Source organism: Haemaphysalis longicornis, unplaced genomic scaffold (genome assembly GCF_048455015.1).
Source record: "Haemaphysalis longicornis isolate Haplotype H1 unplaced genomic scaffold, Haemaphysalis longicornis Haplotype H1 scaffold_7, whole genome shotgun sequence".
In the NCBI taxonomy this organism is placed as follows: domain Eukaryota; kingdom Metazoa; phylum Arthropoda; class Arachnida; order Ixodida; family Ixodidae; genus Haemaphysalis; species Haemaphysalis longicornis.
Window position 1 is genome coordinate 150,232,520 of NW_027526422.1, and position 72,089 is coordinate 150,304,608.

General features: G+C 47.7%; 1 pseudogene; it reads right to left on the minus strand.

The window, feature by feature from the left end:
• Window positions 1-31,838: 31,838 nt before the first annotated feature.
• On the minus strand, window positions 31,839-59,470 carry LOC144146603 (uncharacterized; annotated as a pseudogene).
• Window positions 59,471-72,089: the final 12,619 nt, after the last annotated feature.

Genomic DNA, 72,089 nt, shown 5'->3' on the forward strand with positions numbered 1-72,089 from the left:
ACCGTAGAAGCTTGCTACGTGAAAATCCGAGTCAGACCTTACATCCCCAACCCGCGCCTGTGCTATACATGTCAGAAGTTCGGCCACGGATCACAGAGTTGCAGGGGTAAGCAGACGTGCAAAATGCAGCAAAACCGACCATGTGTTGGAAAGCTGCACTGCCCCACCACACTGTGTCAACTGCAGCGGTGACCATGCTGCATACTCACGCTCATGCCAGCAATGGAAAAAAGAAAAAGAAATCATTGCGTTGAAAGTAAAAGAAAACATTTCTTACCCCGAAGCACGCAGGCGTCTTGCTATCACGCATAAGATAGCATACGCCGACGTGGCGCGTCAGGGGGCGGCGCCACGTGCGGCAACTGTCCAATCAGGGACCTCGTTGAGAGGGCCTGAGGAGACATCTTCAGCCCCCCAGGTGCAAACAGCGACACCTGCTGCACCTCAAGGAAATGGTGGCCCGAAAACGGCCAATGTGTCAGCTGCAGCCTCGCGGTCTGCACAGCTGACTAACACCACTGAGACGGTTGTAACCTCACAGGAGAACCGGAGGCCAGCCAAGGCCCCAGGTCTCAAACCGTCAACAAAGAAGCCTTCTTTGGAGGCTATGGACACAAGTGAGCCATCCTCTGCGTCAATCACGCCGAAGGATCGCCACAAACCTCTGGAACGTACGAACTCCCAGGAACTGATCAAAAAAGCAGAGCTCCCTAAGGTGTCTCCTGCTGGAAAAGGCTCTGGCAGCTAACAAGCTGAGCCTGTCTTTAGTAACAAACGTCTCAATACTAGTAATGGCTTTTTGTACTGTACTGCAGTGGAACTGCAGGGGGCTTCTGAAAAACTTGGATGATGTTAAAGAGCTGCTCTGGGAGCATGCACCTCTGGCAGTGTGTCTCCAAGAAACCCACTTAAGCAGCAAACACACAAACATTTTACCCCAGTACATCACATACAGAAAGGACAGGCAAAACACCAACCAACCATCGGGTGGTGTGGCTATTATCCTTCAAAGGTCAACCACAGCTAAGGAAGTTAAACTCAGGACTGAACTAGAGGCTGTAGCTGTGAGAGTTATATGGTTGCAGCGACTAATAACAATTTGCTCCATTTACATTCCCCCAGACAAGCGACTACAGAAATCTGAATTTGAAAATCTAATGGACCAGCTCCCAGAGCCGTACATAATAGCAGGAGACTACAATGCCCATCATCCTCTCTGGGGCTGTGAAAACTACGATTCAAGAGGGCGAATGATAGAAAAATTACTAGTCTCCACTGGAGCTTGCATATTGAACAAAAAGAAGCCCACATACTTTAGTCCCACACACAAAACATCCTCATCAGTTGACTTAGCTCTCTGCACTGCTACTCTCTTCCCACTACTGGACTGGCACGTCCTGGATGACCCTTATGGAAGCGACCACTTTCCAATCGTGCTGAAAGAAAAGGTAGTGTCGACACATGGGCAGTACAGTGTACCACGATGGAGGATGGGGTCTGCTGACTGGAAAAAGTTTCGACAGCTAACCTGTCTTCCACGTGACTATCTAGATTCACTGGACATCAACAGCGCACTTTCCTTTATCGAAAAGCACATAATTGAAGCCGCTAGTGAATGTATCCCACAAAGTTCTGGTAACCCAAAAAGAAAGCCGATTCCTTGGTGGAATGAGGACTGCCAAAGTGCTAGGAAAAAACAGAATGCAGCATGGCGCCTCTTCCGTAACTTTCCCACGACTGAAAACTACATAAACTTCAAACGCATCAAATCCCAATCAAGAAGAGTGAGACGGATAGCAAAAAGTGAGAGTTGGGAGAAGTATATAGAGGGTATTAACTCTTACACCGACCAAAATAAAGTATGGAATAGGATACGCAAGTTGCAAGGGCAGCAGACTTGCCCCCGCCCTCTAGTTGATAATGCTGGTGGCACTCTGGAAGATCAGGCGGATGCACTGGGAGCATACTTTGAGTCGGTTTCAAGTGCAGCGCACTACTCAGCGAAGTTTCTTAAATTGAAACATAAGGAAGAAAAACTGCAACTTCATCGTAAATCACCTCCAAGTGAGGCATATAATGCTGAGTTCGAAGCTTGCCTAAACACACTTGGTAAAGCAGCACCTGGACCTGACAATATTCACTATGAAATGATCAAGAACTTGCACCCAGAAACTCAACTTGCATTACTATCACTTTTTAATAGGATCTGGAACAATGGATATATCCCTCCAAGGCTGAAAGAGGCCATTGTTGTTCCAGTATTGAAGGAAGGGAAGGACCCAGCAGTTGCATCTAGCTACAGACCTATAGCTCTGACTAGCTGTTTGTGCAAAGTATTTGAAAAAAATGATCAACCGAAGATTAATGCATTTTCTAGAAGCAAACAGGCTCCTGGATCCATTCCAGTGTGGCTTTCGAGAACAAAGATCCACGCTTGACCAACTTGTGCGCTTGGAGTCCCAAATAAGATATGCGTTCGCGCATAAACAGTACTTTTTGGCTGTATTCTTTGACCTTGAAAAGGCCTATGATACTACTTGGCGGTTTGGTATATTGAGAGATCTTTGTGCCCTTGGGATACAAGGAAATATGCTAAAAACAATTGAAAGCTACCTCTCTGATAGGACATTTCGTGTAAGGATAGGCAGTACTCTGTCTAAACCATTCACACAAGAGACAGGGGTGCCGAGGGAGGTGTGCTGAGCTGCACACTTTTCATTGTAAAAATGAATTCCCTACGCACTGTACTTCCGCCAACCATGTTTTACTCAGTGTATGTTGACGATGTGCAGATCGGCTTCAAGTCCTGCAATCTCTCCTTTTGTGAACGCCAAATTCAGCTGTCAGTGAATAAGCTCTCCAAATGGGCAGATGAGAATGGCTTCAAGTTTAACCCCTCAAAAAGTGCCTGTGTACTGTTCTCGAAAAAAAGGGGCATTGCTCCTCCACCAGAAATCTACTTAAATGGACAGCTGCTTCCTGTTAAAACAGAACACAAGTTTCTCGGATTGATTTTCGACTCGAGACTCTCGTTCACCCCCGACCTGAAGCATCTGAAACTAAAGTGTTTGAAGGCAATGAATGTGCTTAAGATACTAGCACACATGAAATGGGGCACTGACAAGAAGTGTTTACTACACCTGTACAAAAGTCTTGTGTTGTCCCGCCTAGATTATGGGTGTGTAGTTTATGGGTCAGCCTCTAGCACTGCACTGAAAATGCTTGATCCTATCCACAATCTGGGCATCAGGTTGGCCACAGGGGCCTTCCGCACTAGTCCAGTACTGAGCCTCTATGCTGAATCAGACTGTTGGTCTCTGGAGTACCAGCGAACTTTTATTGGTATTATTTATGCCCTGAAGGTTACGTCACAGCCCGAGCACCCGTGTGACTCCCTGATTAGAGATAACTCAAGAATGCTGCTCTTTTCAAATCGACCTTCCTTAGCTCAACCGTTTCCACTGCTAATCAACTCCATCTCTACAAAACTATCGATCTCGTTTGATGACACCCTCAAAATGACTCCAGATGAATGCGTGGCACCCTGGGATACAAGCATCATATCATGCGACACCTCATTTAGACAAGTAGACAGGAAAGGCTCACTATTGGAAGTCAAACAGCACTTCGCATACCTCCAAGACAAGTACAAGGCTGCTCAGTTTTTCACTGATGCATCGAAAACCAAATCGGCTGTGGCCTGTGCAGTTGTTGGACAGCATCTTTCAATAGCAAAAACAATGCATAAAAACACAACCATATTTACAGCAGAAGCACACGGAGTATATCTGGCTGTGGACCACATTATCACAAGCAAAACACAAAAGTCTGTGATCTTCACAGACTCACTCAGCGTTGTCACAGCCCTGTCCACAGGAAAGGGAACCAAGAATCCCACATTTACTGCCCTTCTTAAAGCTCTGTACAAAGCACACCAGCTAAATTTAGAAATTATAGTGTGCTGGGTTCCTGGCCATTGTGGCATAGCTGGCAACGAGGAAGCCGACCAGGCTGCTGCCAGAGCAGCTGAAAGAACCAGTATTGACATCACGCAAGTACCTTACCTCGATATGAAACCAGCAGTAAAACACATACTCCTTCAGCTCTGGCAGAAAGAATGGGACGGAGAAGTCAACAACAAGCTTCACTTGGTACAACCTATAATCGGCCGATCAGCTGCCAGGGAAAAAAACAGGGCCTTTGAGGTCTGGCGATGCAGACTACGAATAGGACACACATATGGCACGCATTCCTACCTCCTGACTGGTGACCAGCCTCCAAACTGTGCCAGATGTGGTGAGGGTCTTTCAGTCCTCCATGTTTTGGTTGAGTGCTCGGCCATGGAACCAGAAAGGAGACGCTATTTCCCGGAAATGTACCGTAAGAATATGCCACGGCACATTGCAATGTTTTTATCAGACTGTCCTGCGTTCGAGTTCAGCAGAGTTTTGGAATACCTTGATGCTATCGGTTTTTTAAAGCAGGTTTGTTTTAGAAAGTAGCATTCTCGTCCACGTTGTTCATCCGTAGGGTTCTATTTACCATGGCCCTATACACCGTTAGCTCATTCCATGCCTCATCACGCTCCTCACTCATCTTTTGGATCCGGCCCTTTACACCGAAGTAATTTTATGCACTATTTGCACTCATTTCATTAGCACATTTTTACCTCATCATAGAAATGGCGCTCTTGGCCTTAGATGCCCTTGCGCCAAAAAACCCCACCAAAGAAGAAGTGTGCCGCTGTAAGGAAGATCAAGGCAGACAAAAATCTCAGGCCTTCAAAGCACTTTGTTCCGTCTAACATGACGACGCAGGTGCTATCGAATGTGCTTTGTCCTGTAATATTACAATTTTATTTTGAACCGATACGTGGGGCGGGAAAAGTGTAAAATGGAATTAAGATGCGAAGTTCTGGTGCCCCCAAATACTCATAATACAGCAGGACCACTCTCTCCTGGCGACACAGGCCAAGAATAGGACGGGTAGGTCAATGACTGGATTCACGAACTCGGGTTGCGCTCTCACTTTTGAGCTCATTAAAGTTTTCTCTCTGTCTCTCTTGCCTTCGCCTCCAACATAATGATGCTCTCAATTATTACAACCAGTTTAGCTAGCTGGGAATTTGTTTTCTGGACACTGCTTTGGGCAAACAATACACTTCAATATTTTAAACATACAATGGGTGAGGCTATGGCACAGTATCAACGCAATTTTGCCACTTACTCTTATTATGAGAATCGCTAATGCAAACTAAAAGTTGTTCTAGAAGAGAAGGTCACTTTTAGAGCTATCATCATCATCATAGGTTGCAGGCAGTCTAGGACAAGGGGTTCTTTTCCTTTTTTCCAGCCCATTCTTTCTCGCATCAGCCCAGCTCATTTATGGCCCCTGTATTTTCTAATATAGTTCAGAAAACGTTTATTATTTGTACTGGTATGATAACAGAAAAGTTTCCTTCGACTTCCCAGGTGGCAGAACCAAAGGGCGCATGTGATCAGTTCTGTGATTTTGACTGTTTCCGGCAATGCACAAGCAATTGTATTGATTACAATATTTGGGGGTTATGTTGAATAAAAAGAATTACACTTGTTCTTGTAAAATTATTTCATTTGAACATTGTAAACCTGGTGGTCGCCGTTTTTGCCCTGCCTCAGTGACAAGGAAGAAGAAATTCATCTTCTCCCTGAAGAGCAGGCAAATTAAAGGGAACAGTCCACAGAACTCTGCACTGAACTGGGTGGCCTAGCTCCTTCTCCGCCTTCTCTATCTTCATCACCACTCGAGTGCATCATGGGGTTTCACGGTGGGCCGCAAAAATTCAAATGGCATTGCGTGGTCAGGCACATTTTGGCCTTCAAACATTCTACCTAGGTCGACAGTGTTTGACCTAGAGCTAAAAGAAAAAAAGAATAACACTGTGACGAAACGCTTTGTGCTATTACTAAGAATGCACATCAGAAGCATAGGGAAGGTAAATATTTTTCCGTTACCACTGTTGAAATATTTCGCTGAAAACGTGACAGTATTGGGGGGCAATCCGGGATGCAGTTTGCGGGTGTCTTGAAGGAGTAATGAGACGAAAATTGTGTCTTTAGGTTTTTTGCTTCAATGTTTTCATAGTACCGCATTAAATTTAACGTATGAGTTAGGGGCGTCAAAAAGGTTGCCGATATGAACTACGCCACCATTCATGGCATCAGTCTTCGTTTCTGCCGATTAAGAGCCCAGGAGCAGGTGTGGGGGCCTATGGCGACAACGTGACATCACATTTCTACATCAAGAGAGGACCACATCATTGTCGTTGGCTTTAAAGAATCAAAGGCAGCCTTTTATGAGGACGCTTCCCCCATAGCTCCATTAGAGGGTAGTGCCGCCGCATTCAATCAGTCTGAAACTGCTCGCAATCAGGCCTTTTGGGGCAAATCGGGGCAAATGACACCAGTAGCCGAGCACATGTTTGTTGCTGAGAGGGAAGGGACATGCAGCTGGGAGTTTTACTAGCTAGAAACTTCTACATCACACACCTCTGTAATTGAGGTTTTTGCCCCTGACTAGCTGAGGCATAATCTACGTTTAATAATGGTTTCAAAAGACGTTTAAGCCCAAAATCACTGAAGGCTCTCTGGCCCCTTTACAATGCTGAACATAGAAGCCCTTCGAAATCGAGTTTTGGTGTCAGTACTACTTAAGTATAATTAGGCTACAGGTAAATGAGGGTTTCCTGCACGCCACCCAGCTTTTTTAAAGAAGCAGCTTGAAAAACTGGGCTACCAGTCCTTGTTAAACGCGTTCTACTCAATGTCTCTACTGACAAACATATCATGCTTCACAAAATCATTTTTGTTCAAAGTGTACTCAGGCAATTTGGACTCGCTTACTTCACCTTCATTTTCAGCATTAAAGTTGTCGCACACTACTGCACGATAATATATTTTATATACGTAGAATAAAATAGTAACATTGCCATCAAATCGTTGAACTGAGCTAGAAATACTAAACATGGATATGCAGAAGTATAGGAATATATTCATGCCTCTTGAAATAGGACAGGAAGTGACGTCTGGTGAAGTGTGGCCCACTCCTTCCTAACGTGCTGAAATGGATGTCCTGGCTGTTGATTGACAACCTCATTGTGGCATATGGCGACATCATGAGCTGCTTGCATAGGCACATTTTGCTCATATTTAGTCTTCGTGCTCTCCCCGGCGAGCGCTTTTTGTCATTTTGTAGTCATTCACTGTGCTTGCAAGCGGTGTCTGCCAGTCGGGACAATCATAGCTTGACCTTGGTGTGGCCTTTTTGAGCTGCCTATTTGCGAGCTCTTCTGCAAAGCGCTTTCTGCCCCTTCTGCTGGTCTTTATCCAACACTCTACTTTCTGTTGCAACCCATCAAACGCAGCACATAGCAACAAACTTGGAAGGGCGTCCGCAAGGGCGACGGGGTATATTTCTCTATCATATTTGGCCGCAGCGCGACTTTGGAGACAATTTTCTCCATAGCAGTCACCAGCATGCAAACCAGGTTGTGTTTGGGCTTGTCAAGGGTTCTTTGCGCATTTAATGCCGTTGTCCCTTCATGAAGAAAATTCCAGTGCAGGACGAGGTTAGTACAAAATTACTACAAGGTTAGTACAGGACGAGGTTGGTACAGGACGAGGTTAGTACATTAGAGTATAGAGGGGGTGATGAAAGTTGTGGTGGCCCACCTGTAAATAGGATAATATTTCTGCAAGCTGGTGGAACAGCAGTAAAAATGGGAGCACTCTTATCAGCCAGAAAATTCTTTCTTCCTTCCGTAATACGTCGAGGCGCCCCTTTATTAGTGGTGAATCATCTGTGCCGGCTGTGCCGTCGAACTGTTGATTTGTTGCATCCAGCCGCCTTGACTGGCTCGAGGGACGTCCCAGAGGCAGGCTTCACTAAAACGTGGGCGCGTGGGCTCGTTTTCTGCAAGTCACAGTAGCAGAAGTTCGCAGTATGTTCGAATGGCCCAAGGGGCAGCCTCCAACAGCAATCGACAGCCCCCGACCGGCGGAGCGCTCGGGAGCTGTCTCTTCTTCAGAACACCCTTATGGAAGGTGTTCCGACCGGCATACCAGAAGACGAGCGGCTGCGTATACTCCTTCGGCGGTGCTTCAAGTGAGCTGTGGACGAGATCAGCAACGAGATCGAACCTTTCCGAGAGATTCATCAAACGGCAGTCTCACAAAGCTGTTAAAAGGTGCTACGGAACGAGCGGCGGCTAACGAAAGAAACGCCGACGTTGCTGGAAAGCACCCCGACCAAATGAAGTCGTTGACGGCCGAGTGCAAACGCTGGAACGAATTGCTGTTGTCGGACATGAGTCTCACTCCCCCGGACGAGCAGTGTGTGCCAAAAGCTGAAGCTGAAGCGCCCCCGGATCAAAATGCCTATTACGATGAGCTTGCTTTCAAAGCGGATCGGGCTAAGCGTGCTGCCTTTGAGTATGCTTCAGCAAAGGAAACTCTGCTGGGAATGCGCGGCGAAGACAAACGTGGAGAGGCTTCTGATGAGGTGGACGGAGCGAGCACATTGGAGGACGCGTAGATGAGTGGGGCCAGATCGACGGGACTGCGCGGATGCGCATGCCTGCCTCGAGGGACTCGGTGGCTACTGCCAAGCGTAAGGTCGCGGCTTTGTTTCTCGCACCCACTGAAGCAGTTGTCTGACGGACACTTCAGAACTCTTTTCTTTTCAAGTTTGGTTGGCGGCTGCATTTTTTGTGCTTTCTCTCGTTTGTCCACGTCTAGTTTGCGCCAAGTGTTCTTTTTTTGTAAACAAAGTTCAGCTCATCCATTTTAGATGCAGAGCATCTCATTCATTCGCCTTTTCCCTCCGGCGTCGTCGTCGTCGGCGTTGTCCGCCCCTCCCCCATTCCCCTCGCCGCGCCAGCTGCGCTCTCCGCCGCTCACCCCCTCTCCTCTCCGATAGCGAACACTCTCTCGCGAGGGGCATTGGATTGGATTCGATTGGATTGGCTTGGATTGGATTTGATTTGTATTGAATTGGATTAAAGTGGATTGTGTTAGATTGTGTTGCGTCATAGCCGCGGCACGCTGCGTCATAGCCGCGGCAGACGCGCTGGGGTCGGCGCATGTGCAGTACTCTCTTTTCCGCGGTTTCCTCTCCTTCGGGCGCGCTGCGCATATAACCGGTGTGCCGTTCTCCGGCGAAGCAACATCCACGCTTGGCTCAAACACCTAGAGTCCACGCCGCTTTACAAGTACGCCAACGTCGTCATCGACTGGGACCGGCTTACGCAGTCCCGTCAACGTTATGCGCGCTATAAAACGCGGTCCCTTCGCCGCTCCGCCTATGCGTCGCATCTACACAGGGGTTCCCGCGAGGGGAGGTGGGAGTTTTTAATACCAAAATCTTCCGTACCAATTTAGCGATTTGAAATGCATCGCATTTTTATAAAGTTAATACAAGTTATAACTAATCTTCAGAATCCTTAAGGAAAACCAAGACAGGAGCCCGAGGAAAGCAATTGCAAAAGCTTACCCAATGCTACAAGGACTGACTGAAGAGTCAGGCAGGCGAGTGCAGTAATTTTTGTCGATGCCTTATACAAAATACAAAAAATAGAGCAGTAAAACAAATTTTAAACTTGCCCCAAAATATCTATAGGCCTTTTGTCTGTTGTTATAATACGTACTTGTTTATGTATGCACTTATTGGTGTTTGTGACGGTCTGAACCCAGGGTCTCTCTAGTATTGCCGGAGTATTGTGGTGGGGAGGAATTGCCCACATGTGGTCATGAGGGGTGCTTGACTGGCTCCATATAAGACATCCCTAGGCGTGCGGAATTATGCGTTTCAGTCACCACTTTTTACTACAATCTACATCTTGCATGATAGTAACTCCCACATAATTTTCACGTTTCATCTAAAACGGCACGCAGCATGACAGAGGAAAAATGTGGAAGGCATGGTGGTGCCATGATGTCAGCTACACTTCGCAGCATTTTGCCTAAAGCAACCTGTCAGGTGCTGCTACGTGGCGGGGTGAATGCCAGAGCGTAGAATCTATAACACATATGTTGAAATAAATTTTCATTGTAGTGAACATAGCATTTTTGTGTGCATGCAGATGAGAACAAGTTCAAAAGTATTTGGAACGTATTTTGTATTGTGTCAGTTCACTCAGTAAAAGGTCAATTAATAGCAACATTTTCCCTTGGTATGCCGCCAAAGCGTTTCACTTTTGAGGTGCAGTTTTTGGCTTAGAACTAAAGCTCCCGAAACGTGACTCCCGGCTTCACGCGCGTTTTAACAGCCAGAAAATCTCGCAAGGTGTTGAAAAAAAGACTGATTTCACGTCTCTGCAGGTGAAAGCAGACTCCCCCATTAAAGAATGTTTTACTCATGTACTCGAAATAATTATCAGGCATTTTAAGGGAGTGGCACCTATTAATATTCTATGAATTTTCGCTGAGGCTGCAGCTGAAGGTGTATTACAATTTGCCAGCCATGTTATTTGGGAGCTCCACATCTGTTTGATTTCAGCAGTAAAAAAAATTGGGTCACTTCCACTCTCTGCTATTGGCTTCTACATCTAAATTTCATTAAAGGGGCCCTGAAAGGCGTTTGGAGCACACTAAATGAACTAGCGCAATCGTTAGATTGGGTCGTCAACGTCATCTGTACCATTTATTACTCTTTTACGCGCAGCGGAAAGCTGACACTTTTTTGGCAGAGTTTGTTGCCCTTTTCTCACCCTTCCCTGAGTGTTTTTGGACGCCGCCGTCTTCACATGTCTACGTCATCGATTGCCAGGTGTGCGTCATGAAGTGCACAGCCTACTATTGGGCGGATTTTTCACGCACTTCCAGCGAAGAGATGTGTCGTCTGCTCAGCGTCGGCTCGTCGGCTGATCTGCCAGCGGAGTGCCGGAGTGCTTGGGCATTTTACGACTATCCAAACAAGTGCAAACAAACGCTTAACCGTTTCTATTGAATGCAACACGGCCATAACACTACATGGATATTCCCTTACCTGAGTACGTTTCATAAAGAAATCGTTGAAGCCCCGTGGCACTTTTTCGTGCAATCGCAGAGAACGCCCTGAGCCAAATTCCCGGGTTTGACGCATACATTTTATTCAACTTCAAAACAATCTAGAAATTCGTTTCGAACAAACACGACGTCACAACATGCGTTACAAATCTGAACCCCGATTGACAGACGATCGGTTGCCTCCTCCTGCTCGTCGTAAATTCGGCACTCACCTCGCGCGCGGTTTGCGGAGACGAACAGCAAGTCACTTAACACTGGCGCGCAAGCCGAGAATTCGTTTATACACGCACACTGCACATACCCCAAGCGAGGATGAGTCCTACGCCGTCCGAGAAAGTTAATCAAGACCATGGGAAGCAATATCCACCCGCAGAAGCACAACGTCGCATTTCATCGTGAAACATACATACACAACACACACCATCGCCTCCATATAGGAGGCGATGCACACACACACACACACAGCTTCGGTCGCTGGCTTGGCTTAGCTGCAAGCTTCGTGCGGACAGTCAGCGATGTTACGACGAAACAGATCTGCGTGAGGGCGACGTGCTAACCACTTGACGTATTTAAAAACACAGGGGCAAAGAACTTGGTTCATCGGAAGCAAATTACTGTCCACAGAAGAGCGCAACCTTGGATTGTTGTCGCGCTACTTGCCGCCATGTTGGAAACGCAATCGGCCTTACGTACGCGCGTTATTTTGCTGACTACCGTTCACAAGATATGGGTGCAGCTTGTCAGAACACGGGTGCACGCTGCTCGAGTGCGGCGCAGGTTGGCTGATAAAGCGATGCGAACCGGCGCGTTTTGTGCATGGGTTCTATATCGGTAAAATGTCTTTTTCACATGCCGCCGGTAGGAATTACCACCGCCACTCCCGGCACCAGTGGGGCCACATCTGAGACGGTTTTTGCTGGATAAACAGTGCGCGGTGCATCAAAAGGAACGATTCTCCCGTGCGGCTGCCAGTTCGCCGCCGATAAAAAGTAACGTGCCGCCGATAGCAACTGCAGCAACGTACACGGCGAAAGGCCAAGGCTAGGCCGCACACAAGCGGCCAGGTCTTTCGTTCAGTTTTCCAGCCTTGAGTGGAGTGCGGGATCAATGTTGTCAACAAAGATAAAAAGCCAAAAGAGCTTGCCCATAGCAGATGGCAGTCTGAGGAGCGCAATAGCGGAAGTACGTCACCGCTTAGGAGCGCAGCACCATGGGAGGGTAGGCTCTCGCGCCATCAACAGCGAAGAAAAAGTTGAAAGGAAGAGGAAATGCGGCGCGACGATAATGCGCGGTTTTTTATTTACGATTTCGCAGCCAATACTCATCGCTTTAACAAAAATTCTTGCGGGACATTTCTAATACATTGCTTTATTTGGTTACATGTACATTCATGCATCCTCGGAAGGTATTTCAGGAACCCTATAAGAGGTTCAGTTTGAATGAGCATTGTAAATTTCCTTTTTGGGTTTGGCTTGCTGAATTATCCACAACACAAATGTAGCTACATACAAGACATGAGAACACACTGACTTCATGCAACTGGGCAATCTTCCCAAGGTCTTCACCAGGATAGGCGACCAGTGGTGGGAAGAGACAAACTGAATGAGAATTTTTCACTCCACGTTTAGCCTTATCCTAGTCCATCTTGAGGCCGTATTCCAGCGCACAATTGCTTTTGGAGCAGGTGGGAATAAATACCACCAGCTCAGCCAGTTCCTCTCTTGCTACACTGCTCAGCTTTCCACTCAGACTGACAACTGTGAGCCTAAGAATTCATAACAATATTGTGGTGCCACCATTCATTAAATCTGCACGTACTATTACAGATTTTTTTCAAACGCAACACATTTAATAGTTTTAGCTTGCTCATTTGAACTGTACAGATCCTCTATAGCATTGCTATGTGAAAGACCATACTTGGCGAATGCAGCACACGAACAGGACGAACAAAAATTGATGCTTTCGAGAAACGGGCCAATCGACTGTGATGCAGCATTTTAGAGCATGGAAAACCAGCGAATACGTACGATAAAGATTTAAGGGTAAGCAGTTAAAGGGAACAAGGAACGGACAACGTTCAAAGCATGAAGGATTGTTAGATAAAGCACGTTATTGCCTAGAAGTCTCTAAATGCTGAAAGCACACAAATACAGGATTCTTCATTGTTGTACATCATGCTTCTCGTACATTGCATGCACTGGTTAGGACACTCTGAATATGGCGACATTTTTCTTGGCGCAATTGGTATACAGAATGTGGGGCCTTGGCGTACCCATCCTTTAAAGGGACCCTGGAACACTTACCATCGAGTACTAGAAAGGTATTTCGGGGTAAAATCTATTGTCCCAGCCATATCCTCCCGCAAGAATTATAAAAATCCGTTCACTATTCCGGTCCGGTGCCACAAAAAAGCAGGCGTGGGTACCTGCTCGCAAGCGCGCGCTCGGGCGGGTAGGGGGATTTTGAAGCAATAAACGTTTGCTGTCGAGAGTTCCTGTTGAAAGGGAAGTATTGAGCTCATCACTCAAACTATGCACGCACTCAAAACACAAAGGAAACGGCAAAACTGTGCCTACAGGTTAGGCATAGAAGAGGCCTGTACACAGTGCTGAAGACAGCGGAAATGGGAGAAATTAGCCGCGAGTTGACCAGTGACAGCCGATCGTACAGCCATGGCCTCAGTGATGTCGCTTAGGCCATGCCAGGGGTGCATAATGAGAACTGAAGAGAGCGCGGTTGATTTTTTCGCATCTTTCACAGCGATTTGCGCGCTCACCACTTCACGTGCACGCGTAATATTTGGCTGAGGTATTCCTGGCAGTGCAATCTAAACGTCGCGGAGGTTTACTTGCACTGCTCAAAGAGTGTCATATCTTTTAAATGAGTAATAGCTCTTGGAAAGTGCCATTTCTGCGAGAGAAATTGAGAGAGTTCACACTTTTTTGACATCAGTAAATTCATCCGTGGACGCACAATGGGTGAACGTGACCATAGAAACCCTACCGACAGCAGACACATGAAGTTTCCTGTGTGGTTTACACTTTATTGAACCATTGATTCCAACCCCGCAGCAGTGCCATGCCGATGTAGCCAGCCCACTGCTCAATCCACACCGTCGTGCCTGGCAGAATCTTCTCGCGGATATGCTGCCCCAGGGAGTCTATGTCCTTTTTCTTTGTCTTGAACATCCGGCACTCACTGGTGCTTTTTCACACAAGCCCGACCACTCAAGAATCTTCCAACCCTCTCCCGTCAATGTCATCTCTGTTCATAGGGCAACCCTTGGTAGCCGGCTTGCACTCTCGGCATGAAGTCTCATCGAACTGTATCACTGCCAACTGTGGATATGGCATTTTTATAAATTTTCCCACCCTCAAAGTATGTAATAGAACTATGAATTTACGTGGTCGTAACGTTTATAGTCTATGGAAGCTAGTAGACTTCAATTCTAACGGCTATGTGCTGTTTGTTTAAGTGCCTCTGATAGGTGACGTGCATCAGTGATGTGGAGATGCGGGTGGCTGTTGGAAAATTCGCTGATTCGCTGGCAGAATGAAAGTGCTGACAGTGGGCCATGTGTCAGTGGCATCTGGTATATATATTGTCACACGGATACTGGGAAGCCGAGCAACCTTTTTGTGAGGTGTACCACGGGCCGATGTCTGCAATCGGGTCATGTTCCTTCTGGAATCTCCCTGTGAGGCATGCGTGCCGCGTGCCATGGGCAGCCCGTAACCCGAAGGGGATGGCGCCAATGACTTCAAGTGTGCATGGTCAGTCAACCATTTTTCAAAGCCGTTTAAGGGCTGACACTGCCTTCCCTCTACAAATAGGTAATCCTGATAGGTTTTGATGTCTGGTTAACTCTTCGCCTTTCAGGTCGGAAAGTTGTACATTGCTGAATGTGGCTCATCCTTGCCTTATGGTCGCGCGTGTTATAAGCACTTCAGGACATCCCACAAAGCTGGCGCTATGTGACAATAATGCAGTCATGTGAAAAGTTTTTCCGCAAATTTAAGTTGCAGTGGTGCAGTCCATAACTAGATATACCGCAAAGGTCCAAAAGAACACGTACCCATACAACAGAGATATACGGTGAAAAATACGGGATGAGCGAACTTTCGGGTCAGGTGCGAAAAACTACAATAAATCGGCAACACCACCAACCTAAAATGCGGAGATATCAACTGGAAAACTCTGACGTTTGTGTCTCAGTGTTCGTGCCCCGGAACGTTCCTGTGGAAGGAGTTCCCCGGGATTTCGAAGGTGTCGAAGCTAGCGCAATTTTAGGGGGTGGGCCAACTTGGTGTGTTTTAGTAAATTAAATATTTTATCCATGAAGAGGGGTGGGCGATGTTTTGGAGGGGTGCGTTCTCTAGGAACTTTACGGTAAGGCTATAAGAGCATGAGTTAAAATAGCAGGCCCAGTGAAATGGAATCCGGAATAATAAGGTAAATACACTTGCACTAAAAGCTCAATGGTTTCTCAGATCTGGCAGAGCGGCCTATGCAGCCCAGCTTGTTGGCTGGCTGCCAGATCTGTGTGCACTTGAGCAATTTGCGGGAGCACTCATTGTTACGCCCGACATGTTTATCCCGAAAATCAGGTACTGCCAGCAGCCTCTCTGGAAAGCGGCTGTGACCAACCAGTTTTGAACATCGCAGAATGTGAAGCAGCAGTCAAGCTTGCTTCTCAGGAGAAAGTCCCCAACTCAGAGCTCTTTCATGGCTGCTTCTAATCCGCGTATCTGACACCATGCTTGAATTCCGTTTTACTTTAATACAGGGGACACATCACTTGTTCCCTGAGGGAGTCATCAATGTCGAGATTTCGTCAGTGGTATGTGCATTTTGAGGTAGAGTGAAGTGGCCCCCATAGTTGGGGGCACAAGTGCAGCGACAATTCCAGATCTTGAATCTGGAATCTTTTGTCACTTTCACCAAATTTATCCTACCTGAGTAGACACTTCACTTGTGTGTCAGGTGACAGAAAAGATGCATATTTACTTCCAGTTTCAAAGGCAGACTTTATTTTCCTGAAAGGGATGACTGACAGGCCTATTCGATGCTGAGTGAAGGAAGGGGCCGCCAATTATTCTTCGAAAAATTGCAGTTTAACGGGTAAGAGAAATATCCTTACCCTAAAAAAGGCTGCCCATGCGAACCACCTGCGAGCTAACCCGGGAAGATGCCCCTCTTCAAAGGCTTTCCCTTTTCAGCATGGTAAAATGAACGTCTGCTACAACGAACACCCAACAAAACAGGTGTAAGCGGCCGATGAGGCGGTGCGGCCGAGCCCACGTTTATTTCGGTTGCGTTGGCCGTGCCATGGTCAGGACGAGTCGCGTAGAAACGGGGTGCCGTTCCAGACCGGCTGCCGAGTGTCTTCCGTGCCAGCTGGCCAATCTGCTGATGATGATGGTGGCGCTTAAGAAGATGATGATGGTGGCGCTACAGGGCTCCCCCCCTAGCGTGAAGCGCGGGAAAGTGACAAACGTAAATGACAATGCACGAAAATGCACAATGCGCTATGTACAGGTATGGGTATGTACAATTTCTCCGTTGTCAGGAAGAGTCCGTGGGCAGTTAGTGGTCAAGTGGCAGGGGTTGACTAACGGCACGGCCCTGGTCGTCGGCGAGGTAGCGTCCGGGATGTGGGGAAACCTCTGATGGACGAGGCTGGGAGTAGAGGATGGGACAAGTTGGTGTAGGGTGTAGCAGCCCCGGAGAAAAAGTGGCGTGAGCCGCGGCCATGGTGTAGACGAAATGGCAATACTCAGAGAATTGGCGCTGCACAAGCATGCTCTGGCGATGCGTGCACATCGTCGTTCGGCAGCCGGTTCGACGAGGCTAATGGCCTTTACGTAGAATTATCGAGCGCAGTTTCGGTCGCAGCATCATTGCGGAGGTTCGTAGTGCGTCCGTGGTATGACGACTCTGCTGAGCGTGACAACAGCAAGACTCCCGAGTGCCGGAGCGCCGAGGAGTATTTGCACGAATCCGAAGTCGCCGTCGACGGGACACGAGCCAAGGGCGTTGGGCAAGGCGCCAGTGACGGCTTGGGGGCGTGCACTGATGGAGCCGCTACGACGAAACGCGCTTTGACGACTGTTGCTTAGGGCTTCGGTGGCGACGTCGGCGGCGCCGAGTAACAGACTTTGTCTGGTCGGGCGATTGTGCGGCCGCGGTCTGGTCATCCTGCACGTCTCGGTTTACGGGGCGCTCTTGGGGCACGTGATGTAGAGCAGTGGTCGCGGCTGTGTTGGTGTCCGCGGACAGGACCACAATGTACGATTCACCCGAGTCAGGCTGCGATTGCAGTGGAGCTGGGCATTGCGTCAACGTCGTGGTGCACTTCATGTGCAACGCTGGTGAAGCAGGCGACGAGGTTCGGAAAGATAGCACGGTCACGTAGCCAAGGCGCTCACCGGAGCCCTCGTCTGGAGTAGAAGAAGCGGTCGAGGCGAGCTGTGGCAAGTGGGTTTGTGCCGCAGACGCAACAACGTGTGGGACTGCGCCATGGTGTTGCGTCGAGTTGGCTAAGTGAAACGTCAATTCGGAAGTGCACCAAGTCGTAGTCGGGGCTCGCGCTTGTTGGTCAGGCGAGGGTGGACCTGCCGGCGACGTGTAATCCACGGATGCCGTTGGAAGGCGTGGTGGTGTGGACAAAGGCGTTTCTATACCGTAGCGGTTTAGGACAGCGGCCTTCAAGTCGTCATACGCACCGGGTCCTGGGGTCGGCAGCTGGATCTGCCCAACGAGGTCAGCAGGTAGCTTCTGTAGTGCCACGAGGTACCTGATTTCCGGGGAGCAGATGTAATTTACATAAAAATGGCTCTCCAAGATGACGAACCATGCAGCGTGGTTTGAGATGGAATCGAACGGGATCAGCGAGGGAAGGTCTGGGAGGGCGGGGGACGTTCTTCGCATGACGTCTTCCGCGTTGTGGCTGGGAAAGCAGCGTTGCGAAGCCATGGCGAAGCCGCTTGTCGGGTCAGCAAATTGTAGGCGGCCGATGAGGCGGTGCGGCCGAGCCCACGTTTATTTCGGTTGCGTTGGCCGTGCCATGGTCGCGCGTAGAAACGGGGTGCCGTTCCAGACCGGGTGCCGGGTGCCGAGTGTCTTCCGTGCCAGCTGGCCAATCTGCTGATGATGATGGTGGCGCTTAAGAAGATGATGATGGTGGCGCTACACAGGCACCTCAGTCCGCTATCTGATTTCACTGAGCACAAGGATAAGCTCGGTTGTCTCAAGGGAAATCAGATGAGACCTTTAAAGTGAAGCTTTAATGTCCTCACTGATACTGTTGTATGCCAATACGCCCTGCAGAAAAGCCAACTTTCTCCAACGATGACGAAAGATCGTGGGTGAAGTGAAAGAAAAAAACTTCTCCCACAGCCGCAATTGAACCTGGGTCCCTCACGTTTTGCAGCCAGTGTATATCCAATTGCTCCATTTAACGTGGTCGAAGTGGGTTGGAGAACTCGGACGGCAACCAGATTCCGCCATGATAAGAATCGCGTTGCTCTGTGTGTTGTAAGACTGTTAGCCAAAAAAGGAGAAGGCCCAACTTCCCATTTTGAGGTTTAGAACATTAGGCCTAATGTCACATCTTGGAGGTTAACACCTCAAGCCAGCGTTCACCCATAAAATTGGTCACTGCGTGGCCAACACAGGACTGTTCAGCCTAACTCAAGCCGGTGTACTTTGGCCGGTGATTTTCTGTACGGCCTTTTCCGGCAGCCGTGTTCGGCCCGTGTATATACGGCCGTACTCCCGCTGCTGTCCAACGGCCAGTGTCCGTCGGCCAGTCGACAGGCTTACGTTCATACGGCCAGATTCCAGCCGTAGGGCACCGGCAATTCCAAAGCCATCCGTGAGCGGCCGAAGTACGGCCACCGGAGGACAGCGGAGATGCGGTCGTCGGACTCCAGCCGGAGTAAAGCTTCCGGAAGTTGGGCCATGCTACGCGCATTGGAGTTCAGCCACAGTACGTTAATTGTACTGAGGCTGGTGGACGACTACCGCATGAGCGCAAGCAGATGACTCAGTCGCACTTGGAAGCAGCACAAATCCACCATTTTAGGTCCACTGCATCCACATCAAAGTGAGCCCGCGTGCCACCACCAGCCCTCATTTATTAAACAAGGCTCACAAATGGCCGTTCCATTAATTGCTGTGCCTCTTTTACTGTCGCATACAGAAAATATTCATTTCTTTGCAGAGCTGGAATAGATGTATTGTCCAGGTCCTGACCTAGAATAAACGGGGAAGGAGCACAGAGGGGGGTGGGGGAGGGGGACGAAAGGCGCATACTTTAATGGGTTGAATTTCAAGAAGATGAAAGTGCCCCTTTTAGACCATTTCTCTTAAGAAAATCTTCCTGAACGCTTTCATGCTGTGACTAAATCAGCTATTTTTACAACAGTTGCTTGACCAGTTTTGTTGTATACAAAAGCGGCGCGAATGCATTTACGAAGCGTTCTGGTACACCACAAAACACTCAAGAGCATTCAATGTAATTTGCTTCACAAAAAAGTATGTCCAGTTTCTGCATTTTTTTTTAAATTTTCTACTCCATTAACTTTTCTGATGATCTTTCACAGGGCTGATACAAGGAGAGATCAAACGAGTACTTTCATTTTCAATCTATTTATTCATATTGTTTTCATGAGTTATGTGCACACTGGTTACTAGTCCAAACGAACTTAATTTTCCTATAATGTTGTACTACGTTAAAAAATTCTAGACGCGTCGCGAATGACGCCCAGCTTCAGGTGGCTGCAGTAGTATCCCTTTTTGTTCACGCAAGGAAAGGCGTAAGACGAGAGTTTCATAATTTGTTTCAAACCAATAACATAGCAATGGTACAATTCATACAGCAAACCTCGCATACTGCAACGAATAAAACAATAAATATTTCTTTAGGGGAGTTTCAATGTGTAAGGTTCTGAACCCGTCGAAGGCGAAGTTAGAGCTCCGCGAGTTTGTGTATTGATTCATTTATTTGATAACTGCTTCGCCTTTGCATGCATTACAGCAGGGAGATGATGCCTTACAATAAGCATCAAATTTGAGAGCAAATAACAAAATATTTCTAAAAAGCGCGCTGAATATTGTCATTAAAAACCGTAGATACATCGTACGTGGAAGATAATTACACTCTCGTATTGATCTAAGATGAGATGAATTGCGCAAGGCGTCACCTTTCAAGGAAAGTTGATAATTTTTTTAAGCTAGCGGTCCTACTTCGGGATATGCAGAATGGCGCTTCAATTTATTTCTCAATTTTTATTCCATTTTTGGCATCGTGGATGTTACGAAAAAATTTCAACCTGAGGTTTCGTCTGTGATCTTTCACGTCTTACTATTCAAGTTTGCTTTTATTTTCCTTCCTGATAAGTTGACAGTGCCAATTACCTATTACGAATTGCACTGCCCTATTGTGTATGTTTTTGAGCGTATCAACACGCTCTTTGGAGTAGGGATTCCAGAAAACACATGCGTACTACAATATCGAGCGCACGTGAGCGAAATACGGTTGTTCTTTTAAGCTAGATGGACGTTCGCTGAAATTTGTCCCAGAAATCCAGAAACACGTGCAGCGGTAACTTTTACGTTGTGAACGTGCATGCTTAACCTCTAACAACCCGTTAAATAAACTTGTAGCTATTTATATTCCCCGGCTGTTCTTAAAGCAGCGTAATTTAACGTATGCGTATTAAATTTGAATGAATGTTTTCTAGTAAATGTGGCGTTAACACCCTTTTTAACATTCCAAAACTTTTCTGAATCAGCGCACCAGGATGTTATTAAACTTGAATCATGCTGCAGGTATTCGGAATCACGTTCATTCGCTAAATTCCTGTAAACTACATTGTCATTCTACAACATTTCGAACAAAGATTTGGAGCCAACAGTAAAAACGTTTATATATAACAGAAAAAAAGGGCCCGCAACTGAGCTTTGGGGAATTCCTGAGGTCACGGAAACATATCCGGACGAACAACCATTGAGAGCGACCGACTGCTGTCTTAGAGGGAGATATTGACCTATCCATGCAATAACCGATTCTTTCAGTTTATAGCCCGCAATGTACTAACAAGAAGGTGATATCAAACACCGTCAAATGCATTATTTTTCCAGTCCAAAAAAATACAGTCAACTACTTTAAGCTTATCTATCGATAGAGACAAATGGTGCGTGAACTCAACAAGCTGCGTTGAGCAAGAAGAACCCGATGAAATCCGTGTTTGCTAGTATGCTGGCGATTACGTTTAACCAAATGTGAGTCATATCACAAGTGCAGGTAAGCTCACCTTCATACACTGCAACTCAATTAACATCCCGGCTTCATCATTGACAACACCCTGTTGTTATTACAAATTTAAAATAACAATTGTTTCTAAATAGGCAGTCAAACAATTCCATGAAGTAACAGTGGAGGGCACGAAGTTGAGCCTACCAATGCACGAGCTTAGCCTCTTCTACGTTTGTCACCAACAAAGTAGTTCAACATTGTTTTTCGCAGTATTATTGTAAGAAGAATAGCCGCAAAAGTGCGCTTTTGCGGGCCCTTGCCTTTCTTTGGTGGCGATTCCTTGACATGGCGCCAGTTGAGCTCCTGAGTGGTGCGGCTTCCTCGACGACCTTTTTGGCTAGTAATTTTTGTGAACCACCGCCATCTATGGTCGGACATCTATGTCGGGTCGATGTCTTTAATGGTCTCCATTTCTTGAGGGTGCGAATAGCCTTGAGCGGATGCGTCGATGAAGCCGGCGGGCGAGGAGTGGTAGCAGCTGTAATTGGCGAGGCTTAGCACATCCGATGGCCTAAAAGGTTCCCTGGTAATGTCCAGTGAGTCCTTGCACCTTGCTCGTTCACCTAGAACACTCATCACTGCTTCACAAACGAAGTGCGTTCATTTGAAACGCAAACGGCTCCCTAACGACTTTTTCGTCACCCAGAGAAAAACCGGTCCTACACCGGCCATTCTCCTTCCAAACACGTCTGTGCATAAATTCTCGGCGCCCAGACGCGTGCCCTTCTTCGCAATCCGAAAAAATGACGTATAACCTGAGACCTTTTGTATCCTCGTCTACTCTTGAACAACGGTTGTCAAATATTCTGAGGCCGTTCGCTTGCCGTAATTCGGCCTAGGACCGCTCACCGAATGAAAAACGTACAATCTGGGGCCGTACGTCGGCCGGTCTCCTTTATAACAGCGGTTGCCCGAAGAAAACGAATATTCTGCCGCCCGACGGGTTTTTCACCGTTGAGAGCGGATGCGCGGCAGCCGCACTCCTACCGGTCTCCTTTCGAACACCAACTGCCTCAAGAATATGGATATTCTGTGGCCGGTCGCTTGCCGTGCTTCGGCTGAACAACGCTTTCTCAAGGAAAAACGGATGTCTTACGGCCGTATTTCGGCCGTTCTCTTTCTCAACATGGGCAGCCGAAAGTGAACTGAATATCTGGCAGCCGGGTAGCTGCCGTTGTGCGTCTGAACACGGGCGACCGGAGAAATACCAAAGCGCTGGTTTCAGAATGTTGGCCGTTCATCGTACGATCAATGGCTGCCAGAACCTGGATGCGGGCCGGACATGCCAGAAAGCGGCCATAGACAGACCGGTCTTGGGACACACTTTCTGTGCCGCCTGGGTAAACACCAGGCAGCAGGTACCGATTCCCGCCGTACACCCTAAACCCAAATGTTAGGCCTACGGAGTGCACACCCGAAGTTGCTGTAGGTAAAATGGAAAAATGGTGCGTACCTCCAGAGTAGCACATACTCAGAGTGTGGCATTGACCAACCCAAGAATCCATCACAAGAAACGTTCGGGTTCAACCATCGTCTTCGTTGCATAGAGGGGTCCGTGATTTTTCTTGCCTGTGTTGAGCAGCACCAGATAGCGTAGGTGGCTGCATGATCTTAATTGGTCCACTTTTTTCCTCAAGGCAGAACAGCTGATGTAGTTCTTGTAGATCTGGAGCAGCTACGGGCACAAACCATAGAATGGGTAATCCGTGATTTCATCAGCGAGTTGAACCAGTAGTTCAAAAGATGCTTCATCTGACACCATGAGCCCCAACATGGGCCGCCGTTGCAATAAATGTTCTCGAAGTAATAGGAATAGGCATCTGGGGGTGTGTTCTCACTGTTAGCACGTGTGGTGCAGTAGAGGGAACAACTTCGCGCACCCAGCCCGTCCAGAAATAAGAGCTGCTCAAGTGCCCTCAGGCTCTTTTATTTGTCTTGGGGTAAAAGACAGGGCGCAAAACGTATCGCGGAAACTCTGTTTTGTGGGCACGTAAAATGATTCTTGCAAACCGTACAGAAAGTATATCAGACAATAAAATACAGCAGCTGTTTGCCTTGAACTCACAAAGCATGTAAACACAGGTGCTGCAGCAACTCTGTTCGAACACCAGCTGACCCTTTCGCCTTCCGAAGGATGAAGTAATTTTAAACACCACGCAAGCAAGAACTAACGCTAACCTATCATTTTGGACATGCATGCGTTAGCTGTTTGATTTAGTAATTGAGGTAAATCGTTTCAGAGCCTCGATTGTGTTCGCACTGATAACCGCAGTGCAGCCCGCAATCTCCGCTTCATTAGCGCGAAGTAAATGACTGATTCTAGACGAGCCGGCAGTTCTTTGGTAACCCCTAATGCAACACACGGATTGTTAATGGCATTGTTACATGAACAGAGTGAACGCAAATACGATTCGCAGCGCACGCGACACCCATACGCGAGAAATTGGCAATACACATGTTTGTGCGCCTCCTTTGATGACGCCACAAATGATAATACTTTACCTTGTAGTGTACTTACCTTTCTCCCTTGAGAATCTTTGTTCCCACTTTGCGTTGACATAGCAGACAACAGTTTGTGGACATACTGGTGAACATAAAACAGCAGGTCGCCTAACACTCTCCTGTCAGATGCTCCGTTTTCATGTTGGACCCTTGAAAATGGCGAAAGTGTTCGCGGTGGACGCGAGATGGCAGCAAATATTGCATGAGGTCTATAGGGTCGACAATTTCACAGATTACGGTTGTTACGTGACTGATGCGAGGGGGAGAAATAGTTAACGCAGTTGAGATTTATGCGACCACACTCTGAAAGCACTATCTGAGGGATTCGGATAGTGCTGTCAGTGCTGATAGGCTAGGGACTCATACACAAGTGACGCAGTTCTCTCATGTGCGGATCAAAAGTGGTTCGGTCGCGCGCAGCAGCGATAGATTCATGTGTGAGGCAATAGTCGAGACACGGGGGCCTTATAATTTAACAGGGCATGTTTAATCTAGCAAAAAACACTAAATACAACTATGCCTTAGTGCAGGCACACTGTGTGGAACAGACCTTAGAACAGCCAACCCAGAATACCTTAGACAAAATAAAATGAACCTGAAAAGTGCAAACACACAAAAGCTTCTCTCAACCACTAATGAAGGCTTTTTAACAAAGCATGCAACACGGCGGCACTAAAAGAAATGCATATGAGTTTGCGTTGTGCGTGTAAAGACGTACAACAGTAGGAAGAACGATTAGCGAGTCTGGAGAAGAGTAGACAAGGGGAATTAGCTACAGTTGTCGTGGTTCTCCGGCAGAGTGAGTGGTGAGTGATAGTGCCTGGGTTATCCTTAATGTCTCCTTCTCTGAAGTCTTACTCGGGGTCGAGTGGCGCTAGTAAAAGTTGGGATATGGGCGCAAAAGTCTTGGAAAAGTGTCAAAAGCGCTGAAGCAAGCACTTCAGCCTTGACAAAACGCATCTTCCAGGGCTGTGTCTGTTAGTCAAAGCAACCATGGTTGTTAAAGGCAGCCTCGCTCTGTTCTGGGTGTTCATGTCATGGGCCTCCAGTCTGGCCCTCAGGCAGAGTGTTCGACATGCTCGGCTCTGCCTTCATAATGGGTGTCTTCACCCCAGGGGTCTCTGAGTTACCCGCCGAAGGCATTTTGATCTTTGGGCTTCAACGTCTAGGCCGGTGCCTCTGTCTCACGAGAACTATAGCCGTGGCAGCCTCATCACGGCCGTCAAACTCGGGAGCCGATTCGGCTAGCCCGCAAAGCAGCTCAAAGCCAATATAGAGTAATGGGTCTCCTGAGTGATCCGTGAGATCGTGTTGGCACCGGAGCTGAACTCTCCATTTTTTCGTCCAGGGCTCCAACCTTCACTGTACAATACAGCTTCCCTTGTCCCTGCAGGCATCCCATACTCCACAGTGGAACAGCATCCTTGCCGCAATAATGACCCCTGTGCGTGCACATGCTGGTGCCACCACTGGCTTTCAAACACCCTTGAAGCTTGTTTTCGTGCTGGAAAAAACTCATTCACAGCAGAATAAGGCCATCCTCTAAACTAGAGTTGTCGTGCAAACTAATTTAACATTTTTTAATTAAAATGTAACCCTCAATAAATCGCATTGTTTTATAGCATGTATAGGAGCATGTGTGCGGCTAAGCAGCATGGTGTCCAGACTGGTTATCCAGACTGGTTCGTCCAGACATCCAGTCTGACAGACTGGATATCTGCACAACCCAGTGTGGACATCTGCCCGCAGTATTTGTCATTCATCATGCCTCTAAAATACTTTAATCGCAACAGTATGAGAGCAGGCCAACTACCAAACTTGCAACCACTCTAACTTTCCCTTTGTCATTTCGTGCTATCGCAAGCAAAACGAAACTATTTCAATGACAAAAACGTCGGTCCGGATATTATCGGCTCTTTTAATAATGCATCGAACTTGAATGTTACGAAAGGATATTTTATGCTAGGAGCACTGAGAACATTCATTAAATTGCTATACGAAATATCAGTATAAATTTTATTTTAAGTATCCTGTGAAACATAAATCAAGAATTTTTTTAGCCATGAGCACCTATTGTACACTACCATCTCGGTGTCAAGGCATGCCATTTGTGTCAAAGTGTCCCGATGAAACAGCTCGATGCGAGGGGTTGCGGCTTTCGTTAAGATGACCATGTTCGTGGTAACATCACGGGATCTGCTGCTGCACGAAAGAATGGAAAGAAATGCTTGAATAAAATAGAAATGGAATTAGGCTCCTGATGAGTTTATTCACATATATAAATTTTATAGCTTGTTCAGTGCACCATAGAGTACCACCGATTTTGAAATTTACGTTGGTCCTATACAGAAATCAGGGTGATTATTTCCACGCGCTGAATGATGCCACGCGATTTGTGCTGAAGAGGTTTTTGTCACGCGAACTAAAGATGCACCTGTGGTATTGTTAACCACGTGTTGTACAGTGGTCACATGCACCACAAAAAGCAAGACGTGCGATGCTGTTCTACAGGGTGGTCTGAGAAGTCGTGTGGCACTGAGAGAACTTACTCTGATCAATTCCCTTTCTCTTATGCCTGTCAAATTAAATGTCGTATTCAATTCAGAGTAAGACCAGTCAACCTGCATGGGTGTTCTACTGGAGACTGAATCTGGAGTTGAACTGCCACAAAGATCAGATCAATGCCGGCTCTCCATTTTTTCTAAGAAACTATAGTTCAGCTGAGTATTTTTAAGCAGGTTGTCAGTATCGAGTGCCGATGCGTACTGGTAAACTGTAGGCTCGAACTGAGGATTGTACTTCCTAACTTGAACATCTGGAAGAACTGTCTGCTGTGGTGAAGTTATACTTGGAGACGAGATGCATAGCAATGTCACTGTTGATCAGTTTCAGGACCCACGCATTCTGAATGGTGCAGTGGTCAGATATAGCTCTTGGGCTGTTCGACCCAGTGCTTCACTTGGGGCTTCGCCTCTCTTGTGGCGCATTCCGTACGAGCCCTGTAAAGAGTCTGTACGCAGAGTGTGACAAATGGTGCTTATCACACCAGCGAACCTAAGTTGACTTGTTATATGCCTCTAAAATTTCATCAATGAACAACCATCCTTTTAAACCGGTTTTTAATGATACATCCACATCAAAGCTCATTTTAAATCGCCCATCTATTCCTGTTCCCTTCTCGCTCAGAGTAAGGGACGAGGTCACTATTCATGAGGTCTCCTTTGTAGACGCATTCAAGTCATCTAACACTGATCTTGTAGCACCATGGCATCTTCGTCCTGTTGCATATGACTTGTCTTTCTTAAAATACAATAAGAACAGGACACCAAAAAGTGGGATTTTGCAGCATTTCATGTATGTGCAGGATAAATACAAGGCTGCAGAGTTTTTCAGCGATGCATCGAAAACGTTCACTGCAGTGTCTTGTGCGGCGCATGGGCCGAATTTTGAAGCATATAGAACAATGAATGTAAATACAAGTATTTTTACGGCAGAAGCATATGGCATTTTTCTTGTTGTAAGTCACATAGTTGAACATCATATTCCTAAATCCATCATCTATACAGATTCGCTGAGTGTCGTCCGTACATTGTCATCCGGAGAGTCCTCGAAAAACCATGTAGTTAACCTTGTCTTGAAATCAATTGTGCTGGCATATTCTTCAAACATTGAGGTGACTGTGTGTTGGGTGCCAGGCCACTCTGGCATCGGCGAAAATGAAGTGGCTGATGAATTGGCCGCCAATGCTGCACTCCGAAACACAGTAGACATAACAACACTACCTTACACAGACCTCAAGCCACACATAAGACAACACTTGCGCAGAACATGGCAAACACACTGGAATGAACAGACAGACAACAAACTACATGTAATAAAGCCACACTTGGGACGGTACACATCTGACTCACACAACAGACACACGGAAGTCGCCTTGAGTAGGGTGCGGATAGGGCACACCCATGCAACGCACTCGTATCTGCTGACGGGATCTTCTAGACCCCAGTGCAGCAGGTGCGGAGAGGCCCTATCCGTAGTGCACATACAAATCACATGCAAGGCACTTCACACAACACGTCACAAACACTTCAGAGAACTCTACAGACAACATATCCCAATACATCCATCGCTGTTTCTAGGTGACAATGCAATGTTTTCCGTGAAACGTGTGTTTGAGTACTTGTCAGGTGTGAAGTTTTTAAACCTCATTTCCTATCACGCATCATGAAATCTGGCCCTATACACCAGCCATCACCAATGCCGTTAATTGATTTTATTGTTATTTTGGCTTTAGTAGCCACTATTTTATTTTAGATACTTTTGTTTGGCGCTCTTTGGCCTTGCGCCAAAAAACTCTAACCATCATCATCATCATCTTGGGCTGTTACGACTAGACGGCCTGATAAAACGATGAAAGAGTAAATTTCTTTCATTAGAACAGGATTTTCTGCAGTATATTCTGCAAAAAATGTGTATTTCAGAACCTTACAATTGACAAAGTTCTTTTTGCAGTAAATGTAGAAACTTGTGGGGACGTAATTGAATTCTATGGCATTTCGCAGAGTTCATGGCCTCACGGGACTTGGCATTCAAGGTGACGGCGTTCCGCAGCTTCTTTTTGGTGCAGCGCTCTCCGAGACACCTAATCAGTCTCATAAACACCCTCGCAGGAGTCGGTCTATGTAGATCACTTCAGAACATTGTTCTCTTGCAGTGACACGGCCCGCGGTTGGTACCAGCGCCCGTCTAATTTGCTTTTGGTGGCCAACTGTTCCTGGGCTTTCACCATGCGCTGTTTCTCTTTGTAGGCTCCTCAGTTGCATGAATCTTGCAAGTCTCGTCTCAGTCGCCAACATCTCTTGCAAGTTCCAGCCCATGTCATGTGCATCGAGCCTGTCACCAGACTTTCAGCGATAAGAAAAGGCACAATACAAACAGGTATACCTGACGATGGCAGATATCTGGACCCACAGATGGCTTCCTGCTTCAGGTGAGTGCCGTGGCGATACGGGCACAGCGTAAGAGTGGCAAAATTTAAAAAAAGTGACTTTTTTTCTACGCAATTAAGGAAATTCAGTTCCTTGTGCACCTTTGCTAAATTAACACTTTTCTAGGAAGTCGTATTTCTCGCTAAAAAACAGTTTTTCCGTAAGCTAATAGCAAGTGACCGCATCCTCTTTAAGAATGTTCCCATGTTTATTGTCATTTTTTTCAAGAAACTTCCAGTTCCTGATCAAAACGGTTTTTTCTAAGCAGCTGTAATAAGGAGCTGCTTAGCAATTATTGCGTAGTTGATTTCTCAGCTAGGGCAATCCAAAGACAATGCTGCATGTTTTTCAACAGTTGTCCTTCAGAGCCGCGCTCGAAAAAAAGTCTTTGTTGGGCTTCACACTCAAGATTGCAAGATTGAATGTCGTTCTTTCATTCAATTATGATGGCAACGCACAAGCCAGCATTTTGAAATGATTCGGATCAAAGCCTGGGCACAACACCACCATCAAGTGGCTGAAAGAGGTTGAAAACAAGCGAAAATACTTTGCGAACAGAGCTGTACGATGGTGCACAAAATAAGCAACGCCGGACAGACGACAGGCTGAAAAGCAAAGACAATGACTTCGACGGTAATTACAAAACTTGTGCTTTTCAAATAAATTGCTCCAGTGGTGTTTTTGGCAAAAAAGTACTGTTTCTTCCTACCTTTTTTACTTTAAACTCGATTATCGCAACACTGTTCAATATTACATCGGTACCATTATTTACTATATCTTCGAGGAAAACGAGCTGAATTTTTTCCTGTCATGAACATAACTTGTAGCACCTACCGTACCAGAACTGAAAATATGCAGGCAACAATTTTTGTTAAACATATTTTAATAGTAAATGCCAAAATGTGGGCACTAACAGACAAAAAATTGTAAAAATCGAATTTAGGTGGATGTTTCTAATTCTGCTACGGTTAAAAAGCACAAAATTTGAAAGAAAATGATATATACATTCTGTGATACCTTTAATAAATGCCGAGAAATATGTACCTAAAAATGGCCAAAACGCATGAGAAGGATAGGGATTACCCTGTGCCTTAAAAAGTTGAACCTCCTTTGCAGCAGATGCATATGCAATAGCTCTTCATTGCACGAATGCTGGGCACATGAACAATTTGTTAGGTTGTGAAGACACCGGTGAATGGCCATTGTTCTCTTGAATGAATTCGTATGGCAAGGTGGGGTGTGGAACAGGCACTACGGAGGTCCTCGTACCTTGCCCATGGGCCACTTAAATCATGCACTCAGCCAATCATTATTGAGCCCTATCTTGCGAGCAAGCTAAAAAGGTTGGTGCCTTCAGGTGGCACATGGTTAGACCCCTCAGTTGTGTTGATGGTGCCGCCAAAAGTAAGGACTGGCGTTGGACGTGAAAATTAAAAATTGTTTATCGGCAGGGAAAGCTTGCTTATATAACTTGATTGCAAGCCGCCTTTTTTATTGCTGTGTGGCGGCCTCTGGTTGCATTGCAGAGAAGCGATATGGCAGGGATGCAAGTGGGCTGCTACTGCAGCGGAAGGGGGATCAGGCCTGCGTTTAGCTAGCCTAACTGTATAGCCAGCCTAAAGCTGCCAACGGAATAACTATTCTGGAAGACGCAAGTTTTCAACGTGGGGAACATCCGAGCAAGCGTGCGAAGCTTTTTTCTTTTTGCAGCAGAGCAAGTGGCAGTACCGGCGGGTGGCTATCTGAGGCTGTGGAAGCGATGTTCTCACATCTTTTTTTTTCAGCTCTCAAAAGAGAGGGGAGGGGAACATGGCCACATGTCAGAGAGCAGCATAAACGCAGACACTTAATGCACCCTTATAGAAATCATTCCTTGATGCTGGCATGTCGATTTAAACAATACAGAAAATTATACGTGGCTGCAGATTTGTTCAATTAGGCCGCACTTTTTTCTGTTTCTTATCACGAAAATAAACACCCGTGCAGATTACTTTTGAGAGCGTTTTGACCGAAGCAAGCGGCCCATAGCAATTGAAGTCTCATGGTATCTCAGAATTCATACCAAAACAGCTTTTAAGACGGGACTCAGAGGCAACACACACATCGCTCTGACTACCAACAAAGTGTTTAGTTTCGTCTCAGCAGTGTAAACAAAATGATTCCACTAAGATAAAAGCGGGAAGAATGCAGATACCGAAGACATTCCCAAAAAAATAAACGCTGTCTCTAAAGGAGATAGCGTTTATTGACGACTGAGCTTTATCGTTTAGAAGAGAAATGGTCGTACTGGTATTACGATGAAGAAAAATGTCTATATATGTTTTTTGGAATGTTTTAGGTATCTGTATTTTTTTCCTTATCTTTGTGTAACCTTTTCGTTTATATTGCTGAGAGGCAAATACACTTTGTTGGTAGTCAGAACCATGTGTGTGTTGCCTTTTTCCTTGTGTCCCATCTTGAGCGATGTTTTTGTAGAAAGTGTGAGCCAATGAGCCAAAACACTTCCATTGAATCTGTGAAAATTGATTTTTGTGGTGCATTTTTATTTGTAGCCCCACTAGTTACAATTAATTAATTAGGAAATTAATGCTCGAGGAGAAGAATTTCCAGATGGAGGCGTCTTCCAGGACCCAGGAACAAAAGCAAATAATCCAGGAGGTGAACAAACTGTTTGAGGACCAAGAAAAAAGGGTTGAGGAACTTGTTAAGAGAACCTGAGTTGCTTTTTGAAAGTGTGAGTGATAAGATGTCGCCTCTTGTTAATCTAATCTTTGTTGCGGGTGTAACTGCTTCCATGTTTTATACTTTCTGTGAAATGGCATTATAGTTGGCGAAATTGGTGTACTTAATCTTCATTTTCGTCTATTGCTGCAGTAAGTTCATTGCAATATATTTGGCCAAATTGTAGGCCTTTATAGGACTACTTTTATGACTGAGATGAAACTGCATATTTCTAAAGTAGCCTCTTCAGTTTCCACGTACCTTCTAGTTGACCCCGATGGTGAGATAGCCCTCCAGGTAGGGTGGGTCATCTTCAAAGTATTGCAAAACCTGGGATCCATAGAAGGAGGTGTGGCAGTTTGCCAAAATGGTGCTGACCCTGTTCATTCGTGCTAAGTTCTGCTGGTAGAGCTTCTGATTTTTCCAAAATCCAGGTAGGCAAACAGCCCAGCAATTTTCCCAAACCTCCACTCAACCGCCTGCCTAACACGGCTCATCCCCTTGTTAAAAGTGACTTGCTGCTCGTTCAGATGCACTCCGCCGTATGGTTTCAGCAACAGGGGCCTTAAAGAGTAGGCTGGACCTCCATAAAGGCAGTAGCTCCTCCCATGGACCAGCTTTTCAAGCTTCCCATACAGTTCGCTTTCCCGAAGAATAGCTGAAAAAGAGGGAAAATGAACAGAAGGTAAGTAGTCCAGCTAAGATATAAGAACCTGTTCTCGGGGTCGTGCAGTTGGTTTGCATTGGCTGAAATAATTGCATACAATACACGAACAGGCATAATACAACCGTTTATGGGCTGCATGCATTTCTCTGACGAGTAGGCACTGTAAAGCTCATAGGGTGTAAAAAGTCATAACCGCGAACTACCAGTTACACAGAAAAAAAATATTCAGCAAAAAGTGGGACAAATGCAACAGCGTGCCAATAGGAAATTACTCGCCAAATGTTATTCTAGCCCAGGGATATGAAAAGAGACTCAAAAATATTTTCAATAAATCAGAGTATATAGGAAGTATAAATGAAACGAGAGGCATGATCTACAGAAGGCGCAACAGTAATATACTAATTTTTGGTACACTTGAGGGGCTCTTGCAGGTATACATGTTTTCTTCCAGGTAAGAGTATTTACCTGCGTCATGAAGACTTCCGGGAAAAGATCCATCAAGCTCGCAAATTATCCCATTGTGACACATAATAGCTTGATATTTTACGCGTGGAAGCGCTTGTTACCGGAGAAAAAAGGCCTCTGATCTCTTGACTGGCGGCATATTGCACGTGCAGTGCCGTCAATAAACGCCCAGCAATTATTGAGAGGCGCTTTCTTTGAATGCACCGCCTGCAAGGCAAACTACAGCATTATAAATAGGAATCTAAAAAAACTGTCAAAATGTTTTTTTTTACCTGCGAAAAAGCTTCTAATGTGGTGAGGTCGAGCCACAGATGGCTGTTCAAGTCAAGAAGCAGGTGTGCGAAACTATCGTCGATGTGGGCCAACACTTTGTTCGTAACTAGAAATCACTGAATAGTGCCGCCCAAACGCACGCTCGAGGTCGTAGAGTCTGTTGGGGTAGGCCAGCCGGCGCAAAGTGAGGCACAGTACCTAATGCGCAGGCACAGGGACCCTCTGTGCAATGTAAATGACCTCGGGGAGGAGTAGGGCACGTTCCAGTCGCCTGGCGTCATTCTTTTCAAAGCGAAAAAGGCTGCGGAACACATCATCGTGCATCGCATTGCTGTCGAACAAGCCGCGAAAAGAAAGCGGGCCTCGTCGTTCGGCGGAGAACACTTCCGTGCAGAGAATATCCACGATCTCGTCCCATTTCAGAGCGACGAGAAGGAACGGGTCCTGGAGAATTCTACGAGGCCGAGCCATCCTGCCCAAGATGCTAGCCCTTTTTCCTTACCCCAAAACAGCCAGATGTGTCTTGGCTATTCAAACATGAACAGTTTTTTGTTTAGTGAACTGTGACCCCAGCTTAGCTCTTGCGACTACGTTATATACGAAGGAAAAAAATGGAGATAACGTATTTTGCTTCATTTCAATGGATGAAAAAGCATTTCTTGTAGTTTTATTTGGATGACTTTCTGGTTTAAATTCCCAGAGGGCACGACCAGCCGCGCAAATGCTCCTCGTTCGAGAGTGATAAGGTTATCGGTTACCTAAAAGCATTTCTGCTGCTGACGCTCCGGTTGCGCTGAGCGTGCACCCCGTACCGGAGCGGACCGTCGAAAACGGTTAGCTAAAACTCTGTAATGCCGTTCCACGCCAAGCGCGCCACGCATCCGGAGCGGAGGGGGCCCTAAAAAGCGGTCAGCTAAAACTCAGGCATAGCGTTTTGCCGTCCTTATCGCGTCATACAACCGCGATTGAGAGGACCGCCTTTTTCTGTAGTCACCCCATAAACTTGCAAACATAGCAGCAGACGATAGCATGGCAGCGGTGACGGCTGCGAAGGTGACAACGCAATAAGCTTGCATTCAAGCTGAGACCTGGGGCGGTATTCTCGAGTTTTGTCCCTTTTGCGTCCCTTTCAAAAATGTCCCTTTTGGCGAGCCCTGATTGGCTAAAAGCAAACAACCGGAAGTGATGTAACGCAAGCGCGGCAAACCTACTGCCAACGTCCACTTCTTAACCGTAAGTACGTCACGATGAAAGGGACGCAGAAGGGAAGTTTTCAAAAGGGACAGTTACGAGAATACCGCCCCTGAACTCTCTTACTAAAACCGATTGAAAGAAACCAATAAACACATACGGCAAAAGCTATGGTGTGGGGTTCTTTTACCTAACGCACGCCCTTCGCTCACGCGCCGCAGTGGCTCAGTGGATAAGCCGTTGTGCCAATGAGCACGGGGTCGCGGGTTCGATTCCCGGCCGCGCTGCCGCTTTTCTGGCGGCGGCGAAAAGCAAAAACGCCCGTGTGTACGAGATTTCGGCGCACGTGAAAGATCCCCAGGTGGTCAAAATTAATCCGGAGCCCTTCACTACGGCGCTCCTCATCGCCTGCGTTGCGTTGGCGCGTTAAACACAACGCCTTTTTGTCGCTTTTAGAGCAACGTTAGTTTATCGCCTTGTGGTCTTAACGCCAATTTTAACCTGAATAATTATGTTTTTTGCAGGTTTAGGCGCCTTCGTAAATTTATAACCCATGACATGTGTTTTTATATCTGTTATCTGCAATACCTGATAGTTTGGTAGTGATCTTTGTAAGCAAAGCGCAAATTACCCTGCCTGTCATCAGAGGTTTACGTGCACACGTCACAGATTGCTTACGTTTTGCTTACGCAAAAAACATGGGAAAATCACGGATAATTTACGAAGTACATATTAGGCCTTGCACACTCTGACTAGCTAAGGAACCGCATGGGCACTCAACCACTCTCACCTATCTCGGCAGCAGGCGCTGGTCCTGAAGACGTCGCACCAATAGTTTTTGCGCACCACTTACTTGGTCCGTTTTATTTTGTAGCCGTCGTATATTGCGGCGACAGTCAGACTACAGGCTCCGAAATGCATATGCGTGCAAACTTCTAACTGGTTTATTTTTAGAGAGTGTAAGCTTTTTCTATACCCTAAACGTACGCGAACATATGATAGAAAGATACCAGATTTCAAGCAGTGAATAGTGGCAATTGTACAGCGTTGCAAGATAAAAGGTTTTCGGAAATGAATGCATAAAAGCTTTAAAGAGAACTTTTGGTGGTATTCTTAAAGCGCCCCTCTTCCAATGCCCCCCTCCTCCCGGTGTAGTGGATCCCTGCGGGTGGCTGCTCGGGCCCTTTTCACCAGGTAAAGCTGGATCGTTACGGAACTTGCTGGTCAACCGAGCTGTGCACTATTGAGTAGATGGGCTCGGGATTGGTTGCAGATTGGTGGTTTCTAGAACTCTCACACCTGGTGGTATAGTGTACCGGGCGCTAACAGTAGTTTCAGGTGTAGTCTGTTGGATAGATGGCATTAAGAAGGATGCGGTGCGGATATATGTTATTCTGTGGTCGTTTGAAGCTGCCTGCTTCATGCCTTCTGAGTTGGTGGTATGGATTGGGGAAAATTCGCTGTTCGTGTCGGTAGTCCGAAAAGTTATCTGTGTAGCACTGGAGAAGTTGTGGGTTAGGTGGAAAAAGGGGATGATTTCCCCGTGGGAAAAACTGCCCAGTTATACAAGCAAGCAGCAGCGATGGCGTGAGCCGCCTCATTCTCCTCAAGGGATTCGTGTTTGTGTACTGGCACTTACACTATATAGCCCCGCACGGGGCACCTTGAGCAATCTTGGTGACGGTACTGGCGATACCGCGGACCCCGAGCCCCCAAACATTAGCTGGATCCAACCGTGGCGATGTGTTTATAGGTGGAGGGTCAGAAACCACGAACGGTGGCCATCGGAGCCCAGGTCAAGCTCCGGCAGATGGGCTCCCTGTCTGTTCACCAGGCAGGGAGCTCCGGGACCTCTTTGACTACCAGGGTAAGGTCAAAGAAGAAAGTACCCCCGTCTCCCTGCTTTTATACTATGCTATATGGCATTTTCAACCCCCCCCCCCAACCAAAACGTGATCAGTCCCTGAAAAGGGGCCGCACCGAAGTTTCATTCCAACCCCTTCCAACAACTGTCTTTTCAACAACCGTGAATAACTATGCTCGTTTCCTTGTGATAGAGTCAGCTGACTCAGCAAGACCTGTCGCTTCCCTGTCTGTATTCCTGGTTTCGAAATTCCTGCAAAACACAATAAGTGGAAAGTATCAAGCTAAAAAGCTTAGCACGGGAGAAATCCTTGTAGAACTCCATGCCGAACAACAAGCCCGCACTCTTCTTGAACAAACCCGCATCCATGATCTGGACATCAGGGTCACACCACACCGGAGCCTCAACAGCTCCCAGGGTGTGATTTCTGAGGCAGATATTACAGAAACAGATGCCGACTTGCTTGAAGGTTTAAAGGATCAGGGTGTCACAGCTGTGCGCCGCATCACGATGCGCAGTGATGATAACATAATCCCCACGAAACATATTATCCTGACCTTTAACCGTTCCTCACTTCCTGAACATATCAACGCAGGCTTCATTCGATGCTCCATTCGTCCTTACATTCCGAACCCGCGCTGCTGCTTCAAGTGCCAGCGGTTCGGGCACAGTACAACGTCTTGCCGCGGGAAAACAACGTGTGCGAAATGCGCCGCGCAGGACCACCCCACCGACAACTGTAATTCTGACATCCTCACTTGTGCAAACTGCAGGGGCCCACATGCGGCCTACTCCAGGAAATGCGAAAAGTTCCAAATGAAAAAGAAAATAATCAATCTCAAGGTAACAGAAAACATCACTTTCCCAGAGGCGCGGAAGATGTTCGCCTCTTTCCCTCTGGGGAGGCACGCCGACGCAGCTCGCCGGGGGGCGGAGCGGCGTCTGGTTTCCACAGGGACCCAGTTCAGCGAGTCTGACCTGGTCCCTTTCCCCGCCCCCGCTTGGGCTGCCTCTGGCAGCCCAACCCGCCACCACGCCGCTTGCTGAGGCAGCAGCGGTTGTGGTGGCAACGTCTTCCGTCGGGACCGGTGCCGCTCCCGCCTGTGTCTCCCCATCCTCCAGTGCGTTGGAGGGTACCGAGGTAATAGACACCACGGGCCCCGCACCGGCTCCCACCACCACCGCACCGCCCGTGCCACCTCTGGCGCCCCAGGCGCCCTCGACGGTGGCGGCTCAAACAAAGGGCTCCCGAGGGGGGGCCAAGTCCGGGGGGCCCGGTGCGTCGGGCACCCCTCGGACATCCGACGACGAGATGGATGTCGGGCCGTTCCTGCATGCAACGGAGCGCAAGGAGCGGCCACCGACTTCCAAGCCTACAGACAGGCCCAAAAAGCCCAATCCCAGAGTAACAGCCCCGAAAGACGACACATGAACACACACACTCCAGTCATTCTTAAATGTAAATAATGGGAACAGACAACATCATTCAATGGAACTGTAGAGGCCTTATCAACAATCTAGATGATGTGTACGAGATACTTCATTCACATCAGCCAAGTCTCATGTGTCTTCTGGAAACACACCTAAAAGTAAACATACTAACTTCTTGAATAGCTACTTGGTTTTTCGAAAAGACAGGCACACTTGCACTTATTCTTCAGGTGGTGTGGCCATAGTAGCCCGAAAATCCTTAGCGTCTCACACCATCCACCTAAACACCATGCTTGAAGCTTTCGCGATTCGAACAATTATTTATGGTAGGTTAATAACGGTATGCTCCCTCTACATCCCTACGGATTACCAACTATCGAACACAGATTTTGAGGCCCTGATAGATCAACTACCTGAACCGTACTTAGTCTTAGGCGGCCTCAATGCACATAATTCAATCTGGGGCTCTTCCCGCACAGATGCCCGAGGTGGCCTACTTGAAAAATTTCTAACATCATCGGGAGCATGCCTTTTTAACAAAAACCAAGCTACATATTATAACATAGGACAAAACAGTTATTCACATCTTGACTTGGCTCTTGGCTCTGCAGTTCTTTTCCCATTTCTTGAGTGGCATGTGGACACAAACCTATTTAGTAGTGACCACTTCCCCACCAAATTGACACACATAGGCCTAGGCACAAACACTTCTCCCTCTCATAAAAGGTTCAATGAGGGAAGAGCAAACTGGAGTACATTCACAGAAACATCTAAACTGCACTACACATCCATAAAACACCTACACGTCGAAGAGTCTACCCAACTGCTCACGGCGCACATCCTCGACGCTGCCGCAAAGTCCATTCCCCACGCCACCGCTCCCCCACGCAACCCAAGGAGGCCCTGGTGGAACGAGGACTGCAGGCGAGCGCGAGTGGCCCAGAACAAGGCGTGGGGTGTCCTTTGCCGGTACCCCACGTCGGCTAACTTAATTTCTTTTAAAAGAGCAAAGGCCTTGGGAAAGCGCGTGCGCCGTGAGGCAAAACGGGATAGTTGGCGCTCCTTCATAACATCCGTAAATTCATACACAGACACACGCAAAGTATGGACACGAATACGTAAACTTAAAGGACAACATACACATAGCCTGCCCTTGGTCAGTACGACTGGGGACACACTAGAAGATCAGGCTAACACACTTGCACAACACTTTCAACAGGTGTCAAGCTCTGCACATTACCCAAACACTTTCCTGAAACATAAAGCCTCTTGCGAAAAGAAGTCCCTACGTGACAACAACAAATCATAGACTTCTTACAACTCCCTGTTTTCACTGCATGAGCTGAGGGCTGCTCTAAGCACGTGTAAACCCTCAGCTCCAGGCCTAGACAACATTACATATACAATGATACAGCACTTACACACAGACACTCTTGTAACACTCCTTCACCTTTACAACAAGATATTTCTTTCGGGGCACATTCGAAAGTCTTGGAGGGGAGCCATAGTTGTAGCATTCTTGAAAGAAGGGAAGGACTCTTCCTCTCCTGCTAGCTATCGACCCATTGCCCTGACCAGGTGCCTGTGCAAGCTTCTCGAGAACATGATAAATCGCAGGCTCGTGTACTTCCTTGAGTACAACGGTCTTCTCGAGAGCTGCCAGGCAGGCTTCAGGGCGGGGCGATCAACGAACGATCAACTCGTAGCTCTTGAAACATATATAAAGGATGCCTTTGTGCATAAACAATTTTGTCTTACGGTGTTTTTCGACATAGAGAAAGCCTATGACACCGCTTGGCGGTACGGTATCCTCAGTGACCTAAAGTCAATCGGTGTTGCGGGCAATAAGTTGAACATGCTTTGTAGTTATATGTCGGAGAGAACCTTTCAGAGTTGGTTGTGCACTGTCAAATGTTCACGTGCAAGAAAATGGCGTGCCGCAAGGATGAGTGTTGAGCTGCACCCTCTTCATAGTAAAAATGAACTCTCTTGGAAAGGCACTGCCACCTACAATCTCTTATTCTATATATGTAGATGACGTGCAGATATCCTTTAAATTGTGTAACCTGTGCATCTGCGAACGTCAAGTCCAGCTCGGCGTCAAGAAACTTGCCGGCTGGGCTGACAAGAATGGCTTTAATCTTAATCCCGCGAAGAGCTCTTGTGTTCTGTTCTACAGGAGGCGTGGCGTCCACCCGGACCCAGACATCACTCTTGCGAATGTAGACATCCTGTGAACAAGGAGCTCAAGTTTTTAGGTATTTTATTCCACGAAAAACTTACATTCATCCCACGTATCAGATAGATCAAATGCAAATGCTTAAAAACAATGAATATTCTTAAGGTCCTCTCGCATCAATCTTATGGGGCCTACAAACAACTCCTGCTGCGCCTGTACAGAGCGTTGGTGGGGTCTCGGCTCGACTACGGCAGTATCGTGTATGGGTCGGCTACAAAAACAGCACTAAAGATGCTCGACCCAGTGCTGCATCTTGGCCTTCGCCTCTCATGTGGCGCATTCCGCACTAGCCCTGTTGAAAGTCTTTATGTCGAGTGCGACAAATGGTGCCTAGGGCATCAGCGGGAGTATGTTGACCTGTTGTATTCATCCACGATCGTGTCTCTGACCAACCATCCTTTTAATCCCATTATGAACCATAGATCAAATTTACAACTCTTTTTAAACAGGCCATCTATTCCCTTACCGTTCTCTCTCAGAGTTAGGGAGGAGGCTTCTGCACTCAATGTCCTCCTTTCAGACACGCACAAGACACCCATTCATAATTTCATCGCACCATGGCATCTGCGTCCTGTGTCATGCGACCTGTCATTCACTCTTGTAGAAAAAAATAGGGTACCCAGGAATGCAATTCTGCAGCACTTCCTGTTCCTGCAGGACAAGTACAGGTGCGCAGAATTCTATAGCGACGCGTCCAAAACTGGTTTTACTGTCTCTTTTGCAGCGCAAGGACCAAATTTTACAGTTATCAAAACAATGAATTTTCCCAGCAGTATTTACACGGCAAAAGCGTATGGCATTTTAGTCGTGTCAAATCACATCCTCGAACATAAGATTCCAAAGTCCATCGTCTACACAGATTCTCTAAGCGTTGTGCAGGCATTGTCATCAGGAAGGTCGTCAAAAAACTATGTAATCAATGTTCTTTTAGAGGTCATAATGACCGCATATGCTTCAGATTTAGAAATAACCATATGCTGGGTACCAGGTCACTGTGGGATCCCTGGCAATGAGACCGCTGATCAATTGGCTGGTGCTGCTGCTCTCATGACCACAGTTGACATAACAATAGTACCTTACACCGACCTAAAGACATACATGAGACAGCTTCGTAACACATGGCAACTACACTGGAGTCAACAAACAGACAACAATCTACACGTAATAAAACCACAACTGGGACGCTACATAACTGACTCACACAACAGATGCACTGCAGTCGCCCTGGCTAGGCTGCGGATAGGCCACACACATGCGAAGCACTCCCACTTGCTCACTGGAACTTCGGGACCCACGTGTAGCAGGTGTGGAAAGGGCCTATCCGTAGTCCACATACTAATCACATGCAAGGCACTTGACACAACACGACACAAACATTTCCCTGAATTATACAGACGACACATTCCTTTGCACCCACCATATTTTTTAGCCGACGAACCAATGTTTTCTAGTCAGCGTGTTTTTAGGTTTTTAGCTGAGGTGAACTTTCTGCAGCTCTTGTCATATCACGTGTAATCATCCTGGCCCTATACACCCGCCATCTCCATTGTCTTTTGTTTCGCATCACTTTTACTTTTAGTCGCATGTTCTAGTATTTACGGTCTCATCATAATTCAGTAACTTCTTTTTGGCGCTCTTTGCCCATTGTCGGCCTTGCGCCAATAAAACCTAACTATCATCATCATTACACTATAGGCTTCGGGAAGTGTCTGCCTTATTCGGAGGAGATGTGCCGATTTAGACATGCGACCTTGTAGATAATTTCTGCAAGCTGCCTGACACTCATTAATTAAGTGATTGTGTAGTGGGGATCAAGTGAGCTATGGTAGCCTCTTAAGCAGGATCAATCGCTGTGGTATTGACAGTGCAGGATGTCATTCTTGTCCCCGTCCATTCACTGCGCAGGTGGGATGATGCACATGAGGGAATTCGTCCACATAGCAGCTATTTGGGTCGTGTTTATATCTGGCGGATTCGCTTGTAATTTTATCTCTTTCACACGCTGACAGTGACGTCGTGCTGATAATTCTTGCACTAGCTTTGATTATGTAGTGGGCTCATCTCTCTCTGTCTTCTTATCAAACTTTTTTTATATGCCAGACATCTGTTTTACTCGCCTTGTCCCTCCGGCGTCGTCCGGCGTAGTCCGCATCCCTTCCCGATTCTCGTCGCCGCGCCAGCTGCGCGCTAGCGTCGCTCTCACCGCAGCGCCATCTGCGTGTTAGCGCTCGCCGGCGCTCGCTCCGTCGCCGTGCCAGCTGTACGTGGGTGCGCGTTAGCGCGCAGTTTGCGCTCGGTTAACACATGCGCATGCGCTGCTATGCGCTGCTCTCTCTCATTCCGCTGCATATAAACGCAGTAACTGCGCCGCTCCGCTCAGTCATTCCACCTCCGCTCCGCCGATGACATCCTCCGATGACAACCGATGATTTGAATGGAGACTAACAGGCCTGCTATCGCGATGGTCGGCGCAGCCGCAACAAGCACCGGCCACCCTGACAAAAATTTACACCATCTTCCCGCGAGGGGAACCATGGGGTAGATGCGACGGATCGGGGGGAACATGCTGCGTAAAATATGGACATACAACAACAATGGACACGCTAATATAACGGAAACGCAACGGAAACCCCCGATGCGTCGCATGTACCCCATGGTTCCCCTCGCGGGAAGATGGTGTAAATTTTTAGGTTGAGGAGGTCACACACGTGATTTCCTAAATTGCTGCGTACTGGTAGTTTGTCGATATTGTAAGGGTCTTGGGTACTCGGGTGGGTAAGGCATTTATGTTACGACAAAGCCGTCTCCGAACACCGGTCCAGGAACCAACAATAATGATGATCAGGCCTTTAGTAGACGAAGCGTTCTTTGATGTGTTTGATGATGGGGAAAATGGGGAAGTGAAAGAAATGATTTGCTGCGCTTCGGAGCTTTGCGCTCACACGTATTCCCCCCGGCCGTCGAGGCGGCCTCCTGGTCGCAATCACACGGAAGGACGACGATGGAACGGCTTAGCCGAGACACGTGCACAATCTCAGTGCCTCGGCATCGGCGGTCGGCAGGTGGAGTTACCAGGGTTATGCGGAGGTTGACGGGTGAGGTTTTCTCTAGAACGGTGTCCGGTCCAAGGAAACGGTGAAGGAACGTTTCGCAAAGTCCAAGAACCCGGAAAGGAGTCCATAACAAAGCTTCATCACCAGGGCGGAAATCAACAGTCCGGGGAGATGCGTTGTAGCGCTCTGTCCTCCTGTCCTGCTGGCACTCAGTAGTGTGGTCAAGGGCAAGCTGGCGGCAATACTTCACGGGAGAGGTGAACTGTTCAACGCTTAGAGCAGAACGTGATACAGGGGCGGTAAAGAGACAGGTGCCTTGTGGCAAGGACGGTTGGCGGCCGTATACGAGAAAGGATGGGGAATAACCGGTGGTGCGTTTGGTAGACGTGTTGTAAGCGAATGTTACGAACGGAATTATGTGGTCCCAATGGCTGTGATCAGGTGAAATGTACATTGAAAGCATGTCGGAAAGCGTGCAATGAAATCTTCCAGTAAGTCCATTAGTCTGGGGGTGATATCCGGTGGTTAATTTGTGAACACTTCGTGAGGCGGTTGGCCTACCGAATATCTGGCGCAGCTCCTTACAAAAGGTGGCCCAGTTGACGAACCGGTAGTTATTGTTAAGAAAACATGTTTGTGCCACCTTGTCCAAGGAAAACCTAACGTTCTGTAGCTTCGCCACGTCATCTCCAACAGCTAAACGCACTGACTCGAGTTAAGTGATCAAGCCAGTCTTCAACGTCATCATGAGGAGGGTCGCACTGGCAGCTGGTGATAGCAAATTCCAGAGGCGCAGCAGGGGCGGTGCCAGCGGGACTGCTTCCGACCTCACGCTCCATCGCTGCTACAGGCAATCGCCTACCTGAATGGAGCTCCAGGGGTCTGCTTGGAAGGCGTCAAGTGTGGGATCGAGCGCAACCTCTACCACTTGCAAGGGCCTTGGGTACTCGGTGAAGTAAGCCGTTTATGTTACGACAAATCCATCTCCGAACACCGGTCCAGGAACCAACGCTGATGATGGTCATTCCCGTAGTAGACGAAGCGTTTCTCGGTGTGTTTGATGATGGGGATAATGGGGAAGTGAAATAAATAATTTTCTGCGCTTCGCAGCTTCGCGCTCACACTTTATGAATTTCTTGATGTTTTTTAACATCTAACTGGGCAAAATTGCTACTGACCACCGTTTAAATTTTGATAATATAAGCGTAACAGAAAACGTCCTTAGAAATAAAATTGCTTGAATAGTAGCCAAAAAAACCAGCTGCAAATGAGCCACCATCTGTGTCTTTGCTTTTCTCGTGTTTCGTACCATTTTTGCGCGCTGTTAGAAGTGGTTTCAAGATAATGAGCCAATCAGCCTACACCAGATTTCTGCTGCGATTGATTTATTTACGTTTCTCTGAGTCAGCCTAAAACTGGGTGCTTGGTATTTTAAAACGTGTTTGAATATTCTTTAAAATTTTAGAATGTCTCAATCGAGTGTACAGAATCACCCAAATGTATCTAAATAGCCAACCAACATGTTTTCCCGCCAACTATAAAATCAAGCAGCCCAGTTCGGCTATTTATAGACGAACCGCGTAACTCAGGCTGGCAGTGGCATAATGCTGACGCGACCGCATGTGTCGATGTTGTGCTAACCAGGAAAACAGTCCACATTTTGTTAGTTGGTTGTCAGCACATGAAAGACGGTGAAATATCCAGCTACTAAAAATAAGCACACCGACTTGGTTTCTCCAGGGAGACAAGTGTGGGTTTAATTTTACTTTTCTCCAAATTCATATTTTCAGGTCCTTTTCTTCGGCAGCAACTGGGCATCTGTGATGCACTTGTCGGCATTGTAGAGGGGATCATTCTGTTGGAACAATAGCCACACGCAGAATCTCTTGAGCATTCACTGATTGAGTGTAGGGTGTAACGCACCGACGCAACGCCGCCGATGAAGCGCGCCGTAGTGGACAGCTACGGATTAATTTTGACCACCTGGGGATCTTCAACGTGCGGCGAAATCTCGGACACACGGGCGTTTTTGCTTTTTGCCTCCATCAGAAAAGCGGCCGCCGCGGCCGGGAATCGAACCCGCGACCTCGTGCTCAGCAGCGCAACGCCTTAGCCACTGAGCCACCGCGGTGGGTCGATCCCTTGAGCAGCGTGCATGTTGCTGACAATGAGGTCATGCCTGAACGCACAGTTGATGGAGTCATCTGAGGATTTGGCACTTAAGGCAGGCACGTTGCCCAGCGGGAACTTCGCGCTGCTCTTGGTCCCCAGGCAGGCTTGAAACGTGCGCCGAGCCAGGTGTGAGAAGCGCTCTCTGGTCCACCTCATTCGTCTCACAGACAGGCGCTCGCTGAAGCAAAAGTTCATGTACAATACCCAAGGACGTTGTTGTCATCTAGCGAGACCAGCTGGGACCAGTACCTTCAAACGTCTGTGTGCCTTCTGGTTCCAACCAGTTCGCTTTTGGCTTTGGCCATGCGTCTGTTTATTCGGATTCGGCACGCTCATCGCTTGCAGGAAGCTTGCAGGTCTGCGTAGTCTCCGACGTCTTTTGCAATTTTCGGAACCTGACCTGTGCTGTGAGTCTGTCAATCGACCTCCGGCCGTAAGGGAAGACGAGGTAGAAATAGCTGGTATTGAGCATGGTAGACGCCAAGCCCAGCATGAATTTCCAGCTCCGGTGTCTGAAGCTTACTTCAGCTGTCCATTAATGACTTAGATATTAGTGAACTAAATTTGACAGCGGCTGCAACAATCTTCTGCTTGCGGAAGCCCTTGGTCATGTACAACTTGCATATGCGGCGGATCCTCATTGCACCGACGGTCGGAGGTGCATGTGTGTTATGGTAATTCGACCGATGTTCTCCTTCATGTGTTCCTTAGCCTAGGTTGTACTTAGGTCAGGAACCAGGCAACTCCTCACACGTATACCGCATGGCCCGCTTGTGTCACGCACACCGCATATTTGTCGTGCAGTCACCGCACAATGAATCAGCGTACAATGTAAAATGAAGTTGTATTTCTGTATCTATACCTCGTTAACCAGCATTTTTGCAGTCATTTGAAAGGGCGAAATTTAACTGACGCGGCGGTTAGCAGGCGTTAAAGTGGCTTTCTCGTTGTAGACCAGAGGGAATTTCATAGTTTGCATCCTTTTCCGACATTTAGAGTCGTTCTAGTCAGTGTAAGACGTACCTGGAGAGCAGTATTGCACTTTTATGGCAGATTTTGAGTTGAATAGCTTTCTTAACGTTTCTTTCTTAAAGGGACAGACAACCGATTTTTGTCTGTCTGACAACCGATATATTCCCTATCCCAAATGAAAGGGCATCACTTAAAGCACCTTGACGAGAAACGGTTTTGCTGATAACGCCCTAGAACTTTTAAATCGAAATTCTTAGATCTGTGAGCCGTATGTGTCCCTCCCAAAAATGATGCTGGCAACCATGACATAGAGTAGCTCGGCAACATACTTTTGTCTGTATGCGAAATGAAAAACGATACTTAAAAACTTGTCCGCAGCAAAAAAAGTTTGAATCGCAGGCTTTTCTGTTCCTTTATGGGTTTTTTCAATGAAACGGTCTACTGTGCACGAATGCGCAATCTGTTGGGATAGACGATAGGTAGAATCTGGCTTCACGTTGCGGAACAGTTACAGTAGCTGCTGGGTTTGCAGGTCACGTGACAGGGACACATACTGTTGTGCCAAGTTTTGACACTACGAACCGCCACCCTTCCGATTTCAGGAAGTTTGCTGCCAAATTAAAATTATTTCCGCCGATTTCTTTAGAAATTGCTTGTGGTTACCGGGCTATATAAAACGCTGGCTTTCATATGAGCTAGAGAACATATACGCGACAAAAATCGGTTGTCTGTCCCTTTAAGGTTGTTGCTTTTTCTTCATAGCGTTGCATCCCTATGCAGGCAGGAAAAGTGTACCGCACGGTGATGCACTTGTTTACTAGGCACAGTGATAAAGCGAAAGGCAAGGCAGCAGGTCGGGTCTCAGCGAAGATGTCTGGCACCGTCCAGCATGCGAGCCCTTGATACGCGAGTTTACTCCGTCGTATTGTAATCATGGGATATCTAAGATAAACGGAACGTATTCCTTACTCGGAGATTGCAAGAGCAGGGTAATTACAACACACCGCAAACAGGGGATTGTTTGGCACAATTTAAAACCGATATCCACGCGACAAAATGTGGGAAAGGATCACCATATCCTCCGAGGCCACATCGTGGTGATTTTCGTATCTCTTTTATGCAGTTGCCGCCATGTCCTGTGTTGACGTTTCTTCGAGTCGTTGCAAAGGTTGAAATCAACGAAACTGAAAGAGCTGCGTGACTTAAGAGGTTAGAAATACACTTAACATAGCTATAGAAGTTTTTCAGAACATACTTTATTACTTTATTTCGAAGTTTTTGCGACACATCTTTTCGGTTGTGACTTTCAATACCTTTTTAACCAAGCCTTTTCCTGATGTGAGCTGTTAGTAAGTTGGCAACAGAGATGGTATGAACCTCTTTTATGGCACAGTCCTGCGAAAAGAGGGATCGAGAGACGGTGTGGTATACAACATAGTTTTGACTAGTTTAAAAATGCGTTCTAAAAAACGGCGTGGAATAATTCTTTTTCTGTACGCATATGAAACGAATGCCCTTCCAATATAAGCAAACTGTACTTCAATAGAAGGAATGTAGACAAAATATTATTTTTTGGTATCTTATCTTTTTAAAGTTACCATAAAAGTAGCACTGATTTTACAGTATCGGGCGTATAACAGACAAAAAAATTCCCCGCATTTCCCCGAGGGGAAGAATGTGAAAGTGCGAATGCACGAGTTGAATTTGCGCGGTTCGGTAATGTTCGCGAAAGAGAGATCACACACACACACACAACTACAAAGAAAGAAAGATGCATTTATTCACAGACACCTATTTGTGTTGTCGTTGTACTTGATTGCTAGAGCGGATCTCAGCTTTGAAATTTCGTGTCAGTACTCCTTTAAGCGGGTGCATTAGCCCTTCTCACGCCCGATTCCTGGCCAATCCCCCACGTGGGTATGTGCCATGTCAGCGGCCAGGCAGCGCGCGCCCATCTCCCCCGTTGCTAGGGAAGACGAGGAGCGGGCGCACCCGCAGCTGTTGCTATGCGGACTACGGCGGCGGACGATTCAGGCTCGCTTAAGAAGTGCATTCGCACTTAAAAGGAAGTATTCACAAACCCGCCGCAGCACCAGAATTTGGCAAACAGATTTGATAATCTTTTCTACAGGCATCGCAAAGAAACTGTGTGCTCGGGTATTTGTGTGCTCGGGAATTGTGTTTGAATATTATAACCACGTAGCCTAGCATATCGAATGTGATTTGAGAACTCGGAAATTGAGAAAAATGATTTTGCTTGGAATAGGTGCAGCCTGTTGCTGTCACATGACTCTACGGAAAGGGATAGATGGACTCGAGAAACAGAGGCGGGCTAAACAGGCAACACACCTACATCCAACCAAAAGAACATTAAAACCAGACATCGCCACAGATAAAACAGTGCAAAACCAAAGCCTATTAGGCAATGGTACTAAATCTTGACGAAGCAAATCAAATCAACATCCACCAAACGCTCCGCAAATCCTTATTAATAGTGGTCCTAGCATCTAGACATTACTTTCAAGATTGTGTGCGCGTGACAAGTTGGTTCTATCCTTACCGTGGTCGTGGTGCAGGGCCGAAAAAACGGCGGGTGTACGTTAAGGCGGTCTGACTTAAGTGGCTAGCCCAGTTGTAGTCATAGCCGAAGATGCAACGCATTCAACCACGAAGCTCTGTGATGGGGCCATCAAACAGTGGGATGCGGGGCAATGACACCGTGACAAGGCACCTGACATTCGCAACTCGAGCCGTCAGTGCACTATATCTCGCGCCTTTCGTCATACTTTCATGCTCCGCTTCCCTGCTCGCTCTATCTTTGGTGGACTCTTCGTTCTCTCGGTTATCTCGTCGCGTGCTGCCGCCGGAGATGTCTCGCCCCGTCTCGGCATTCCACCGTACCCCTCATATCTTCGCCATAATTTCCTTCTCCGCATTACTGCTCATTTGGTCTCGTTTGTGTTCGGTGTCTCCATCGTTCGCTCCGTTGCAAAAAGGGGCGACGGCGCTGTAAAACCACAGCAGCGGGCACGTAAGTGATACGCACTAAAACTAATCGCCTGCGTGGAGATTTCATCGTCTGGGGTGTTTTAAATTATTCCGAAACCTTCCACGTTGGCGTACCTGATAGTACAGGTGCCCCATAGTTCCCGCATTAAGGATACCAATTTGAACTTCGTTAATAGTGCTTGCGAATACACGACATAACGATCATTCAAAGTAAACATTTAAGAGGTAAGTACAGCACTGTCTTCAGCAAGCGCTCCTGTCATAAGACTGAAGCTGTCTCTTGTCATCGCTCCCGCATTAGCCATACATAACCAATCCGTGGTCGCCTTCATGGCCTGCAACAAGGGATTGAAATAATTCAGAAAGAAGCGGTTTTCTGTGCCTTCAGACGGAATAAACCAATGGCGTGGTGTAATCTCAACCCCTGCTCGCCAGCGAACAAGCGAACTCAACTCCCCTGGCGTGAAACAAGAAGGATTCGTTAATTTCAGCGAACGAAAGAAATCAGAAGTAGGTAAAAACGTGCTGTCGCACATTATTAGAGAAATCGGGATCGGCCTTGCATTTGGAGATTCTTATTGAGAACCCACCTTAGTAGGCATACGCACATGCAGCTTTCTCACAGCCCAGAGGGAAATTATTTTTAGGGTGTGCTAGAGTCAACAACTTCAAGCCTGCCCATTTTAAGGATTTCATTGTATATGTTGTGAAATATAGATTAATCCACAAGAATAAAATGTATCATGAGGCAACAACCCGGCATTAATAACCTAGGATGGCAGCGAAAATTCATCTGCAGCACTCCGTCATATGATTTAAGGAAGCCATGTAATAGACGCCATAAAACTCTTGCGGTTGGTAACTGGCAAAATATTTAGAACGGCAACAAAGACAGCATACAACTTTCTTTAATATCAATCAATTAGCTTTTTCTAACTTTCAGACCGAAGTTGGAGCCTCGAATACCGTTTGAAGTTCGAAAGACAGCATTTTGGAAACTCACATTTTGCGTTACGCAACGCCAGAGGTAGTGGAACAAACACTAAAAAAAGACTCGTCTAAATTGAAGTGATTATATCAAACCGATTAAGAAAATAGCAGTTCCATCTATCTGTTTTCCTTAATATCTAGCTCAGTTCCTGAAAGATTGTTACCCCCGCACGGGGCACCTTGAGTAATGTTGGCAACGGTATTGGCCACACCGTGGCCCCCGAGCCCTCCTACATACGCTGTAACCTACCGTGGTGATGTGTTTTTACGGTGAACGGTAGAAACCTCAAACGGTTGCCGTCGTAGCCCGGTCAAGCTCTGGTGGATGGGCTCCCTGTCTGTCTACCAGGCGGGGAGTTGCGGGACCTCTCTCGGTATCAGGGTAACCCGCGCGAAGAAAGCACCCCCGTCCCCTGCGTTTATATTATGCTATATGGTATTTTCAACCCCCCCCCCCCCCCCCCCCCCCGCAAAAAAAAACGTGATCGGTCCCTGATAAGGGGCCGCACCAAAGTATCTTTTCCCCCATTGCCATCGGTAACCTTTCCTGAGCCGGATAATTTCTCTCAATTTCTTGCCATGGAATCCCTCAGTCCAGCCCACCCTCTTGCATCGCAGTCACTCTTCTTAATCGCAAAATATCTGAAGCCGTAATAGGAAAATCGCATAAGTCCAAAAACCGAAGGTCTGTTGAATTCCTCATCGAGCTAAGTGACAAGCAGCAGTCCACAAAGCTTCTAGCTCAGACTAGACTGGCTGATCTAGACATCAGGGTCACACCCGTTCGGAGCCTCAACAGCTCGCAGGGTGTGATATCCGAGCGACATCTTCTGCACGAAACGGATGCGGATCTCCTTGCGGTCTTGAAGGACCAGGGCGTTACTGACGTGAGACTAATCACCATCCGCAAAGACGACAAGAAGATTCCCACCACGTACATCATCTTCACTTTCGACCGCGCAGTTCTTTCACAACTTCGAAATGCAGGCTTTATCCGGTGCTCAATCCGTACCTACATTCTGAAACCACGGCGTTGTTTTAAGTGTCAGTGGTTCAGGCATGGTACAAACTCTTGCCGTGGCCGAACGACCTGTGCAAAATGCGCGGTGCACGATCACCCAAGCGACAACAGCCCATACAACAGCCTTACTTGTGTGAACTGCGGGGGGCCGCATGCAGCGTACTCCCGCAAATGTGAAAAATTTCAAATGGAGAAAAAGATTACCAACATCAAGGTCACTGAGAACATAACCTTCTCAGAGGCGAGAAAGAGGTTCGCCTCTTTCCCCCTGAGGAGGTACGCCGACGCAGCTCGCAAGGGGGCGGAGCGGCGTCTGGTTTCAACAGGGACCCAGTTCAGCGAGTCTGACCTCGCCCCTCCCCGTCTGGGTTCCCTCAGGCAGCCCAACCCGTCACTACGCCGCTTGCTGAGGCAGCAGCGGTTGTGGTGCCAACCGTCTATGTTGGGACGGATGCCGCTCCCGCCACTGCCTCTCCGTCCTCCAGTACGTTGGATGGTGCTGAGGGGATGGACATCGGGGGCCCCGCATCGGCTCCCACCGCCACCGCACCACCAGTGCCATTTCTGGCGCCCCCGACGCCCTTGGCAGTGGTGGTTCAAACGAAGTGTCCCCCAAGAGGGTCCAAGTTCAGGGGGCCTGGCTCGTCGGGCACCCCTCTTACACCTGACGAGGAGATGGATGTCGGGCCGTTCCTGCCTGTAACGCACCGCAAGGAGCGGCCTTCGACGTCCAAGCCTACTGAAAAGCCCAAAAAGCCCAATCCCAGAGCAACAGCCCCGAAAGACAACACATGAAGACAAACACACTCCGGTCATTGTTAAATGTAAATACTGGGAACAGAAAACATCATCCAATGGAACTGCGGAGGCCTCCTTAAACATCTTGACGATGTGTATGAGATTCTGCATGCCAGTCAGACAAGTATCATGTGTCTTAAAAAAAAAACTCACCTCAATTCCAAACAGACAAATTTCTTAAATAGGTACATGGTATTCAGAAAGGACAGCGTTGGCTGCGCTCACTCTTCGGGCGGTGTGGCCATTGTTACCCAGAAATCATTAGTATGCCACCCTCTCATTAAACACTGTCGTTGATGCTGTAGCGATCCGTACGATAATATTTAATAAGTTGATAACGGTATGCTCCATTTACATCTCTCCTGATGTTGCACTTCTGAGCTCCGATTTCGGGGCACTGGTTGACCAGCTCCTCGAGCCGTACATCCTCACGGGCGACCTTAAAGGGACCCAAAAAATCTTTGCGAAGGTGGCAATCAAATGCATACAGGTGGTAGAACACATAACAAGGGATTTTTGAGCCAAGTGTGAGCCCCATACGTTGTACGTATAATTTGTAAACAATTTTTCAAGATCGGCTTTCTCAGTCGATGAGCGCGCCGCCGCAGCGAGCCTACCGCGGCTGACGCAAGGGCGATCGCGGCTGACGCAACCGCGAGGCGCCCCCCTAATTCGGCCGATCGTCGGTCGCCGGCAACGTCGCTGCCATTGGCTTCCGGCTGCTCTTCCTCCTTCCTGCGCGATCAGGAGGCAAAGGCGGGTCTGCAGCGATTGCCGCGTGCCAAGGCGCAGGAATGTAGCTAGGGGAGAACGCAAGTAGAGCGTCGCGATGTCACATGGCTATTCCCAGTGTTTCCAGCTGCTTTGAAAGAAGCACAGAGGGAGGAAGAATTGATCTGCAAGCGGGAGAGGTGCACTTAATTGCTTCTGGCGCAGCTAATACTGAATGTAGATTAATAATTCCAACGGCATTGCATCGCTATATTGATACTCCGCGAAAATAAAGGCCTTTTGTAAGTTTTAAAAAAGGCTTTTCCCCCGCACGGGGCACCTTGAGCAATCTTGGTGACGGTACTGGCGATACCGCGGACCCCGAGCCCCCAAAAATAAGCTGGATCCAACCGTGGCGATGTGTTTATAGGTGGAGGGTTGGAAACCACGAACGGTGGCCGTCGGAGCCCAGGTCAAGCTCCGGCGGATGGGCTCCCTGTCTGTTCACCAGGAAGGGAGCTCCGGGACCTCTTTGACTACCAGGGTAAGGTCAAAGAAGAAAGTACCCCCGTCTCCCTGCTTTCCAATGTATCATATGGCATTTTCCAAACCCCCCCCCCCAAACGTGATCGGCCCCCGAAAAGGGGCCGCACCGAAGTTTCCTTTCCACCCCTACCAACTATCAACGTTCCGAAACATGACAGCTATCCCCGTTTTTGGTCCTTGAATAAATAGACAAATCCAAACCCGTCTCCTCCCAATCTGTATTCCTCGTCTCCAAGTTCCTTGAAGGAATCATTGGCAAATCTTTCGAGGCAAAAAAACTGCGAACAGGCGAAGTGTTGGTTGAAGTCAAGACGCAGCAGCAAGCCACAAATCTCCTGACCCAAACCCGCATGGCAGATCTGGACATCACTGTCACACCCCACCGCAGCCTCAACAGCTCGCAGGGGGTGATATCTCAACCAGATCTGCTAAGTGAAACAGAGGCCGACCTTCTAGAAGGCCTGAAGGATCAGGGCGTAACAGCTGTAAGGAGAATCACCATCCGTCGCGACAATGTAGAAATACCCACAAAGCACGTTATCTTAACATTCAGCAGTTCAAAACTTCCTGAGCACATCAATGCTGGTTTCATTAGGTGTGGTGTACGTCCGTACATACCTAACGCGCGCCGCTGCTACAAGTGCCAGCGGTTCGGGCACGCTACGACTTCTTGCCGCGGCAAACAGACCTGCGCAAAATGCGCCGCACACGACCATACAACTGAAAAATGTGATTCCACCACCTTCACCTGCGCAAACTGTCAGGGGCCGCACGCGGCATACTCCCGTAGCTGTGATAAGTTTCACCAGGAAAAGAAGATCATCCACGTGAAAGTAACTGAGAACATCTCCTTCCCCGAGAAACGAAAGAGGTTCGCCTCTTTCCCCTTGGGGGGGTACGCCGACGCAGCTCGCCAAGGGGCGGAGCGGCGTCTTGTTTCGGCGGGGACCCAGTACCACGAGTCGGACTTGGTCCCGCCTCCGCCCCCCCCCTGAGTTGCCTCCGGCGGCCCAACCCGCCACCGCACCGCCTGCTAAGTCAGCAGCGGCTGTGGTGGCATCCACGTCAGTTGGGGATGCTGCTGCACCCTCTGTCTCCTCCTCTCCACCAGCCCAAAGCACATGCGAGGGCCCGGAGGACATGGAGCTGGAGGAAACCGCAGCAGTTCCCACCTCCGCCGCACCGCTTGTGCCACCCGGGGCGCCCCTGACGCCCTCGGCGGTCGCGGCCAAAACGAAGGGCACCGCAAAGGGTGCCAGGTCCGGGGGGTCCGGTACGCCGGGTACCCCTTCCAAATCAGATGATGACTTGGATGTGGGACCCTTCCTGTCTGCTTCGCAGCGGAAGGAACAGGTCCCTCCATCTAAACCTCCAGAGGAGGTAAAGAAAACCCGTCCAAGAGTGCAAGCCCCGAAAGACCCTACATAGTCACACTCCAGTAGCTCTAATACATCATAATGGGAAGAGAAAATATCGTTCAATGGAACTGCAGAGGCCTTCTAAATAATCTTGACGACGTGTATGAGATTCTGCATGCTAATCAGCCAAGTGTAATGTGTGTTCAGGAAACACACCTGAATTCCAAGAACACAAATTTCTTGAATAGTTACCTGGTATACAGAAAGGACAGGGTTGGCTGCACACACTCTTCTGGCGGTGTGGCCATAATCGCCCGCAAATCCTTAGCATGCCACCCTGTCACCTTGAAAACTATCCTTGAGGCTGTGGCAATTCGAACAATAATATTTAATAGGTTGATAACGGTATGCTCCATATACATTCCTCCTGATGTTTCACTTTTAAGCTCTGACTTCGAGGCGCTGGTTGACCAGCTGCCCGAACCATACATCCTGACAGGCGACCTTAATGCTCACAACACTCTTTGGGGCTCTTCTCGCACGGATGCCCGAGGTCGCCTTATAGAGAAATTCCTTACATCTTCAGGAGCATGCCTTTTCAACAATAAACAGCCTACATACCATAACATAGGACACAACACATATTGATGTCTTGACTTGGTGTCACGCGTCACCTCGGTAGAAGAATGGGCTCCGGACTTTCAGTTCATAACTGCAATAGCTTTCAGTTCATAGCTTTCAGTTCATAACTACAACAGAGTCCTCGCGCTCTATCTACATGTTCTTCCAGGCCATTTCCCTACCGCACTTTTTGTTGTTGCGTCGTCCTGGAACCTTGAAGCAGTCGGGTGTCCGTTGTCGCTGTGGTGGTTCCCTGAGCGCAGCGCCGTGAAGATGGTGACGGGGCCAGTGGGACGAAGCCGCTGGTGCGTGTGTGCCCGTGCACGCCGGTGCTGAAGCCAGCGGAGCGGAGCCGCCGTTGCCCAGGAGCACCCACGTCAAATGCTTGAGGAGGCCAACGGGGCAGTGCCGCTGGTGCCTTGCGGGTTCCCAGACCTCGGGTCCCGCCTCCTTCGGTCGCCTCGAACCACGATCTCCTCGTCCACCCGCTCGTCGTCTTCCTTCTCCTTTCTTTCTCTCCTTTTTCTCCACCAGCTTACAGAAATTTCTCGCTTCTTATCCCTTCTTCGTCGTCGTCTCCGCCGTCTTCGCACCTTGACTCCTGACATTTGCCCCCGTCTTCAAGAGTTTTTCATGAAAAACTGCTTCCACGTTTGAGGTCGATGACCCGCCCTCATGTCACAAATCTCAGTCAGTCAGTTTCTCACAGCACAGTTCAGCTCAGTCCTAAGCACAACATCTAACACAATAAAGTGTAATCACTGAAAAGTTCACGAAAGTTTCACTTTCCTCATGCCCACATAACTTCAGCAATAGTCATTTTCTAAGTTTGCGGAGGCAGCCTGTCCACACATCGCCCGCTCAACAATAGCTTATGGTAATCTACTCATATAATCTGCTCCCACATTATCTCGTCCCTTTATGTACTGAATTTGGAAGCTATATTCCTGTAACACCAAACTCCACCTCATCAATCGGCTGTTAGTGAGCTTTGCCTTGCTTAGATATTGCAGAGGCTGATGGTCAGTTTGTACCACGAATGTCCGTCCATAGAGATAAATGTGAAATCTCTTCATCGCCCACACCAAAGCTAGGCACTCCCTCTCCACCGTCGCATAATTTCTCTCCCCATTGGTCAGCCTCTTGCTAGCATAAAACACTGGATGCAAAATGCCATTGCTCTCCTGCATTAGAACTGCTCCAAGAGCCCTTTCTGAAGCATCGGTGCGTAGAACAAATTCCTTTGTAATGTCAGGGGCCAGTAAGACTGGTGGTTGCGACATTTTCTCTTGCAGTGTCTTGAAGGCCAATTCTTGGCTCTGCGTCCAGTTGATCTTGTTTCCGGCTCCTTTCTTCGTTAACTCCACCAGGGGGTCAACAATCTCTGCATAATGTGGGATAAATTCTCTGTAATATCCTGTGAGGCCTAAAAAGGATTGCATTTCCCGCTTTGTTGTCGGTGTTGTGGCTGTCTGTATCTTGTTCAAGATATTGACGTTTGTCGCGATCCGACCCATTCCGAGTGTATGGCCCAAAAAGGTAACTGCACCATATCCGGCTTCACATTTCGTTGGCTTCACTGTTAGTTGCGCTTGAAGGAGCCTCTGAAAGAGTGCGTCCAGGGTGTACAGGTGCTCCTGCCACGTATCAGTCGCTACCAGAATGTCGTCGATATAATGCTCCACCCCTTGAAGTCCGTGTAATACTTTTCGCATAAGTCGAGTGAAGACTGCGGCTGCGTTTTTCAGTCCAAAAGGCATGAATTTGAACTGAAACAATCCGCTACTGCAAGCGAACGCGGTCTTTTCTTTTGAGGTCTCATCCATGGGCATCTGCCAATAACCCTTGGTCAAGTCTAATTTCGTGAAGAACCTCTTTTGTGCTACACGAGCCAGAATAACATCTACCCTGGGTATAGGTTCAGCGTCCATTAACAGTACGTCATTGAGACGACGAAAGTCTATGCATACTCGGATAGAACCATCCGGCTTCTTGACACCAACCAGTGGAAACCTGTAGGGGGAATTTGATCTCTCAACTACTCCCAAATCCAGCATGTCTTGAATCTCTTTATGTATAGATTCTTCAATTCCCAACGGGAGTGGGTATTGTTTGACGGTTATAGGATTGTCCGTAGTCAGCTGGAGATTACATTTCACCAGGTTTGTTTTCCCGGGCAAGTCTGAGAACAGGTTTGAATATTTTTCCAGGAGGTTCGCTAACTCCCTAGTCTTTTCTTCATCCAATCACGGGTTTATCATCACCTTCTCCCATCCCATACTCTTCTTAGTGTTGCAAGTCTGTACGTCGGTCCCATCTTGTTCATCTGCAATCACCATGCAGGCTACCTCATGTTGGTCGCTTGACTCCCTTTCTTCGTATTTTTTTAACATGTTTGCGTGAAAAACTTGTCTTCGGCCATGCACCATAAGATCGTAATTAACATCTCCCTTCTTCTGTACGACTTGGAAGGGACCCTTCCACTGCATCAACAACTTATTCTTGTCACTGGGCAGAAGAATCAAGGCTTTATCTCCGGGACGTATGAGTTTCATCACTGTCTTCCTGTCATAATACCCTTTGTATCTCTCCCTCGCCTTCTCCAGATACTTGTGTGCCCACTTGCAAGTCTCCTCGAGCCTCTGTCTCAATTCCAGGACATATGTATAAGTGGTTTTGACTTCACTATCAATAGTACTGTTGCTCCAAAGTTGTTTGAGTACCTCCAGTGGGCTTCTCACTGTTCTTCCATAAAGCATCTCAAACGGCGAAAATCGAAGACTGGTTTGGGGAACTTCCCGATATGCAAATAGCAGAGCCGGTAGATATCTATCCCAATCTTTCGGGCGTTCTTGACACATTCGTTTGATCATAGTTTTGATCGTCCCATTAAATCTCTCAACCATTCCATTTGCCATCGGGTGATACGATGTAGTAAGCAGTTGGTGGATTGACAACAACCTGTTGATCTCTCGCATAAGTTCCGAGGTAAAGCTGGTGCCTCTGTCACTCAAAATCTCTTCTGGGATGCCATATCTTGAAAACATTTCCACAAGAGCCTCAGCTACGTGTATAGTGTTGATGATCTTCAGAGCGGTAGCGTCTGGGTATCGCGTTGCCATATCAACAAGAGTCAGCACATACCTATTTCCCTGTCCTAAACATGGCGATATCGGGCCAATTATATCAATAGCGACTCGCTGAAAGGGTCGTTGTATAATGGGTGTACTCCGCAAAGGCACCCGACCCACTCGTCCTTTGGGTGTGGTGCGTTGACAAATGTCACAAGACCTAACGTATCTTTTCACGTCGCTTTGAATACCAGGCCAGAAAAAGTCTTCTGTTATCCTAGCCAACGTTTTCTTCACCCCTTGGTGGCCGGCCATAATGCTGTCATGTCCCAACCGCATAACACCGCCTCTTAAGGATTTCGGTACCAACAGCTGGAGCGCTTCTCTCCCCGACGAAAACTGGCAATGTCGATACAACAGACTGTCAAGAAGCTTGAACTGAAAAATCGTTCGACTTCGTTTCCTTTTCAGTACTTGACCAACTTTGCTGTAGCACTCAATCAATGAGGGGTCCTCCTTTTGCTCCTTGGCAATTTCTGTGGGTGTCATGTCGATAGAGAGCGTAGTTGGAACTTTCAGTCCGCGCGTATTTCTAGACTTATTTGCTGTTGCCGTTGCCCGTGCCGCTAGAGATTTGAAGCCTGTAGCAATGGTTTGGTCTACCTTCGTGTATCCTACTCACAACAACTGGACAGTCTTCATGATTACTCTGCTCCTTATCTGTCTGACTTCCTTTTCCTTTCCACGTCCATTCCGTGTCAGGGTCATTCACTTCTCTAATGCCGGTCACATTACCCAGGATCAAGTCATATGGTGGTTCATCGACACATTTGGCTACTAACTCTCCCGTGTAGTAAGGGGTAGAAACTTGAATGATAGCTTCCGGCCAGCACCTTACCGTTCCATCTACAAGAACCACTTGTGCCTCCTTCCCAGTAAACTCGTTTTCCGTGACAAGGCTCCTCCTCACCAATACCGTGTTCGTTCCGGTATCCCGGAGAACTGAAATTCGCTGTGCCCGCAGCTCGCCATCTACAATAGGCATTTGACATTCCTGTGTCGCCCGATCCTCTCCTTCTCTCAGTGTTGTCTGTGTTTCTTTGGTGCTTGTGAATGGCTTTGGTGGAGCTGGGCCGAACCTGTTCACATTTATTGCACAAACTGACTTCTCCTGGTTTTGAAAACGGCAATGTTCTGTTGTATGCCCTCTTCTCTTACACAGCTGGCAAGTTGAAGGTGCTTGCCTCGAGTTAGCAACTGTTCGGCAATCAACGGCCCGATGCCCTACGCGATCGCAAAGAAAACAACGGGATGGAGCCCTCGGAGTGAACATTCGTGTCGTACTTTTCTGTGCTTCTATGCTCGTCGCCATGCCCTCTTCCTTCACTTTGCCCAAGTTCTTAAGCCTCTGAGCTTCACAGTACTGATCTGCGGCAGTAGTCATCTCTTCAAGGGTCTTTAGGCTGCGCTCCTTCAAAAATACTGCCAACTTGGAATTGCAACACGCAAGAAACTGTTCTGTCACCATTCGCTCACGAAGTTTTTCATACGTCTTTTCTGTGTTGGACATCTCTAACCACCGGTCAAAATAACTCAGGAGACGCGAAGCAAACTGCTTTCCTGTCTCCGCATCCTCTGGCTTTGCGCTGCGAAATTTCTCGCGGAAACCATCGGCTGTCAGTCTAAATCTTTGCAGCAGTGCTGTCTTTACAGTGTCGTAGTCCATAGACTCTGATGCCGGCATTCTTCCGAAGACACTAAGTGCTTCGCCGACCAGACAGAGACTCAATGCTGTCGCCCACTGACTCTTCTCCCAACCTTGCCCTAGTGCTACTCGTTCGAAGCGATGGAGATAAGCATCGAGGTCATCTCTTTTGTCATCGAAAGGAGCCATGAGTTTTCTTGGGCAAATTTCCGGACTCTTGGACATCTGTGGTACTGGAGATACTGGGGATTGTTCACCACTTTGGTTTGATGCACTGGCACTTGCTAAACGTAGCTTTAACTCGACCAACTCTTTCTCTTGGGCTAGCTTTTCTTTTTCTACATCCGCCATGCGCTTCGCTCTCTCTTCCTCTTCTCGATTCGCGTCCCTCACTGCTGCTCTTTCCTCTCGGCGTCTCTGATTTTCCCTCGTACAGGTCCAACATCTCTTCCTTAGTCAACCCCAAGCTACTCGCCAATGTCATTAACTTTTCGAGATCCATCTCTTCCACCGCGGTAAACAGGTGACAATGGGGAAAGGGATCCTGGCAGGCTCGCCAATGTTTTTGTCACGCGTCACCTCGGTAGAAGAATGGGCTCCGGACTTTCAGTTCATAACTACAATAGCTTTCAGTTCATAGCTTTCAGTTCATAACTACAACAGAGTCCTCGCGCTCTATCTACATGTTCTACCAGGCCATTTCCCTACCGCACTTTTTGTTGTTGCGTCGTCCTGGAACCTTGAAGCAGTCGGGTGTCCGTTGTCGCTGGGGTGGTTCCCTGAGCGCAGCGCCGTGAAGATGGTGACGGGGCCAGTGGGACGAAGCCGCTGGTGCGTGTGTGCCCGTGCACGCCGGTGCTGAAGCCAGCGCAGCGGAGCCGCCGTTGCCCAGGAGCACCCGCGTCAAATGCTTGAGGAGGCCAACGGGGCAGTGCCGCTGGTGCCTTGCGGGTTCCCAGACCTCGGGTCCCACCTCCTTCGGTCGCCTCGAACAACGATCTCCTCGTCCACCCACTCGTCGTCTTCCTTCTCCTTTCTTTCTCTCCTTTTTCTCCACAAGCTTCCAGAAATTTCTCGCTTCTTATCCCTTCTTCGTCGTCGTCTCCGCCGTCTTCGCACCTTGACTCCTGACACTTGGCGATTGGCTCCGCAGTTCTCTTTCCTCTCCTCGAGTGGGGTGTGGGCTCTCACCCATACGGTAGTGACCACTTCCCCACCTCACTCACATACATAGGTAAAGGCCCATGCAGTCCATCTTCCCATAATAGGTTCAATGAAGCACGAGCTAACTGGAATACATTTACAGAGACATCCAAACTACACCACACATCCATAGGACACCTACACGTCGAAGAAGCTACCCAACTCCTCACGGCGCACATCCTCGACGCCGCCGAAAAGTCCATTCCCCACGCCTCTGGTGCCCCGCGCAACCAGCGGAGGCCGTGGTGGAATGAGGACTGTAGGCGGGCGCGAGAGGCCCAGAACAAGGCGTGGGGTATCCTTCGTCGGTACCCCACGTCGGGTAACCGCCTCTTGTTGAAGCGGGCCAAGGCGTTAGGAAAACGTGTGCGCCGTGAGGCAAAACGAGAGAGTTGGCGTACATTCATAACATCAATAAACTCCTACACAGACACACGGAAAGTATGGACACACATACGCAAACTCAAAGGACAAAAGACACACAGCCTGCCCCTGGTCAGTACAACAGGGGACAAACTGGAAGACCAGGCTGACACACTCGCACAACTCTTCCAACACGTGTCCAGTTCAGCACACTACACACTTTCATGAAACACAAATAAATGGCCGAAAAGAAGCCTTTACATGACAATGACAGGTCAGCCACTTCTTATAACTCAGAGTTCACACTTCATGAGCTGAGGGGTGCTCTGAGCACGTGTAAACCCTCAGCTCCAGGCCCAGACAACATTACATATACAATGATACAGAACTCACACACAGACACTCTTGTAACACTTCTTCACCTTTTCTTGGAGGGATGCCATAGTTGTAGCATTTTTGAAAGAAGGGAAGGACCCTTCTTCTCCCGCTAGCTATCGACCCATTGCCCTGTCCAGCTGCCTGTGCAAGCTTCTCGAGAAGATGATAAACCGGAGGCTTGTGTACTTTTTGGAGTACAACGGTCTTCTTGGGAGCTGCCAGGCAGGCTTCAGGGCAGGGAGATCCACAAACGATCAACTTGTGGCACTAGAGTCATACTTTAAGGATGCCTTCATTCACAAACAATTGTGTCTTACGGTGTTTTTTGACATAGAGAAGGCCTATGACACCGTATGGCGTTATGGCATACTTACTGACATTAAGTCGTTCGGTGTCTCTGGTAACATGTTAAATACCGTTATTAGTTATTTGTCGGAGAGAACCTTTAGCGTCAGAGTTGGTTCTGCACTGTCAAAGGTACACGTGCAGGAAAATGGCGTGCCGCAAGGTGGAGTTCTAAGCTGCACTCTCTTCATAGTAAAGATGAACTCCCTTGGGAAGGCACTGCCGCCTACAATTTCTTACTCTATGTATGTAGATGACGTGCAGATATCATTTAAATCTTGTAATATGTCAATATGCGAACGTCAAGTCCAGCTCGGCGTCAAGAAACTTGCCAGCTGGGCAGACAAGAATGGTTTTAAATTGAATCCTGCAAATAGCTCCTGCGTTGTGTTCTCTAGGAAGCGCGGGATCCTTCCAGACCCAGATATTACACTTAATGGCGTGTCGCTTCATGTGAACAAGGAGCACAAGTTTTTAGGTGTTGTGTTTGTCCAGAAACTCACATTCATTCCACACATCAAGAAACTTAAACATAAATGTCTTAAAACAATGAATATCCTGAAGGTTCTCTCCCACCATTCGTATGGTTCCGACAAAGAACTCCTACTACAGCTCTATACTGCTTTGGTTGGGTCTCGTTTGGACTATGGCAGTGTGGTATATGGGTCGGCGAGCAAAACAGCATTGCGAATGCTTGACCCAGTACTACACTTGGGGCTACGGCTTGCGTCGGGTGCTTTTCGCACTAGCCCTGTCGAGAGTCTATATGTTGAATGTAATAAGTGGAGCCTTGAGAACCAGCGAAGGTACATGGACTTACTTTATGCTTTTAAAATTTCATCTCAGAATAGCCATCCTTTTTATCCTGTCCTTAACGATACATCCACATCTGTGCTGTTTGTAAATCGCCCGTCCGTTACTCCGCCTTTTTCACCTCGAGCGAGAGAGCGAGCCTCGGATCTGAGTGCTTCGTTTTTAGACGTGTACAGGTCATCCTCTTTAAACATTTTACCGCCTTGCAAGTTCGCCCTGTGTCCAGTGACCTTTCTTGTATAAAGCTTGACAAAAATCGGGTACCGCGAACTGCAATACTTCAGCACTTTCTTTCTTTGCAGTTCAAATACCCACGTGCTGAATTCTACAGTGACGCTTCTAAAACCTCCACTATGGTGTCGTGCGCTGCTCATGGTCCAAATTTCAATGCAGCTAGAACCATGAGCCTGCACACAACAATTTTTTCAGCAGAAGCGTACGGAATTTTACTGATTGTACGACATATCCTTGAAAATCAAATTCCCAATTCTATCATCTACACAGATTCTTTGAGTGTTGTTCGCGCATTATCATCGCATAAACCCCCCAAAAACCACATAATTAATCTTGTATTCAGCACTATCATGTCGGTGTATGCGGAGAAGCATCGGCTGCTCCTCTGCTGGGTCCCAGGACACGCTGGGATCGCTGGGAACGAGTTGGCGGACGAGAGGGCCGGTGCTGCTGCACTCAGGAACACTGTCGACATAACAAGCGTACCATATACAGACCTCAAGCCTCACATAAAACAACACCTGCGCAGAACATGGCAAACACACTGGGACGAACGGACAGACAACAAACTACACGTAATAAAGCCACACTTGGGACGGTACACAACTGACTCACACAACAGACACACAGAAGTCGCCTTGGCCAGGCTGCGGATAGGGCACACCCATGCGACGCACTCGTATCTGCTGACGGGATCTCCTAGACCCCAGTGCGGCAGGTGCGGAGAGGCGCTATCCGTAGTGCACATGCTAATAACATGCAAGGCACTTCACACAACACGACACAAACACTTCAGAGAACTCTACAGACAACATATTCCCCTACATCCATCTCAGTTTCTGGGTGACGATGCCATGTTTTCCGTTAAACGTGTGTGTGAGTACTTGTCAGATGTGAATTTTTTAAACCTCATTTCCTATCACGCATAATCAAATCTGGCCCTATACACCAGCCATCACCATTGCCGTTAATTGATTTTATTGTTGTTTTGGCTTTAGTAGCCACTATTTTATTTTAGATACTTTTGTTTGGCGCTCCTTGCCCCAGCTGGCCTTGCGCCAAAAAACTCTAACCATCATCAAAAAGGCTTTTCTGAGTCCCTTTAATGCGCAGAAATCTCTCTGCGGCTCCTCCCGCGCGGATGCCCCAGGTCGCCTGATAGAGAAGTTTCTAACATCCTCTGGAGCATGCCTTTTCAACAAAAAAAGAGCCTGCATACCATAACATAGGGCACAACACATACTCATATCTTGGCCTGGCTATTGGCTCCGCAGTTCTTTTTCGTCTTCTGAGTGGGGTGTGGGCACTGACTCATATGGCAATGACGACTTCCCCACCTCACTAACATATATAGGTAAAGGCCAACGCAGTCCATCTTCCCAGAACAGGTTTAATAAAGCAAGAGCTAACTGGAATACATTTACAGAGACATCTATACAACACCACACATACAATAAAACGCCTACACGTGGAGAAAGCGGCCCAACTCATCACGGCGCACATCCTCGACGCTTGCCAAAAGTCCATTCTCCAGGCCTCCAGTGCGTCCCGCAACCCAAGGAGGCCCTGGTGGAATGAGGACTGCAGGCGGGCGCGGGAGGCCCAAAACGAAGCGTGGGGTGTCCTTTGCCAATACCCCACGTCGGATAATCTCATTTCTTTTAAACGGGCAGAGGCTTGCGGGAAGCGTGTGCGTCGTGGGGCGAAAAGGGAGAGTAGGCTCACCTTCCTCACTTCAATCAACTAATACACAGACACTCGCAAGGTATGGACAAGAATACGTAAACTTGAAGGACAACATACACATAGCCTGCTCCTGGTCAATACAACAGGAGACACACTCGAAGACCAGGCTAACACACTTGCACAACACTTCCAACATGTTTCCAGCTCTGGAAACTACACAAAACATTTCCTGAAACATACAACCACTTGTGAAAAGACGTCCCTACATGACAATAACAGCAACAAATGTGGTTACAATTCTGAATTTACACTCTACGAACTAAGGGCTGCCCTGAGCACATGTAAACTTTCAGTTCCAGGCGCAGATAAGATTACATACACCATGGTATAACACCTACACTCAGACACTCTTGAAACACTTCTACACCTACACAATAACATATGGCTTTCAGGGCACATTCCACACTCTTAGAGGGAGGCCATAGTAGTGGCGCTTCTGAACGAAGGGAAGGACCCCTGTTCTCCTGCCAGTTATCGTCCCATTGCCCTGACAAGCTGCCTGTGTGAGCTCTTCGAGAAGATGATAAACAGGAGACTCGTGTACTTTCTTTACTACAACGGTCTTCTGGAGGACAGCCAGGTAGGCTTCAGGGCGGGGCGATCTAGAAATGACCAACTACTAGCGCTAGAATCCTACATTAAAGATGCCTACCTACATAGGCAGTACTGTATAACAGTGTTCTTTGATCTTAAAAAGGCGTTACACTGCTTGGCGGTATGGTATATTGAGCGATCTGAAGTCCTTTGGCATGTCGGGTAACATGATCAACACCCTTGCTAGTTATTTGTCCGAAAGAACATTTCGTGCGAGATTTGGCAGGGCACTCTCAAGGGTTCATGTGCAAGAAAACGGCGTTCCGCAAGGTGGAGTTATAAGCTGCCCTCTGTTTATTGTAAAAATGAATTCACTCAGAAAGGCATCGCCACATCAATTTCCTGCTCAATCTATGTAGACGACGTGCAATTATCCTTTACGTCTTCTAACCTGCCTATCTGTGAGGAGCCCCAAGTTCAGCTTTGTGTTAACAAGCTAGCGTTTGAGCAGATAGCAACAGTATTAAATTGAATCCAGGAACGTGTACTTGTGTTTTGTATTCTAAAAGGCGTGGCATTCGGCCTGATCCAGACATCAAACTCAATGGTGTCTCAATTCGAGTCGGAAATGAACACAAATTTTTAGGCGTAGCCCTTGACGGAAAGCTCACATTCATTTCACATAAAAAACAACTTAGACATAAATACTTAAAGGCTATGACTATACTCAAGCTTCTCTCCGACTCTTCATATGGTGCTGCCAAACGACTTCTTTTACGTGTTTTTACTAGCCTGATAGGTTCACGATAGGACTATAGAAGTGTTTTTTATGGGTCAGGTAGTAAAACATCTCTCAAAATGCTGGACCCAGTGCTTCATCTGGGGCTTCGCCTGGTATGTGGCGCCTTCCGAACTAGCCCAGTCAAAACCCTCTATGTGGAGTGTAATAAATGAAACCTACAACGTCAGCGCACATACACAGATCTTCTTTATGCCTTAAAAATTTCATCCAAGCCTCGCCATCCTTTTAAATCAGTCTTTTATGATACATTCATGACTGAACTGCTAACTCGACCATCGTTCTCTGCGCCCTTCTTTTACGGGTTAGTGAGGAAGCGTCATAGCTTGCTGTCTCCCGCGCTCCCACATGTGCAATTCTGCAGCACTTCTTGTATTTGCAGCACAAGTATCAGTTTTCTGAATTTTATATGGACGCATTAAAACTGCCACCTGTGTCCTGCGCTGCGCATGGACCCGGTTCTAATGTCACTAAAACTCTGATTAGTAATACTAGTATCTTTAAGGCAGAGGCTTACGGTGTACTTCTTGTTAATCATATGCTTTAAAGCCACATCCCACAATCCATTATCTATACAGAATCCATGAGTGTTATGCGGGCATTGTCGTCAACAACGTCATCGAAAAATCACGTTGTAAACCTGACCATCAAGGGTATTATGTCTGTGTATGTCCACAAATTTGAACTGGTCGTTTGCTGGGCCCCTGGCCACTGTGGTATAGCCGGGAAAGAAGCCGCGGATCGAATGGCTGCTGCTGCTACACTCGTGAATACATTAGACATAACCACATTAGTCTACACCGACGTGAAGCCACACATCAGAAAACTTCGCAAAACATGGCAAATACACTGGAGTAAACAAACAGACAAGTTACACGTAATAAAACCGCACTTGGAATCACACACCACCGACACACGCAATAGATACACAGAAGTCGCCTTGGCTAGATTACGGATAGGGCACACACACATGCAACGCACTCGCACCTTCTCACTCGATCTCCAAGACCTCTGTGCAGCAGGTGCGGAGAGGCCCTATCCGTGATCCACATCCTCATACAATGTAAGGCACTAGAAACAACAAGGCATACACACTTCTCACAACTATACAGACAACACAATCCACTACACCCATCGTACTTTTTAGGGGACGACCCCATAATCACCCACAAGCGTACTTTTAAGTTTCTTAGCGATGTCAAGTTTTTACACCTCATTACTTTCCATGCACATTGACACACCAGCCCTTTCTACCAGTCATCTTCATTGTATTATATGTCATTTCACGTATAATTTTAGTGGAATGTTTTACACTTACAGTTACCTTCGCGATATTCTTTTGGCCGGAGCTTCTCCAAGCCGCAGTAGCGCTGAGGATCTCACCCCGGGTATCCTCAACCGACAAACTCAGCTTCCGATACAAATACTGTCCATATATTTACATTCCAGCGGGCGGCTAAGAAACGGTGCTCGGGTGGAGCCCGAGAACGACGGGCCGAAAGCTCCGGCACCCGGACCGCGTCTGTCTGTCTTCATCTTCCCCTCTTCCTGCCGCTGAGGACCGGGGGAAGGGGAAAAAGCAAGTCCTCTTCGTCGGGTTCCATCCCCATGTGGTGGCCGTTAGGACATCCGGTGCGAGCAGGCGCGGCCTTTCTCGGAATGCGCGGCGTTTGCGAGCGCCGCGCAACACGTCCTTTCCATTTCCGCGCTGCTCTTCCCAAAGCACGCGCCAGTTAGTGCGCCGAAGCGTCCGATACTTACCGTCACCTTGTCCTAATAAAACAACTTCTCCTTGGCGTTCTTTCCCCGTAGTCGGCCTTGCGCCATAAAAACACCAAACCATCATCGAAAGCTTATGTTACGGGGGTCATCATTGCAAATGGGTCAAAGCAGTCTTTTTTTCATGACGAACACTTGTATACATGACCAATTTAACCATTGCTCTATGCCAACGCCAATTAAAACACGGCTGTCGGACTACTATTAACCATCAGCTAAAGGGTACCAAGACCACAAAAAAAAATAGCGCGCTTCTGTTGTGTATGCAACGCACGTGAGTGGAAAGGGTGCCAAGAGGGGAAACGGAACAAGACGAGCGCTCCTCCTGTCGGTTCCGTAGCGCGCACAGAAGAAGCCGTAATGCTTTCGCTGTTAAGCACGTAAGTGGGTGCAATGCCCCTAGAGATGTTGCTTCCATGAGTTGATCTTACAGTTTAAGCACTAATTAAAACAGAAACGTATGGGCGTCGGCTTTGATTGAACTTGTGTGTAGAAGACACATCCGTTCAGAAACATCGAAGTCCAGCATCTAATAACTACCCAACACTCTTTGCGACAGTGAAATGAATGTAGGTGGCGTGGGTTGATTCAGGCACATCAGAGTTCACTTGCCTTCACAAATAAAAGTTACAAACTAATAAGTACCCTGTGTACAAGCGTAAATCAGAGCACATACTTTAAAACAGATACACCATCACTGCTTACCATAGCCTTGTCGAAGCAAGCGACTTCTCCGGTAGAGAACCTTGTGCTTGTATTCTGTAAAATAAAATCAGGATAAAACCCAACACAAGGTCAACTGAACATGGGCTATATAATGGAGGGAGACTTCTTTTCCTCATAAGAATTTAGACACAAAGCAAAATATTGTGTTGTGTCTACGTGCCATCAAAAGTAACTGACGTATTATAAAGCAAGACCTCCCAGTTTCTGCTTAACATTTGTAACATCATGTGTTTCTGCCTGTATTCTATCATCGGCGGTGGAAACCAAGGCCCATCACTACTACGCAGAACATCCAACAATGAACGATTTGAAAGACTTGTGTTTTTATGACTATATTGTTTTGGAAAGTGGTAAGAAATTCAGAGGAATTTATGAGCATTTATTCATTGTTCCCGAAAACGGTAGCATTAAACTTGTGCAACACAAAGGCGCCGGAATTAGTGTTGAATAGAGACGATGTTTTCCCAGTTTGTGCACAATTGGAGCAGCAATAAAGTACGCACAATAGATAATGTAGCCACCCTCTCGCATCTACCGAAACTGGTAATTCGGAACGGCGCTTCGGAGATAGCAAAAAAGTAGATTTTGCAGTAGAGCCCGCGCGCAGCGAGCTACTGGGTGAAGCACACCTCAAGCAACAATGGTGGGCAGCTTTTCCTCTTGTTAGTCGTTACAACAGGAGGGAAAGTATGCGCACCGATGTTGCAATGGCATGGCACTCCTTGGAGCGCGGGCAGTATGCAAAGCTCAGCAGACGAAATGTCCAACTCTCGGAAGCCTGCACGCGATATGAGACATCGCCTTTGCGCTTTTGTCTCTGCGTCTGTGTATGGGCAATAGTGCCGCAAGATAACGGCCCAGCGTAACGGCGAAGGCGCAGGCCGACACGCGTAATGTGCATACTTGATACATTTCATAGTTATCTTTCAAACGGTCGCACACCTGGAAAGTGTAAATATTAGACAAATTTGTCCACGAAGTACTGCTCAGTGACTGAGCCATTGGCTGGTGACCAAATGGATGCGGGTTCGATCACCGCTCTCAGCTGCCGGTTTTGTGATGTAGACGAGAAACGAAAACTTGCATGTGTAGATTTCGACGCACGCTAAAAATTCTCACGTGGTTTAAACTGTTTTGTCGGCTTGCATTATACGATCTGCTTCATACCATAGTAGCTTCAAGGCATCAAACCTACCAATGTTTTTGGGAAATGTGTTTTTAGGGAAAAACAAAAAAATATAGGCCCAACAACATGGTTTTTAATTATTCCACGCCGAGTTCTCACACGAATAACTTCTGCTCCTTTTTGCTGCATTCAGCCATCGAATAAGCAAAACACCAAAGTTAGATTTAGCTCTAGACTTCTCAAAACCAAGCATGTCATCAGCGAGCGCAGTGGTGCCGAGTATATCGTCACTGTTTCAGTTACCGTAGAGCGGACAAGTTAGCGTGTTTAACATATCCAAACAAGGATAATAGATGTTTCAACGAACACTCAAACCTGCCATAGACGCTTTTGCAAGAAACTGTAACCCCCAACCTTACAGGCACTACGTATTTTGCCTTGAAAGAAAATGCAGCACTATAATGGATGGCCGTCCCGTTCTGTCCATTTGCCCAGCGCCCATCCTTCCTGCTTGCTCTGCTGTTTCGTCTCTTTTAGCTGCTTTTTTTAAAGACGCACTTTCACTTACTACTTTAATTTGTTTCTCGGCTGCTCCTGCTTCTCGTTCCAAAGGAACCGGGGAGGAGAGGTACTATTGCTGGCAAATTAGACACCGTCCATTCAAAAGAGCTCTATTTCACAATTCACTGGTCCACAGTTTCACCTTTATCGCTTGAAATCGCTATACTTAATATAACACTCCGCAACTCATGGAGGAAAAAAAAGCTTAGGAGAGGCCCCCAGCTATCCCCGCGCATTGGCAAAAGTGTGGAGGAAGTCACGTGTTTTCGGCGGCCATTGTAAGTAGCGTTAGCAACGGCGTCCTAGCAACAGCCCGCCCGCCGTTCGCCAGTCATGGAGGAAAGGCAGCGCCTGCCTTGTCGTCCGATTGCGAAGATTGCTGCTTCGCTTTGCTGCGCTGTGGTCTTGCGGAACTCGAAAAGGATGCTGCGAGTTGCGACAGCTGCGCCGATGGGAATATGTCATTTAATTTCTACTTGCAAGTGCACCTTGTACCGCGTCAAGCTATTGCTCCGGTCGCGATCACGACGCGCCTATTGAAGTGCAGATATCGTGAACGCGCCGTCCCGTCGTACGCGCGGACACCCGTCTGGTAGATTTTCGGGAAGTGATACACGTGTGCAGTACGTAGGCGACTTGCAACCGAACGATTCGCAACTCAATTTTTTGGTTATCGCCGCCGCAATATATAGTTTGCTAAGCCGGCAATGCGCGGCAGTGCTTTTGCAACTGTTACAAGGTAGATTCCCAGTTGATATAATTCCATCGTCCTATTACCTTAGTAGGTGTCCGTCTGTTGACTGGAAGAGTGCTGGATCTGGAATCTGGATCTTTTTGTGGTCTCGCTCTGGATTTCGATTTTCAACGCTTCATACTGCGAGGTTAGTGTATGAACGTTTTCAACTGATATCACCTTGAATTTATTGTCACAGAGACAAGTTGAAACTTGGCGAAAAAAAGTTTATTGACGCCACCCACCCTCTCATTTTTTTTTTACTCAATAAAATGTTTTGCCTCCTCCTCCTGCTCCTCCTCCTCCTCCATCGCAAAAAATTCTATCGAAGGCACGCGAACAACGGTAAAAACATTCCACAATTTTTTAGCGTGAAATCTGCATGAAGTACTGCTTACCTATATATATAGAACGGCCGTTTAATTGACTAGTCATCTCTGGGATTGCCAGTGAAACTGCAACGCAAACTTGGGCACTTTCCAGTCCGGTAGCCGCATGGCGTTCGCCCACTGTTTGCGGCGTTCTCCATCGCTTGGGCACCTATAAACGGCGGCGATTGCAAACAAAGGATGAATGCACACCAATGTACAGCAATACTTGTCATCGGAATGATGCACTAACCGGTGGAAAGTGACGCCCAATTCCTTGGGTACCGATCGCGACTTGCAGCCTGGCACCGAGCATTGCGGCATTGTTAGAGCGAGCCGCTTCGCAAACCTGCTGCGGCCACACTGAAGACGTGTAACAGTGTAACCGCGCGTTTAGGTTCACGGTCACGCGCTGCAAAACGGCCTTCTACCTGCCTATCAGCTGATTTCCGCCGGCTCGGCGCTGGCAGTTGCAGACGACAAGAGAGGCGATACAGGACGGAGGAGGCGGAGAAGGTGCACCGAGAGAGAGAGAGGCAAAAAGAGTCCGCCAATGGCATGGAGGGCCAATGGTCCGCCATTCGACTTACAGAAATGGCGTTTCCGGCTGCGCTGGGTGTGACGTCAGGGCCTCTCCTAAGCTTTTCTTT